We start from the raw sequence: 72,089 nt of genomic DNA on the forward strand, positions 1-72,089 counted from the left end.
AGGGTTGGATGAGATGTGTCTAGGGTGCAAAATCTAAGGAGATTGTCATACTTGGGGCTAAATAAGTGCCAGTCGGGGTTTTCATATACTCATTAAGCATCATGGAAAACATGATAGGTCTGTATTCACAGCTCAAACTATTTGTATCCCATCCAAAAAAGAAATAAGATCTCATCTCCAAAGCCAACCTATTTTATCAGGCTCATTCTTAAAAAGCCATCTTTTTAGGAGTACACCTACCTATGTTGCATCAGGTTTAACTCAGAAAGAATTTGGGGGATGATTCTTAGCTTTCTATAACTGCTTATGTTAGGGTACATCCAAACATCAGACATGCCCTTAAAATTTCTGTCATTCAGAGTAACTCATCCCCACTCTGCTTCATAGGGCATGACCCCCTCATCTTCAAAGATAAGATAGCAATAAGATTATAACCTGGGGAATCATAGGGGTCAGTGGGTTGCAAAGATTTACCAGGTTGTGTGACATTATAAAGGCTTGGGGAACCCACTCAGTGATGGAGAGAGTCTACGCTCAAAATAGAATGCAGAGTCCAGTCCCCAATCAACCTCTGCCTCCTGGTCCACAAGGAAATGAAGGCACCCGCCAGCATAAATAACTGATCCGGGGAACACGAGACTACTAGAGAATGGAGGTGTTTGTTACAAGACTGAACTCTTTATTTGGGCCCCAGAGGAAAACAACTCCTCTTCTGCCCAACAGCTGGTACCTCCGCCTGTTTCTGTGTTTTTCCTAAGGGAAGACCAGTGGCAAAGGCAGGATATGAACATAACTAGAAAAAGCACAACTCCAGGTTAAGTCATTCTTCAAACCTTGAAAAGTCCTCCCGACCACTTCTACTCTCCCCCTTCTAATGGCTTCTAAAATAAACAAACAGAGGTTTGACTCCATGTAAAGAAGCTGGTACATTTTATTTTATCTAAATGGCTTTGAGATTTTGGAGTAAGGAGTTCCTGGCACAATCCTGAAGACCCCAGCGGTTTGGATCATGCCCTCTAATCAGCTAACCACACTCTCCTGTTTGAAGAAGTTCAGTGCCCACCTTGGCATGAGCCTCACTCACTCAGGTATTATTTTCAGAGGCAAGCCATGTGTTCTAGGAAGTGCCGATTCCTGCAAGAATGGCTCTCCGTGGCACTGGCAGCAGCCTAGTTACTGCTCCTACCAGCAAACTGCCTCAGGATGGACGATAACACCTTGGGGAACATCCTGAGCTGGCCAGAGACAAAAACCTCAACTCCATGGACAGCCTGCAACTCACGTCCACGGTCTTCAGCAGGCAGGACCCAAGTTCAGGAGACACAGTTGACAGAGAAAGGGAAAAGTTGTTCTTCAAGCAGGTTGCAGAAATGCTGTAACAGAATACCCGAGACTGGTAATGTATAAAGAGCAGAAATGTGTTTGTTACAACTCTTGAGGCTGGAAGTATTAGATCAAGGAGCTGATGGGTTTTGCATCTTCTAGGAGTCCAATCTGTTTCCAAGATGGTACCTTGAACACTGTATCCCCCAGAGGAGAGAAAGGCTGTTCCTCACACGGCAGAAGAGCAGCCAAAGCCCATTGTAAAGACATGAAAGCCACCCTTGAGGGCTGAACCCTTATGGCCCAGTTACCTCTCCAGGGCTCCAGCTTCCAATACCACTACACTGGCAGTTAAACTTCAGCATACATTTGGGAAGAGATAAACATTCAAACTTAACCGAGATGCTTGCCCGGACAGCTGTGGGGTGAGTAGGAGTTAGTCAGGTGCACTGTGACAGGGAGGAAGAAGGGCAGGATGTGTGGGATGGACGAGGAGTGCAGACAGAACGTCCACATGGGCCCTGTGCTGAGCACATGGTGAATATCACCCAGAGTGCTGTGCAAAGAGCATGAATGTCGGGGCTGGCACCATGGCTCACTCGGTTAACGCTACGCCTGCAGCGCCAGCATCCCATTTGGGCACCGGGTTCTCGTCCTGGTTGCTCCCCTTCCAGTCCAGCTCTCTGTTGTGGCCTGGGAGGGCAGTGGAGGATGGCCCAAGTGCTTGGGCCCTGCACCCGCATGGGAGACCAGGAGGAAGCACCTGGCTCCTGGCTTCGGATCGGCGCAGCGCTGGCCGTAGTGGCCATTTGGGGAGTGAACCAACAGAAGGAAGACCTTTCTCTCTCTTTCTCTCTCTCTCTCTCTCACTGTCTGTAACTCTACCTGTCAAATAAAAAAAAGAGTATGAATGTCTGCATTCTTCCAGGCATTGGAGATTTCTTGTAAAATAAAAAAGTGACCTCCATGGATAGAGGAACAAGTTGACTACCAACCTTAGTCTACTAACTTAAAGTCTTGTGTGGGTACATGGGAAGATCCCAGAGTCTTCCTTCCGAGCCTGGACCAGGTTTGGGAACCGCTGGGTGAGAGCCTAGGCCTGCCCTGAGTTAAGAAGAGGAGGCCCATCCTCTGTGCACTGCTTTCTGGTTGTCAGTGATCCCTGCCTTCCGTCTTCTCACCCTCAGGCCCATTCCCTTCCCTAACCTGTGCCCATCCCACACACTCACACACAAAATGCCCATTTCTCTGCCTGCCTAAGACTCCTGCGGAAGCACTTTTCTCTCTACTCTCTCTCTCTACGCTTGTGCCTGGGGCTGAGGGCCTTTCTTGATCTTTCACTAGCAACACTGGCCTGGCCTGCTTTGTAATCCTGTAGGACCTTGCTATCTGCCAATCAACTGAGTTATCTACAGTTCTGCTGTTGATCTGTGAAAACTGTTCCAGATCTTCATAATGATGACTCGGGTCGGGGCCAGTGTTGTGGGGCAGCAGGTATAGCCGCTGCCTGCAATGCCAGCATCCCATAGAGGCGCCAGTTCCAGTTCTGGCTGCTCCACTTCTGATCCAGCTCCCTGCTAAGGCGCCTGGGAAAGCAGCGGAAGTGTGTGGGTCCCTGCACTCACATGGGAGATCCTAAAGAAGCTGCTGGCCTCCTGGCTCCTGACTTTGGCCTGGCCTAGTCCTGGCCATTGTGGCCATTTGGGAAGTGAACCAGTGGATGGAAGACCTCTCTCTGTCTCTCCCTCTCTCTTTAACTCTGGCTTTCAAGTAAATAAATCTTTTTAAAAAATGATAACTCATCTGTCAGGACAGGGCCCTGTGTAGTACTATAGTATAAAAAGACATGCTTGATACTGTATCTCATTTAGTATTTCTGGAAGAAATAGATTGTTGTACAGTGCTATCCACACTCAAGTGTCATACCATCTCTGACCAAGGTCAGGCAGGTAACTTGCTACTCCACCCCCAGGGCTTCATTTCCACATTATAAGGGATTCCTAACAGGTCTTTAACACCAAAGATTGGCTGGTTGTGATTTTGTCTTAAAGCCTTAAAGCGGCGGAGTCGGGGATTCAGGGATAATTCAGCAGGAGGAAACTTTCAGCACTACTGTATACAGGAGGCAATACGGGATAGTCGGGGTTAAGAACAACGTGGCTGGGCTTTGCAGTGGAAAGATACGAGTTCAGGAAGCAAGGCTGCAGTGTAAGCACTGTGCAAGCTTGGCTCAGTCACCTGACCTCTCTGACACTTGCTTCTTAAACTAGAAGTGTGGATAATGGTGAGACTGACCTCATCGGATGGCTGTAAAGCTTACAAGAGATCATATATTGCAGGCACTTTCCAAGGCGTTATTACTGCTATTATTTACTAAGATAGGCAGCTGCCTTTACTTTGGTGCCACTGGCCTTACAGACAGTCAACAGAAAATGAAGGAAGATATTTTTGTATAGGAGGAAGGTGTGGCAGTAAAGAGCAAAAGAGAGGGAGCCAAGAGAGGAGATGACTGCACAGCCCTGGGTGCACCCGCGTGGCCCTCTTGCAACTGTACCAGCCCAGGTAGGCCGTTTTCCTGCCCTGCCAGAAGGAGCAAAATTGAACAGTGGTCTGGAGAGCTATCTGTTCTGACCGTTAGTCAAACACTGGGAGCCAGTTAGACCTAATTGTCTTTGAAACATCTGAAAACCAAACACACTTTTGGAGGTCAGGCTGTACAGCTGAAAAGGAGGCAGAGGTAGCTGGGATGAAAATGAAGGCATAATAGGTTTATATAGCTGGTGTGAAAATTAGCTTAAGGGGTCTCCTTACGTTGCTTTCTTAATGATGTGAAACACAATAATGGCTTTGGCCATAATAAAGATGAATTACTTTTTTTTCCTGAAAAATAATGAAACTTTGGTAAACATCCTAGGTTTATCACTTAATTTATCCCCAGCTCAGGGGGAAAGAAAGACAGAGCAAGGGAGAGATCTCTCCCGAACCCAGCCCCCATTTTTAATATTCCAAGCTATTAGATTTCAATAACCCACTCTCCTGCATGTGTGTCTCATTTCCCTGGACAGACCAAATAGGCAATAACAGGCTCTCGGTTAGAACACTAATGTTGTAATTTAGACCTTCTGTCAAGATGAAAGATCTGTGCTAGGATCCTCTGAGGGCCCACAGCAGCACTTCAACCAAGGCCCGGATAATGAAGTTTTCATTATTAAATAAAGATATTTTAGGAATGTCATAAACCATAAATCCACTGTCTTCTATTGCCCTGCCACCTTACTGTGTTTATTTCTAGTGAAACTCTATCCTCTTTTGACCCCCCACCCCAACTCCTCGAAATTCGGCATTTCTCACCTTTCGACTCCCTAATCCCACTGTGATTCATTCAAGTCGCTGTTGTGACAGGAGAGTGTCTTCTCCCACGTTCAGACCCACAGGCTTCAAAAGAAGAAAGTGCGTGTGGAGAGGTGAGTGCCTGCCCCACACCGTGTCCCGCCCACCAGCTGAGACAGAGACTTCAGGCAGCTTTATCTCACCTCAAGGAAATGCTAACATGTGCCTTCAGGTCTGGCGGTGCTTAAAAATTAAGGCACAATCCATTTTTAATGTGAATTTAGTGCTAGTTGGACGCATTAGACTCTGGGTCCCAGGGAAATGACTCATCAGTTTATCTATCTGCCAAATGTTGGAGTGCAGTTTTCTCAAACTCCACCTGCCTGAACCTGGCCTTGATCCCAACCCCAAGAAGTCAGCCTTGCTAGGGCTGCCCGTGCCAAGCTCAGGAATCCTGCACCCTCCCAACCCCTAGATTCAGCCCCATGCTGGATAGCAGGGAGAAAAGGACGGGCACTCCTGCTGACCCAAAGCCTGGTGATACCGAGACAGCTCAGACCATCTCGGCAAACTCCCGATGGAAGAGAATCAGAATCAGAACATCTGCAGTTGAGAACAAATGCACCCCACTGTCACACCACACCTGACAAGTCAGCTGTCTCAAATTTAGATTCCGGGGGACGTTTTCTAGTCTATCACAGTGAAACAAAGGGCCTCTCATTTGCACCTCTTGGTTGTGAATCGGGCCCATATTCAAAGGAGAAGACCTACTGATAGTAGGACACTATGTGATATCCTTGGAAGTAGAGTATTCATGCATGGGCAGGGGATGGGTTTATACAAGTTTATTTGTTTAAACCCATGATCCAAGCAGAAGCAAGAAGAATTAGTAAATCAAGTGAACTTCGTAGATACATCTGAGCATAATGATGTCCCTAAATGACTTCCAGACATCTGTGTCATTTTCTCCATCATAGTGCAATTTCAGATAGACTTAGCTCTAAGACACAGGCACCTCCCCTGCCCCAAAAAATCACTTTATCATTCCCACTGCTCAACACGTTTCAGGAATAGTTGGTCTCAGCAAAAAGCAATCCTTTCTAAGTGAAAACCCAAATTATGAATTATATAGATGTATGTATATGTAGAATATATATATGTGTGTGTATATATATATGTATGTGAGTGTGTCTATACACACACACACATATATATGTATATATAAAAATCCCATCTAGGAATACATTTCCATTTGTGCTATTTATTGGGGGGACAAGGTACAACAAACCACAGAATGCTATCAGCCCTGGAATTAATTGAAAATAAATTTCCCCTCCCAGCACTAAACAAATGAGGAGTTTTTTGTGTGATAACACTCACACCCGCCTGTAATAGGTTGCTAAGATTCCACTAATTAAAAAAAAAACCTCATTTGAAGATAGTTAATGGTTTCTGCATTTCTACAAAGCACTAGTCAGACTACATTTCTCTGAACTTCAAGGTCTGTACTGATTACTACTCAATTAGTTTTGATTCAATTCACTGAAGAAAAATGTCCATTTCATTAGTGTGGAGAAATAACCATTGGACACAAAATATATTTCCCAGCATTGCTATGGCAACTGCGGTGACACAGCTGAGCTCAGAATGTTAATGCCTTTCTGGGGACTGTGTTTTTAAGTCAGCGTGCAGCCATTAAGCCTTGCTGGGTGGGGGGTGGCGGATGCCACATCACTGCTGTGATTGGCAGGCAGAAGGGTCCGCCAGACTCCCAAGGAGGCGCCCTTGCTGCCACTCATCTCCCCGCACCACTCCCCTGTGGGTTGGGCGTATCAACAGCAGCATCGATTGTTGCTTTGCAAGTCCCTGAGGCCCCTGTCTATGTGGCAGCGTGCAGAGGTCCAGCTGGAATGTGGAAAATGCAGTCCATCATCCAGACGTGTTTTTCTACATGTTGCCTGGATTGTGAATGTGTGTGGCTGTCCAGGTGATGGACGGGCTCTTGAGCTCTTCATTAATACATTCCTGCCCGCCCAGGCTGCTCCGTTGACAGAGAGCTGAGGACCAAGTTGGCTGCTCAGTCCAATAAATACAGTGGTCAACTTGGAAAACTCTGCCCCCTGGAGGGAACCTTCATTCTTACCCTCCTCCCCCACAGAGAAATGCAGTAGAAGCAAATGAGATTCTAGATTACTGAAGCAAAGAAATGGATCCGTTTGCACAGAATAGGGGGCAAAAGCACCAATATCAGTCTTCAAGAATGATAGATGTGGCCATTATTTGAATGTTAATTAAGGCAGATAACCAAATTAGACCATAACAAAAACTTCATTTGAAGAACTAAATTTTCCAGGTTAAATGGATAACTGCCCACATTTCCCCCTAAACTGTGTCAGCATAACCTTAGATTACCAATTAACCATTAATTGTTATGTGTGCTATGTCCAAGGCTCCATGTCTGGGATAACAAAGACACAAAGGTAGACACCAGGCCCTCAAGGGGATAGTTTGAAAGACAGCACATGAACCACCAGTGAAAGTTACTATTTACTGTGTGCTTGCCAGTGTACTAAACATTCTATTTTATTTAATCCTCATATTTGCACTGTGAGGGCAATATTATCTCATTTCATAACCAAATATGCTGAGGTTCAACAAAGGCACATGGCTAATCTATTACTAGCTCAGTTATGGCAACTGAGTGACCTGGATTCAATCACAAGTCTGTCTGACACCACGGTTACTGTATCCACCACACACACCACCTTTCATGGGCACAGGAATAGAAAAGCCAAGTGATAAATGTTCACCGCACGGTGAGTGTTACAAAAGGAAATATCCGAGCCGGCGCCGCAGCTCACTAGGCTAATCCTCCGCCTAGCGGCGCCGGCACACCGGGTTCTAGTCCCGGTCGGGGCGCCGGATTCTGTCCCGGTTGCCCCTCTTCCAGGCCAGCCCTCTGCTGTGGCCAGGGAGTGCAGTGGAGGATGGCCCAGGTGCTTGGGCCCTGCACCCCATGGGAGACCAGGAAAAGCACCTGGCTCCTGGCTCCTGCCATGGGATCAGCGCGGTGCGCCGGCCGCAGCGCGCCGGCCGCGGCGGCCATTGGAGGGTGAACCAACGGCAAAGGAAGACCTTTCTCTCTGTCTCTCTCTCTCACTGTCCACTCTGCCTGTCAAAAAAAAAAAAAAAAAAAGGAAATATCCGATCTGTGAGGAAAGCAGCAAAGTCCTATTAGAGCTAATTAATTTAATTTCCCTTTTTAAAATTCAGCTTCAAAGGGATAAGCAAAACCAGGGTGTCCCATCTCCCCCATTTACCAGATGTTCCACATACAGCTCCCTCCCTCCTCCTGCGACCACAGGGAGAGAGAGGCAGGACGCATGCTAGGAAAAGCTGCCGAAAGGCAAGGAACAGGAGCGCCTTCTCACACAAGACCATGTTCACTGTCAATTCTCATTTCCCGAGTCCCAGTGCCTTGCCCTGACTCCACCCCCTCGGGATCCCCTGCATCTGAGCTTCTTGATTTTGAATCACCATCATGTCACCATCAAAAATATTTATTGAGCTTCCGCATATATATTGTTCTGGCCACCCCATTTATTTTTGCTCCCTTGGCGTGTATGTAATTTTCACTCTATTTGTTTGTAGTTGCTTGACATGATTTTATGTCATCTTTACACAGCATCAGACACAGTGCTCAAGACATCCGGAATCTCGCAGTTCACAGAGCGGGCCCCACCATTCTCTTTGCCTGACTGTAGAAATGGCAGCATGGATGACAAGGGACCTTGCTTCAGGGACAGACTCAATGGCTGACTCTTCTAAACGTGATGTGAAGCAGAATTCACTGACATATGTAATGGTTTATGGTCTAAAATTGTTACAAGGGAAACATGCAATAGGCACCCCTACCACCTCAGAGATTGGCTTTGTTACTAGACAGCATTAGTCAAAATGTCTTCTATGAAAATCCAGTCCTTTGGGATGTTAAAGGATGTCATAGTGATAGGGTTCGAGATGATTTACCCCAAAACATGGCATGTTGGCATTTGAGAAAATAAAAAAAGCAGGCAGTTCTGACTGAAGCAAACCTTAAAGTAATTCTCTGAACTTCCCCTAAAATGAGTCAGAAGACCCTCATCCCAGAAGGGTCCTCTCCATACCTGCAAAAAAAAAAGAAAAAAAAAAAGGGAATGGAGCCACTGAAACACAGAAAAGAATCTGAAAACCCCCAGGCTTTGCTAAGTTCCCTCCTGTTTATTTCCATTTGGTCAGACCCTTCTGTCCTCCAATCATACTTCTGCACGGTAGTCCATAAAAATACAGTTTCTCTGTTTCCTTGGTTTTTTATTTCTGAAGGCTCTCAGGTCACATAATACTTTAATAAAAAGGAAAAAATTATTAAATGCATATGCTTTCTTTTATTATAGGTGTCTCAGCTATGAACCTTGCAATGGATGGAGGAAAAGGGTGTACTTCCTTTCACCCACCACAGGAGGTTAACCAGGTTTCTTTACTACAGGGTTTCTCAGAGCTCTGTACATGCTAACATACTGTCTGACTCTCCACGTGAGGAGAATGGAAGGATTCCACATTATCCACAGATCGACTTTTGTCCTGGAGCACTGAGGGACTGATGTTTGGCAAGCTCTGGGAAACACAGAGCAGAGATCAGTCTAGGAGCCTAATCTGCATGCTTACATCAGGAAGTTTGGAAAGTGAGGGTCGTCCACTAGGACTTTGTGCATGAAGATCCCTCAGCATCATGGGAGAAATGCTGAGGAGGACTTGGAGGCTCATAGGTGAGCACAGGACACAGGAAGCTAAAGTAACAAACAAGACACAGCAAAAACAAAACAAAATACCTCTGGTCCCACATCCCAGAAGACATGACTTGAATGGGCTGGAAACATGTCAGCCGAAGCAGGAAGGAGCGGATGAGCTGATTTTCAGCTTGTCGGGAAAGCCTCTGTATATTATTTGATGCTTTGATAATCTCATCTAATAAGACCAGGGCTCCAGTCATTAGGCTCCCTGAGAGTCTCGTAGCTCACACCACACTCCCTGTTTCCTAGATCCCACATCACCCTGCTTCCTTGAGTTTGCCCGCCCAATTTGCTGGCATCCATAACTTGGAAGGACACAGAAGTGTATTTTCTAATCCCTTCAATGTCTAGAAATACTTTTGTTTACCCTCACAACTGGTGGGTTGGTGTCTGAGTCTAGATTAGAAATCTAGATTTTAAAATATTTTTCTTCAAAATATGGATCTCTTTTCTCCATTGCCCACTGGCATCAGTGTTGCTGCCGAGAATCCAAGGCCAATCTACTTCTCTCCCCTGAAGTGAGGTTTGTTTGCTCATACACTGGATTGTGGATTTTCTTTTTAAATTTATTTATTTGAAAGGCAGTGTTACAGCATCTTCTGCTGTTTTCCCAGGTGCATCAGCAGGGAGCTGGATGGGAAGTAGAGCAGCCGGGTCCTGAACCAACACTCACATGGGATGCTGGCATCACAGGTAGTGGCTTACCTTGCTAGACCACAACGCTGGCCCCTTCATCTTCTGAAATTCTGTATGAGTCTAATCTGGACTTTTATTACTTTACCCTATCCAGGCCTCCTTGATCCTTTGTGATCTTAAAATTCAACGTCTGTGAAATTTTTTTCTAGTATTATCTTTGATAATTCTCTCTCTTCAGTTTTCTATATTATCTCTTTCTAAAATCCTTTTTAATGCATACAGCTTTTGGATCAGTTTCTTATGTCATCTATATTTTTTCAAATTTTTTATTTGTCTCCCTAATTGTTCTATATTCTAGGAGATTTCTTCAACTTATCTTCCTACACTTTTACTCATTTTTAAAGTGCAGTCTTGCTGGTGGCGTTAGGGAAACACTGGAATGTGCTGTAATAAACCAACCTCCCAGTTTCAGTGATCCATCACGCTCCGCAGTAGCTTCATGCTTCTGTACCTGCCGAAACACAGCTGTCCCTGTTCAGCAGGCCGCTACACCTGGCCCTGCCATCACCCAAGGCCTCACAATTCCCCGCCTTCAACCAGTAGGTGGCGATGGGGAGCCAAGTTTGACTGGCAGCATCCTTGACCTGCCAAGTGTCACATGTTACTTCTGCTCAAATTCCAGTGGTGCACATCATCATTTGTTCCCACCTAGATGCAAGGGGAGGGGACAAGGAGCACTGTAAGATGTAGCTCCTGCTTAAACAACCTCTTCCTTATACTAACTCTATTTTGAGAGAACGAAACACAAATTTTTGGACTCAGTTGATGATTACTGGCAGTTTATTTTGTAACAGGCATATTTTTCATTTCTATGAACTCAGCCATGTGCCCCAACTGCCCCTTGTACAGAGTATACTTTGTCTTTTGTTCATGAATAATCACTCTTTCCTTTAGGATTACCTATTCCTTGTTTTCTTGGTCATTCTCTTTTTCTTTTTCTTTTTTTTAAGAATTATTTTATTTATTTGAAAGTCAGAGTTACACAGAGAGAGGAGAGGCAGAGAGAGAGAGAGGTCTTCCATTCCGCTGGTTCACTCCCCAAATGACCGCAACGGCCAGAGCTGAGCTGAGCCAAAGTCGGGAGCCAGGAGCTTCTTCCGGGTCTCCCACGTGGGTGCAGGGGCCCAACGACTTGGGCCATCTTCTACTGCTTTCCCAGGCCACAGCAGAGAGCTGGATCGGAAGAGGAGCAGCTGGGACTAGAATCGGCGCCCATATGGGATGCCGGTGCTGCAGGCTGCAGCTTTTACCCGTTACACCATAGTGCTGGCCCCTCTCTTTTTATTTCTTTGGCAGTTTTGATGCCAGTTTCATTTTGAACCTTAGTTCCTGGCAATCTTAATCGCTCCTGTTCGTGCTATTGTTCCCTTCATGTCTGGAGACCCTTGTTGGTTTACTTACAGCAAAGAGTTGAGGAACTGGTTTATTGTCAGCAGAGTAGATTTCACCGACTGCACGTTTGTAAGGCATGTTTCTCTCAACAGACTTCCTGAAGGGAGTGCGGCCATCTCTGTACATGGGTGGACTGTCCTCTAGTGGAACTAGAAAGACAATCAGCAGCCTTGGCCCGTGAATGCCACAGCAGCCAAGGTGAGAATGACTCTGGTCTGGGACAGTGCTCCCAACCCCACAGCCGGGTTGTCCCTGAAAGCTCATCTTCAGAGAGGAGATCTAGAGAGCTTGTCTACCAGGACAGGAAAGAACAGTGTGGGTGCAGCTGGCAATGCTTTTCACTGATACATCTCGAATTAATCCACTTTTTTGCAATTACCCCTCCTTTTTCTTCCCCGTTACCAAAAAGTATAAATGTATAACCTCCGTTGCAGCCCAGTCAGCAATGATCAAACCTGAGCAAGCCCTCCCCCCGTCCTGTTTTGTCTGTCCACATGGTTCCATCCTGTCTGAGAGGCTGGAATCTGTCACCTCCTCGTACTTCTGCTACAGGCTACTCATTGTTCTGTATACTTTCACACTGTCATTTTGATGAGCCCTTATGTGGGGAAACGTCTCAGCTTGCCATCTTAAGCAAAATTAGAAAAATACTTGTAAGTGTCCTTGAGAGAACATCACCAAGTGCTATGAGAAAGGAGCACTATACAAAATAAAATGTGATAGCTGGTAGCAATTCTGGAAGAGCGCTGGTTTGCTCCGGTAGAAATGATCTCTCCATTTACATTACACAGTCTTTTTTTTTCCCCAGTAAATATTGAAGATTTATTGTCTATCATAGCCTCTATCAGGCCATATGGCAATGTCCATGAATAGAATGCTCTGTGAGTCCCTGTCTTTAAGAGACTTAGAATTTATAGGTGAAATTAGCATTTGAAACTTGAATTTATTTCTGCACTGTTAGTTTAGGATGCTACAGAGCACATTTTTAAAAAGGCACAGAAACCAGGCTTTCTATGTCATGGGAGGTCTACTGGAGAAGTAGTCAGAGAGGGCCCAGCACTGTGGCACAGCGGATTAACACCCTGGCTTGCAGTGCTGGCATCCCATATGGGCACTGGTTCGAGTCCCGGCTGCTCCTCTTTCGATCCAGCTCTCTGCTATGGCCTGGGGAAGCAGTGGAAGATGGCCCAAGTCCATGGGCCCTTGCACCCATGTGGGAGACTCAGAAGAAGCTCCTGGCTCCTGGCTTCGGATCGGCGCAGCACAAACTAATGAATGCCTGAGCTGAGGATTTTGCCACACTTGGTGGATGGGTAATGGTAGGCAGGAGGTCATGCCAAACATAGTCAGTGATCATATGTGAAGTTATCCATATAGGTAGATGGAAGTCACTGAAGTGTAATAAGATACAAGATCAACAACAGGAGAGTAATCAGTAAGAGCTCTAGTATACAATCAAGCAAGTACCAAAGGAAGGTTGTATACGTCTTAAAAAAAAAAAAAAAAAAAAAAAGATTGATTTACTTGAAAGGCAAAGTTACGGAGAAAGACACAGAGAGATACAGAGCTGGCTTCCTTCCCTAATGGCCACAACGGCCAGAACTGGCCAGCCTGAAGCCTGGAGCTTCTTCTGGGTCTTCCACACGGTTGCCGGGACCCAAACCCTTGGGCCATCTTCCACTGCTTTCCCAGGCACCTTAGCAGAGAACAGGATCAGAAGTGGAACAGCCACATGGGATGCAGGCATTGCAGGCAGCGGTTTTACCCGCTACACTACAACACCAGCCCCAGGAAGGCTGTATACTTAACTTGAAAGAGTAGGAGGCCCGGTGCCGTGGCTCAATAGGCTAATCCTCCACCTGCGGCACCAGCACCCTGGGCGCCGGATTCTGTCCCGGTTGCTCCTCTTCCAATCCAGCTCTCTGCTGTACCCCAGGAGTGCAATGGAGGATGGCCCAAGTGCTTGGGCCCTGCACCCGCATGGGAGACCAGGATAAGCACCTGGCTCCTGCCTTCGGATCAGCGCGGTGCACTGGCCACAACATGCTGGCCGTGGCAGCCATTAGGGGGTGAACCAATGAAAAAGGAAGACCTTTCTCTCTGTCTCTCTCTCTCTCACTGTCCACTCCTGCCTGTCAAAAAAAAAAAGAGTGGGAATATTGTCTCACTGACATAGAAAAGATCAAAATATAGCCAGGATGGGGAAAGAACTCAACACAAAAAAAGTAACACAGTGCTAAAGGGTAATGAACTGAACAGGGTTAACCTTTGATGACTTACTAGACACAGGGACAGCATGCTCTATTCTAGCAATCTTTGCTTTGTAATTATTGTTCACTTATTTAATACTCAAACCTATACCCTGACCATAAGAGGAAAAAGCCCCAGGAACAGGCGTTGTGATGCAGCAGGTTCAGCCACGGCTTGAGTTGCCTGCATCCCACATTGGGAGAGACTGGTTTGAATCTCAGCTACTCCACACTTCTAATCCAGCTTTTTGCTCTCACACCTAGAAGGCAGTATAAGATGGCCTAAGTACCTGGGTTTCTGCCACCTATGTGTGTGACCTGGCCCACATCAAGCTATTGCAGACACTGTGGGAGTCAGCTAGAAGATGAAAGATCTCTCTCTTTCTGTTGTTCCCCCTGTCCCTCTATCACTATGGCTTTCAAATAAATAAATAAAACTCTTTTTAAATGCCATGGAATTAGTTCATAACTACTCTAATATTTGCACTTTTCTGATCATTTGTATTTGGGTAGATAAAATGCTATTTTAAATTTCTAACTCCTTATTTAATCACCAACACTGATTAATTTTTGAACGTCTACAATTGAAAATAACTCATATTACTACATTGGCCATGCATCCTAGTTTACTTGGAACTCTTCCGGCTGACATCTATCATCCCAGATTCTGCACAATTTAAAATTCACCTTATGTTTTCCACTTTTTAACAAAGCATTAAGGAGAATTAAAATCAGTGTGATATTTTCTGCTTTGTGCTAAGTTCTTCTCTAATAGGATATAGTGGACAGAATTCTGACTAACACATGGTGAATCTGACAGATGTCCAGGGACAGATAACCCATTCTACTTTTTCTTTCCCTCTCAAGACACATGTTGCCAACATTTTCCTTTTAAGGATAACATGCACCTGCTGATAAAAAGAAATGGCATCAGGGCCAGCACTGTGGTATGACAGGTTAGGCCTCTGCCCGTGGCGCCAGCATCCCATATGGGTGCCAGATGGAGACACAGCTGCTCCACTTCCGATCCAGCTTCCTGACGGTGGCCTAGGAAAGCAGTGGAAGATGGCCCAAGTCCTTGGGTCCCTGCACCCATGCGGGAGACCCAGAAGAAGCTCCAGGCTCCCGGCTTCAGATCGGCCCAGCCCTGGTGGCTGTGGCTATTTGAGGAGTGGACCAGTGGATGAAGGACCTCTCTCTCTGCCTCTCCCTCTGTCTGTCTGTAGTTTTGCCTTTCAAATAAATGAATAAATCTTTAAAAAAAAAAAAAAGGGCAGTGGCTTCTGGAAGGTCAAGGTCTTTAGGACAGCTGACTCCTCTGGTCTCAGAGTTTGGTGAAGAATTCAGTGTTGCTGCACCTGCTGGCCACTTCATCTATTAGCAGGCAATTGTGTGGTGACCACATCAAAGGTCAAAGGCCAAAGGCAGAGTTTTCCAGTCCCACAAGGCAATCAGGCTACCAGTCAGTGAGAAAGTGGGAATCATCAGAAGTCATAGGTTGGGAATATGTGAAAGAAGTGGCAATATGAGTTTTACAATCCTACCATACATCCCAGAAAGTATAATCAGAACACTTTACTTCAAGGGTGGTTATCATCTGTTGTATAATCTAAATCTACACTTACATATGTACTTTATTGTTAGTGGTGCTTAATTGAAGAAAAAAGTGCACATTTAACAAAATAGTACATACTGAATTTCCACATCTCACAAAATTTGGTGATGAAGATACAAATGACACAAATTAATTGTTGGCATACACTTACCACCTATTGGGTATCCGTAAGAAGACATTAATATTCTGAGAAAGCCTCAGCATCTACTATAAAAGTTAATATTTTTTAAAGGTTTATTTGTTTGAAAGATAAAGTGACAGAGAAAAGGGGATCTGCTATCTGCTGGTTCACTCCCCAGATGCCTACTACAGCAGGGGCTGGGCCAGCCTAAAGCCAGGAGCCAGCAACTCTATTCAAGTCTCCCACCTGGAAGCAAGGACCCAGTCCTTGAACCATAATCTGCTGTCTCCCAGGTGCATTAACAGGAAGCTGGATTGGATGCACAGAGTAGCCAGGACTCAAAATAGACTCCTGGATGTGGGATGCAGCCATCCCAAGAGGGGGCTTACGTTGCTGTACCACAGTGCCTACCTCGAGTAATGACTTTATGAAGACCACCCCCAAAGATGTCCATTCCGCAGGGGTAGCCACCGAAGTTCCATCTACAATGCTGAAAAGCATGACTTCTCATTTGGATCAAGAAGTATTTTTCTAAGTTCAGTTCACTCCTGATTCCAACTTGTTCAGGTATATGTGTAAAAGATGAAGCTAGAGAACTTCACTAAGAGTTAGTGATATTGCTGGCGCCACAGCTCAATAGGCTAATCCTCCGCCTTGCGGCGCCAGCACACCGGGTTCTAGTCCCGGTCAGGGCGCCAGACTCTGTCCCGGTTGCCCCTCTTCCAGGCCAGCTCTCTGCTGTGGCCAGGGAGTGCAGTGGAGGATGGCCCAAGTGCTTGGGCCCTGCACCCCATGGGAGACTATGGGTGACCTGGCTCCTGCCATCAGATCAGCATGGTGCGCTGGCCGCAGCGTGCCAGTTGCGGAGGCCATTGGAGGGTGAACCAACGGCAAAGGAAGACTTTTCTCTTTGTCTCTCTCTCTCTCTCACTGTCCACTCTGCCTGTAAAAAAAAAAAAAAAAAAAAAAAAAAAAAGTTAGTGATGTCAGTTTTACATTATTGTCTGAGGCGCTCAATGGAAAATCCATGGATCCCAATAATGACTTGAATCCAGTTCATGAAATCTACGTAAGTTCATTCTGCCTTGATGAAACATTTAATATTATTGCAAATGTTATTATAAATCTGGGTATAAAGTTCAACTCCAAAGATGAAGTTACAGAGTGATAATATGATATAAATTTTGGTAGAGTACAATATTGTAGTAAAAGCAAAAAATTCTGGAATCTAAACAAGTGAGGAGTCTTCAACAAGTTCATGGTAAAGGTATGTGATGAAAAAACTATGAATGACTTCAAAAATATTTTTCACCAAAATTAATTTATCTTTTAATTTCACTTTTCCACAAAATTTTTGAAGTGCTCAAATATTCTCCTATATAATAAACCTGCTTGCAAGTAGATAAATACATATTTCAAAAAATTATAGGGGCCGGCGCCATGGCACAGATTAATCCTCCGCCTGCAGCACCGACCTCCCATACGGGTGCCGGTTCTAGTCCTGGATGCTCCACTTCCTGTCCAGTTCTCTGCTGTGGCCTAGGAAAGCAGTAGAAAATGGCCCAAGTCCTTGGGCCCCTGTACCCATGTGGGAGACTTGGAAGAAATTCCTGGCTCCTGGCTTCGGATTGATGCAACTCTGGCCGTAGCGGCCATTTGGGGGAGTGGACCAACGGAAGGAAGACCTTTCTCTCTGTCTCTACCTCTCTCTGTCTGTAACTCTCTCAAATAAAATAAATAAAATCTTTTTAAAAATTATATAACTTACATTATCTTGGTGTTCCCTTTCACAATACTGACTTGACACTCATCCCACAAACAAGTCTTATTCCCCATGGGCCAAGAGAGAGACAATTTCTTTCCATGTAAGAAGGAATGCCTTCATCTCCTCCACTAGCTGTACTGCCTGAAGCATTTGATGCAGGGACCACTCAGAAAATAAGAAAGACACTAGCTGCTGCCTCATTCTAGATTTTAGAACATAAATTCACGAAACATAAAACCCTTCTTATCACTGCAACTTTCATCCTTGGATCTATATAGTGCACTAAAAAAATAATCCTCAACTCTTTTATCAAACAGCAGGTCTTAGAAACTGGAGGAGAGCACACTCTGAATCAAGGCATCACACAGGCAAACGTAACTTGATGGAGACTCCAGGCTTTCTCTACAGCAGTAAGTGCCCACTTCACACAGATTGTGCGGTCACACAGATTTTTGTAAAAATGAATATATTTTAAGTAGAGCCATTTGTAGAATATAAACATGTTTTTAAGCATCTCTTAATGTGGTTCCTGAATGAAGCATACTGGCTATAGAAGCATGTTACACTTTTATGAAAATCTACCCTCTCTGTAGATGGGCCAGAGTAGAAGCAGGTGCACAGGTGTGGAATTGGCTCAAGAGAGCACAGTCTTGACTGGGGGTTTTAAAACAATAACAAAAAACTATATTAAATTTTTCTCTTAAATTCAGAAATAATGACTTTTTTAAAACGAGTATAAAATTGAACAATGAATATTAGAATATGGGAATTATCATTTTCAACTTAACAAAAATGTTTTATCTTGGGGCAGACAGTTGGCAGAGCAGCCTCAGTCTCTCCTGGGAATGCCCACATCCCATTCTGGAGTGCCTTCCAATCCAGCTCTTGCTAATGCACCCCCTGGGAGGCAGCAGGTGATGGTTCAAGTACTTGGGTCTTTGCTTCACACATAGGAGACCTGGACTGAATTCCTGGCTTCAACCTGGCCCATGTTTGGCTGTTGTGGGCATGTGGGGAGTGAACCAGCAAAGGGGAGTGCTCTTAATGTCTTTCTCTCTTTTTCTGCCTTTAAACTAAAATGAAATTAAGAAAGTTTTAAAATTATTATCTTGAACAATGAGACTGTTTTCTCAAACAGAACTGTTTTAAATTTTTATCTTTATTGAAGCTGACCCTCCCTGTGGACTTTTAAGAGGACTGTCATAACTAGAAACATGTAGGTCCTGAGTCTGGGCTGGAGTTTGTGTTTGTAAGCCACCAGAGAAGATAGCATTGTTAGGAGCTGTTGGAGGGCGTGAAATCGATTCTTCTTCTTTCTGAATGGAGTTGAGTTAGTTCACTGTCTCTTCTGACATAGTAGGTAAACAGGAGGAGCTCTGTGGACATCAGAGTGTTAAACTCTTTGGAAAAAAAAAAAAACACCTGTTATTCCATAGCTACCAATCCTTACTTTAAAGGAGTCTACTGATAAGGAAAATAACAATATTAAGAGCCTACTAGGCACCAAATGATCCGCACACCTCATTTTATTAATTCTTATTGAAAACACTTATTTTTTTAAGAGGAAATCTCAGCTTGGAAAGGCGAGGTGGCTACACAAGCTCTTGAATCTGGTAAATAAGGAAGTCAGGGAACAAAAGCAAACATGCATGACCCTGACCCTGGGCACATTGCCCATCCTACCGTCCCACCTCCTCCCTCACATCTTTACCTGTCTGCCCATCATTCAGCTCTCACCTGGAGTGGGAGGGAGGTGCATGGGCCAGAGGGACCCACATATTTGATTAACCTTTATGAGACTCAACTGTCCACATCACTAGACTGCAGGTGTATCGCAAAGTATTAATCGCCACTGTATGCTAAGTACCTCATTCGGTGCACGTGGTCAACAATACTTAGGACTCAATACTCTTTGTTAAACATTGAATTCAAGAGTAAAGTATTCGTTGGAGAGGGGAATGGAAAAAAAAAGAGACTTAAATGGGATATTTTAACCCTATCAACTAGTAATCAAATAAATGTTTCCACTGACTTTTTTTTTTTTTTGCACTTATTCATACCTGGTTCATTTATTCAACGAATGTTTATTTTGCTGAGTTTTCAGCATTGGAAATACAACAGTGTGCATGCTCCAGCATTGCAGAGCTGAGGTTCTGGTCATCAAGGAAATCTCGCCATCAGTTCTGGGTCCTGACAGCCACCTCTGAGAAGGGTGAGGTGAGCATGATTTGTAATTTACCATCTCTCATGTATTGCAAAATTGTCTAATCCATGAAACTTCCTTCAACCAACAATGGCAGAAACATTATATCATATATCCATCGGAATATGTTTTTTGTTTTTGTTTTTTATTGAGAGCCTGGTTCACTTCCCAAATGCCTGGAACGGGCTGAATCCAGGAACCAGGAAGTCAACCCAGGTCTCCCACGTGGGTGGTGGTAGTCCACCTAGCAGTCGTCACCTGCTGCCTTCCAGTGTCTGCATTAGCAGGAAACTGGAATTGGGAGTGAGAGCCAGGACTCAAACCTACGCACTGTGACAAGGGACATGGGCTTTAACTGCTAGGTTAGACACCCATCCCTGAACATGCCTTTTTAGATTTTATATCCCCCTCTTCTCAACATAAGGTGATAATTTACTACTGCTTCACCCTCCAATTTTCCTACAAGTAAAGCACACACATACAGCACTACCCCTCCACTGCCACCTTCCTAGCCCATCCCCTCCCAGTGCTTCTGAAGAATTATCACTATGCTGGGTGTTGGGCATTTATCGTGTGCTGGACACCTGGGCCTCACTTTATATGATTTCTGGTCTTTTTGATAAGCATAAGGAGTGGCTGTTGCTGTCCTGGACTTTCAGATGGAAAAACTGCAGTCTCAAAGATAATCGATTTTACCCCATATCCCACGGCTAGGTAGAAGTTGAGTTCAGGTACAAATGCGTACCTGTCTCGGTCCTGTCTGTTTTTCTCACTGCATCATAGCTCAGGCCGGGTTTCCAGGGCTCATCTCTGGTCTGCCTTTAATCCATTCTCCACAGCGTCACCAGCTCTATTTTCAAAACTCTGGTTGGATCCTGTAGTTCCTGTTACGAGTACTAACGGATCGCCTCAGCTTTTAGGATGAAAAGTGGAAACCTCAGCGTGAAATCCAGGGTCCCTCCCGACTGTCCCCAGACCCCTTTGCAGGGTCTGCCAGGCTGCCGTTCCCCACCAAGCAGCTCTGCCCACCACACCGCAGGCTTTCGCACTGCTGTGTGTGCACACACTCCTCCGCCCCAGCCTTTTCCTCTCCAGCCTTTCAAGCCTACTTCAAAAGGGGCCCTCCTATGGGAAGCCTTCTTTGGTTTCTCCAGGGAGTCACTCCCTCAATTCAGGTCGCCCTGCTGCCATGTATTAATTTTACAGTCCCCTGTCACGTGGGTATGGCTACCTGTCACCACCTTTGTTTACTTGTCTTCCTCCTTCCCCCTTCCCTTGCCCACCCCTGATTCTTATTCACCTGCGTCCCTAAAGCCTAGGGCTGGGCCTGCCACAGCCAGGTTTGAAAAAGTTCTAAATGAATGGTAAATGACTGCTTCCCGCATGAACTTGGATCTAACACCGCAGGCAGATAAACCGAGCTGAAGGCAGACGCCCTCCTGCAACTCAAACAATCTAAGATGGCAGTGACCATGGCCAACCCCTGAGATGCTACCCAGGAGAAACGCAATTTTCAGAGCGTCTTGATGTGACTTGATAATGCAATAATTGGCTAACTGATTGCATAATGTAAAACGGTCTGACGATGAGCAGGCCAGCCTCAGACACGAAACATACACGCCAGAGTGCCTGCATAATAGGCATGGAGACACAAGCAGGGTTTTAAGCATTCGTTTTTATTCTTAAAGATCGGAAACGAGACGAGCTCTCCCCCAGAGCTATCTCACGCTCTCTCGCTCACGCTCTCCTCTTGCTAATAAGCTTTGAGCAATTTGGAGGAAAGGTGTGATATTGTTCTCACAGATAAATAATAACCAAAAAAAATCATGATGTTGATGTGATTATATCTCACTGACTATCAGGGAATTAAAGGTAGATTCTTTTTATTAGTTTACTGATCCTGGCTACCAGACTCCTCATAACTGCTCGCTTTATCTTGCTAGTTAATCATTCTTGTCATTATCTTTAATGTCTTATTAGCGGGCTTCATTCATCTGGTTTTTATCTGTTTCACTGGAAGCAGTTTTAATCTCATTTCTGTGGCACTGATAGGCCTGTTAGCTTACACAAATTGGTTTTGGTGACAATGTGTAGATAGCAATAATGTGTGATTTCCAAATGGAAAAGAGGAATCTATACAGGTCCACAAAGGCAGGCAGAGAGAGCACAGGAGGTGAGAAGGGGTGGGGGACACGATGGTCTCGGCTTCCTAATGAGAACACAGAGAATGGAGAAAACAGAGTGGGAAGAAGAGAAAAAAAATCAAACTGGACAAGTCAGAGAAACTACTACCTGCCTCTCTCCCCCTTCCAGCCGCAGCTGGGGAATGCCAGCGGTGACAGCTTCATCAGACCACTAGGTGGCCTAATTGAGTCAACAGTGTCCCATTGCCACCCTGGAAGAAGGTAGCGCATTGCTGGGCAGGGGAGGGGACGATTGTGTGTTTTGCCCCTGAAACCGGGGTGCCCTATTCTTAGATTTCATTCTAAGCTGCTTCCCTCGCAGATCTCGGGGTGTCCCTCTTGCTTTGGGGAACTTACTATAAGGTTGCCTCTGCCATCCAGCGGGCTAACACGGCAGCTTGATCACTTCCACCCATTAGGTTAACCTGATGCTCAGCTTCTTAAAATAAAAGATAATAAGCCCATCAGGCTCACTGACTCAAAACGCCATTAAGTGCAGATGTGAAGGTAAATACTGCTTGCTCGGGTTCCCAGAATCCAAGTCAGCCTCAACTGGAGGAGCGGAGTCAACAACCAATGACCCGCCCATCCCAGAACCTAAGACGGGACGGGCGTCTGATGTAAGAAGACAGCACAGACTCTCTTGAGTTTCCTGATTCTTGCACTTCTGCCTCCCCGGGCCCTGATACTAAAGGCCAGAAAGTGAAGCCTTGTGTCCACTGCAGCAAAGGCCCCTCAAAGGGGAGCTCTGATCCGGGAATGGGTGTTTGAAAAGATTCTAAACCAAATCACTCTCTACTTGCACTAACTCTATTTTACCCTTCACAAATTAACAAGAAAAGGAAAGAAAACTCTTCAAGGGAAATGTGTCTCATAATAAGCTTCAAAATCACTTGTCTCCGAGGCAAACAAATAGCATCGAATTCAGACAGTCAATTATCTGCTGGTGTCTGAGGTGGGAGGTGCTAATAATATTCCAAAATCCCAAACTGCCAGGGCACTTCGCAGTTCCATTTTCAGCTCCTCTGCTTTTCCAGGAACATTTGCTCCGTGTTTGTCTGATTCATTCTCACAGTTCCAAATGTTGATATAAAGTCTGCTTGTGAGATTCTGAGACTTTGTTTTTTTTTAAAGAAACTTGGAAGACTACATTTCCCCCAAAGCTAAGCAAAGTGTCAACCCTCCTCTATCTTAGTCTCTGGAACTCTTCACTAGACATTTCAGGTAGTCCAAGGTTAGCAAGTCCGACAATCCCACCTAACCCTCGTTCCGACTTCCCTGGTTCAAAGCATATGCATCTTGTAACTATACCGGGAGCCGAGTCAGAAATAAAACGTAATGCCTTGCTTCAGATCGGAGCCTCCGGGGAGACATGGAATCCCAAGACCACACCAGATATCCAGGAGCAGACTGCTGGCAGCTGCTTAAGCAATCACCAGAGAGAGCTGAACCCTCCCTTCCAAACTCTGCTGCCAGTGGGCAGTCAATGCCAGAGGTACCGCAAAGAACCCACTCACCTGCTTGGTTGCATCTCTAGGCAACTCTGTTGTTCCTTCCTATGGCAGTAATAGCTTAGGACAACTGTGCACCTGCCTGGGGCCATAGGAGTGTGGGACCCAAATGGAGACCTATTTGAGGGCACTTGGCCTTTCAAAGCCAGATCTGGCCTGAGTAATCCAGGATCTGACACCATCGTGAGATCACCAGAGAGCCTTACAGCCAGCTGGCAGGGCTGTCGGTGCTGGAAGTTCTCATCGATTAAACTCACACACGGGTACCTTGGTGCCTCCTCTAAACCATGTCACTAACTCTTTGAAACAGAATACAGTTTCCTCCAGTGCGATCCCCTTGACAGCCAGTGTGCACCACCTGTTTTGGAATTTTTCACCTCGTGGTTTGGGGACCTATCAGTGACTACCCTCTCCTGGCTAATCTCACTTTGGCATCCAATTCCTGAAAGTTAGGATGTAGATCTTTGCGTTATTTTCAGGTTCCCCAAACTGCTACAGACTGCACTGCCTACATGACAACAAGAGCCTTGTGAAGAATCGATGCCAACAGCTTCGTGGCATTCTCGGAAGAGGGGTAGTGCATGTGGCCAGAGAGGACGGCCCTTGCCCCCCTACTCTTCCTTGTCCTTACAATACCCAGAAAGCGTCAAGTGGAAGGATGCAGATCCATGTGAAGTGCCCAGGCCACGGGAGTCAGATCTGCTAATAACTTGATCCAAGTTAGCAAGGCTGTTGGGAAACAGAAGCCAGGAAAAGCAGACATGTGGTAAACAGTCCATCTGCCTGTGCCTAGAATCCAAGTATTACAGACCTGATGTCAGGAGCGCAGATGTAGCTGCTGACTGGGGTTCCTGCCAGACTTCCTCAAAACTTTCTGCTACACAGCTGACACCCGTTTGAAAGTTTCCCCTTCCTTCCACCCAGTGCGATAATGTTAGGTTTCTCTGCCCGAAGTGCACAGGAAGAATAAAACAATAAAGGGGGCTCTATTGCCCAGACTCCATTAGCCTGCTCTATGGCTACCCTAGAGCAGTGGCTCTGAGCCACTGTCTCCACGTGGTCACAATATCTCTCACATTCCAGGGGGTGTGCACTGACCCTCTCATCTCCTCCGTGATAACTGCTGAGGCCACAGATGCCTGTGACCCAGGTGTCGACACCTGTGACACAGCCTTGCTGCCCCATCCCTGTTCCATTGGAAGCAGCTGCAGTACCCAAGAGTCCCCGAAGTTGCCCAGGTTGGGCACAGCACACCCCACGAGGCAGATTGGTGGGCTGTGACTTGCTTCTACTGCAGCTCCTTCTCCCCAGAGTTTGGGTTGATTGTAGGCTTTGGGTTCTTTCTTCCTCATTGGAGCACTGTTCTTCACCGAGCTTACACCCCTCAATCATCTTTCTCGAAAAAAGCCTGTTTCCCAGCATTCATATGATACCTCAAACAGATACCAGTGGACAGTAGGGAGGTGTCCCTAGGTGCTCAGCATGGGTCCCCTGCGGGACTGTCCCTAGCCTTTGTCTTCCTACACAGACATAAATCCATACCTACCTGGGCCAGGGTCCAGGATACTTAGGGGCATTTCTTCTATTTCCACTGATCATATCTTTCTAGCATGTGAAGGGACATGATGAACCCCAGTTACAACTGAAGCCAAGTCATGGCCAACTCCACAAACAGAGGCACACTCAAAGAAGCCCCATCTCTCCCACTGTTTGAAGAATCTTAATATTTACTAGAATCTCATTAAAACTGATAAAGGAACTCAATTCTTAATCCCCAGCAAAAAGAAAAAAAAAAACACTTGTTACAGGTACCCTTCCCGTTTCTCTGCTTCTCTCCATACCTCATGCACCCTCGTTGATCTGAATCCATTCCCCATGGAGGCTTCTGGTTGTCGACGTATCCTCTCAGGTGTCCTCCTTCTTCCACCATTCTTCCATCTCAATTCTTTTTTATTATCATTTTTATTTGAAAGGCAGAGAGACAGGGACAAACAGAGAATGCTCCTATCTACCAGTTCACTCTCCAAATGCCCATAACAGCCAGGGCTGGGCCCATCCAAAGCAAGTAGCCAGGAACTCAATCTGGATCTCCCCATGGGTGCCAAGGAACCAATGACCTGAGTCATCATCTGCCTTCCAGAAAGTGCGTTAGGAGGAAGTTGGAATTTGGAGTGGAGCCAGGACTTGAACACAGGAACTCCGATATAGGAAGTGAGGTGGGCATCTTAACTACTGCACCAAACACCTGCCCCCAGCTCTATTCTTTCATTGCTCCCATGAGTGAATGTCAGTTCTATATGCAACTCTGCCGTCTTTGCTTCTCCTTTCCCTGTCTCACCACTCATTACCGCAAGTCTGCATCACAGAGTCCTAGAATTGAGTCCCAGAAAGATTCAGCAATAATCTCTCCCAAGGTGGAATTCCTCCTGGAGATTGAAGAGTTGCAGAGAAGCTAAGCATGCCAAGACCACATTCCCTTAATCATCTGGGGGTTCAGGGAACAAGGGAAAAACCTGTGACCTCAAATTTAAACTCTGTCTCTAGTGTACACAAAGCAATGTTGAGTTTTAAAGGACTTCTAATCATATGCCTCTGCCTGTGGATTCTACACCAATTGAGAAACAGGCAGTAGAGGCATAAGCAAAGGGAAACACAAATATAAATTTACTTGTTGATAAAACTGGATTAGAGAGCCTTTGATCTGTGATCAAAATCAGGCCACGACTTTGTGTCCCACGTAGTCCTTGGAATTCAGACGAGGGAGAAGTGGTCTTGAGAGCCAGCCACCTTCCCTGCCAGCCTCACACCTCACAGGGCTTAGACAGCCCAACACACACCTGGAAGTCCACACCTGCTTGTGGAGGAGCAGGAGGAGAGGAAAGGCTTGGCCTTGGTGCTGACAAGGCCTGGAAGCAGTTGAGCCACGCCTGCCCCTGACCTTCATCCAGTCTCCAAGGTCAGAGAAGTCCTCTTACTCCCATGAGTCCATGCAAAAAAAGGAGGATGCCAAATTCCCTTCCAATACTTAAAATGCTTTAAAAAAAATGCCCAGTACTGACTAAGCCAGGTCATAAATATGGAAACAGAAAGAAAATAATCTGCTCTAATTAATAAGCCATTGTTTCTGTCCACAAAGACTTTCTTAACATTCATCTTTCAAAAGATTACACTGTCTTTCTTCATTTGAATATCTTTGCGTGGGTGTCTTCTCATGAAACAGTAGAGAGAAAAATGAAAGAATCAGAACAGGGCGTTCTAAATCTGCCACCACGGTGTGACTTCTGGGTTGGGTTTGCTTCCAGATTCCTGTGGTATATTCAGCAGCTCCGTCAGCCTTGCCCCCAAACCCCAAGGAGCATTCTGAATCATGTCCCAAGTATCCCCTTCATAGCTATTTTATTTAAGAAAGAAAAAAGTGAGCCAGGATCTGAGGGTCTGCAGTAGTAGAATGGCTGACGAGCAGCAGAGAGGGTATGACTTGTCCGAAGGGGCAGTAAGCATCCCCCACAGCATTAACTGCCTTTGCTCCAAAGCTTGGACCCAACACTCAGTGGCAGGATAATCTCTGGCAACTACAAAAGTGGGGAATATTAAGAGTACAAGCCATACAATGTGGTGTTTTTTGTTTTTGTTTTTTTTTTTTTTTTTTGAGAATTAAATGAGTTAATGTATGTAAAACACTTAGAACAGTATCTGGCGTGGAAGAAGTGACATGAAGTATTAGCTTGTCAACATTATTATGGTTTAGTCAATTCAAGTACAGAAATAAAAAGGATATTATAATGTCATCTCAATCATTTTATACACATTTCTAACAGCATGAAAGTGCTTATGCTTAATTGTTACACTGAAAAGTTAGGATTAAAATGTTTACATGTGCATTTGGAACCATGCTTCAAAATTATAGAAATGTATAGAATGATAACAAAACATTAGCTGGTTATCTTTGGTGATCAGATAAGGAAAGATTTCAGTTTTTCTTTATGTCTTCACGCATGAGTTTCCCCCCAACAGTGTGCATTTATTTTAAAGAAAAATATTTCTTTTAACATTCTAAGTAATTCTGGTTTCTGGAATATATGTACCAAGCTGCTCTTCCAATCAGGGATACCACACATCATAGAGACAATAAATTCTACTTTTGATAGCTCAGAACATTCCTTTGGCAGCAATAAATTACCCCATTCCTACCCTCAGCCTCCCACCCCACCCCACAGAAGTCATAAATGCTGCTGCTTTGGTAGGTGTTTCTCCTGGGGCCGCATTCCAAGGCTCCCAGATAGGTAGGTGTCAAGTTCAGCTCTTCCTAGGAGGGCACATCTATCCCCAAGATACAGCTGCTGCTCCAAGCAAGAGGCTTTGTGAACCCCACCTGCCCCGCCCCCAGTCCTGAGGCACCAGATTTACTGAAGTACGAAGTATTTGATGACAGAAAGTGCCAGCGGCCAGAAATGACAGCTCTGCCCCATCTGGGTGTCAGCTCCCATCCCCCTCTAGGTAGAAGGCTGCCTGGCATGACAAAAGCTGACTATTTCTAGCCACTCTCTGGCACATTCCTGGGAAAAGAGCTCCTACTTTGTGGCTCATCCTGGAAGTTTATTGCCAGGTTCAGGGGGTTGAGATCTTTTTTCTGGTGTTTATAAGTTTAGATCTCTGTAAGGCAGAAGAGCTGATCTGCTGAAAGTATCTCAAGACCCAATCTCCAGGCTTCAGCACAAAGGAAAAGCAACCACCTGGACAAACGCTGTCACCTGGGATTTAACCCCTTGGTGACGGCACTGCCATTAACTCACTTGTGCCTGCCTCAGAGCCCGGCAGCCTCAGACCACTCGCATACAAGTGCTGCCTGCCTTGCCTGTCTTGCTCTCCCATCCCTTGCTCCTACTTATTCCCTCTGGACTGGCCCAAGTCACACAACATCACAGCTGAAAGAGTTTAGCCTTGCCCAACCAGCCCTGCCCATCATACAACTAGTGAGAAAGAGCAGCAGCAGTAGTAACAGCAACAAACACGGGCAGCACTCACTGTGACCAGGCACTATTCTAAGGCTTTGATCTGCACCACAACCCTGTAACATACATACCATTATTATCATCCCCATTTTATGGGTAAGGAAACTGAGGCCAAGAGAGGTTAAATACCTCCCAAGTTCACACAGAGTCAGAACTCAAGCCCACTCATTGATTTCTCACTCAAGGTTTTTTTGTTTTTGTTTTTGTTTTTGTTTTTTTCCAAAATACGAAGCTATTGCCTGGAAATCAAAAGCTGCCAAAACACTTAGGATCCTTTCTCCTGAAGTCTGTTGGACAGATAGAAACTAAACAAAATAATCACAGAGGTACAAAAACAGGTCCATTTAACTTTATCTCAAAAACGTTTTTCTGACCACCTGCCCTGTGAGTGGAAACAGGACAATGTTGGTGCTTGGGTTTGAGTCCCCGCTCTGGTTCCTGATTCCTCCTTCCTCTAGCACAGACCTTGGGACTTCCCAGGAGCAGGTACGGCTTCGGTAGCTGGGTCCCTGACACCCCCGTGGGAGACCTGGAAGAAGCTCCTGGCTCCTGGCTTCGGCCCTTGTGGCCATCTGGGGAGTGAACCAGCAGGTGGAGGACCTTTCTCTGTCTCTCCCTCTCTCTGTCTATAACTCTACCTCTCAAATAAATAACATTTTTTTAAAAAAGTAATAGAGCAAGATGGAAGAATAAAATTAAATATTGAATATTAACCCAAGTTGTAGTAAAGGATTTTTTTTAATCTCTCATCTTTTTAAGGACTGGGCACAACACAAACATCTAACTGCTGTAAAACAAAGACTCCCGGCAAGATCTGCTCCACCAACATCAATTGTCAAGGTTAAGTCTCTCAGCTGAGCCTGTAATTAGCAACAGAAGGGGAAGAGAACTCCACTGGTTGATAATCCCATCAATGCCTGTAAAGATGCATTGGGAGGAAGCTAGTATCCACCCCATTTTAGAGATAAAGTAAGTAAGACTCACAGATTGCGTAATTTGCCTCTGAAGTAAAAAACTAGCATGTTGCACACACAGGACTTGGAACCCAGCCTTGGCCCCAGGGCCAGTGCACCCCCTGCACTGCACTCCCTCTCTCCACTAGCACCATTCCCTAGACTCATCTCCCTGGAACACCTTTACCCAAGGGTCCCATCTTGGTGAGTGACTGATGAGGATTCTGAGTAATGCTGGCCCTTCCTCCAGGCCTGGCCACTTTGCCATTCCAGAACAAACAGACGTTTGATCTACGAGGTTACTTTCTTGCCATGAAAGGATGTGTCTCCCAAGTGACCTCCTCCTTGGTAGCAGGAGAAAAAGTGTGATAAAAAGCAAAAGCCGTGTCCTTTGAAGATAATTCCTACATTGGCCAATAGATGTGATCAAGTAGCTAAAAATTCAGCTCAGGCTACAAGCAACTCCGCAGTAAAGGTATCTGTATTTAATACAACTAATAAATCAAATACGGGTGGGTGGCACCTCCTGGCCATGTTTTAGGCCAGTAATTGGTGCCCATGGATAAACAAGAACAAAAGGTACTGAGTCAGCAGAGACCAGTAGCCTCTGTTGCTCCCTCAGAGCTTCAAGGATTCTGTCCATGGTTTCTTTTTGGAAGTTTGCGGAAAGGAGAGCATTTTCCCTTAGGAAAATGCCAAGCTACTAATTTGTGACCATAAATGAGGCACATGCCCTCCCTCCAGGGATTTGCAAGGACAACCAAGAATTCAGAGGCGAAGGTATAGGAGAGGTAGACAGGGGGGAAAGTATACTGACCTGTGCATCCCACACGTGCACTTGCTATGTGTTTTCTGAGTCAGTCCTCCCAACATCCCTGTGAGACAGGTGAGAACAGCGGATCAGTTCAGGGACTACCCTCTGGGAGAACTGATGGAGAGGGGAAAACCTAGGGAATCTTGGAGAACACAGGAGTAGAACAACAAGTCCTACAAACTTTAGGCTAAGATTATTATTTAGAGAATGGGAACTTGTGTGCCTTAGGTCAGAAGAGAACAAACACCACCGGGTTGTGTATGGAAGCAGGGATGGATATTGGGCATTTCTGGAGGCTGTGGCAGAAACTTCTTGCCTGGGAGACACCTAAGCCAGCAACAGACAGCTGAGCGCAGTGAGGCCGCACAAGGGATGTTTGATCAGGCCCAGGCCCTGGCACTTAGAAGCAGTGTGGCTTTCAGCAGGCTACGACCTCTCTGACCTTCGGTGTGCTTTGTAAAATGGAGAGAGAGAGAGAGAATGTGAAGTATTTGGGCAAAGCAGTAAATGAAATGATGTATGTAGAAGGCTTGGTAAACACTAAAATTCTGCCAAGCGAGGGCGTTGTTATTGCTCCACCTTCCTGGTACTTTTTACACTCGTGTATAATACGACTCGGAGATGCAGGAAGGGACTAAACGACTTACGGGGGCTCCTTCTGACCACCAGAAGCAGATGATTCAAAACTTGGAAGTGAAGTCAAGCCGTTTCCAGGGACCATTAGCTTTATAGTTTTCAGGAAAACTTCAGCCAAAAATAAAGATCCCTTGTTCTTTCTCCTCCTCCCCTGTGGAAGTTCTCAGTGACATAGTCAGCTCCATCGCTGGCAGAGCTTGAGAGCCGGGGGACAGGTCAAGGTCAGCATCCTCCTGCCAGGAAGGAAGATGGTTCAGGTGAAGAGGGAGGGGATTAGAATACTGCCAGGGAATCATGATTTGGGGCTTCAAGAAACCAGCCTTTTCCCATACAGGCCATTTAATACCATGAGACTCCATGCCTGTCTCTTAGAAGTCAACCTAAAAACCAGAAGACTGTGGCCTCAGTTATTGTAATAGACTGATTAGTACGGGACAGAGGGCTTGAGGTCTATTTTCCTTTAGCTTACAAGTTGCATAGTAAATTCCTCTCTTAATCAATATTATAAAGAGCTTTCCCCTTCCATTAAATGGGAGATAGTATCAGTCTTTAATGATCAGTAATATACAACTTCAGTTTCATGCCCAGAATGGAATCTGTAGGAAGGGCTATGGACACCCTGCAGTACAAGCTGGGTGCTGAGCTAGGCTCAAAAATATTAAGGAACATAGAGGTACAAGACATAGAAATGGAAAGTCATACAGATACATACAGCACGATGACTTCAAAGACAAAAGAGTCTCAGTTCATATTTGTAATTTGTGTTAATAGTGAAAAGTTCCAGCTACTCCATAACTAACTCCCTATTTTCCCAGTACTCTGAAAATACTTGGTGTTGAAAATCTTTCTGGATTTTAATAGGATAATAGCACTTTGGCTTTTTTGAAAGATCTTGGGTATAATTTAATAAACTTTCCTACACAAGTCACCAAAAATCCTTCATTAGACTAATCAGGGTCAGGCATCTGGCCTAACAGTCAGGACACTCCTGTTCCACGCAGGAGTGCCTGGGTTAGACGCTGGCTCTGCTCCCGCCTTGCAGCTTCCTGCTAATGCAGACCCTGGATGGCAGCAGGGCTGGCTGCAATGTTTGTGTTCCTGCTGGCCACAAGGGAGACCTGAATTGAATCCCTACCCAGATCTATGCTTCTGTTCCCAGGCTGGGTCAGTGTGGGCATTTGGGGAGTGAGCCAGCAGATGAGAGCTAGCAAGCTCGCTCGCTCTGTGTGTGTGTGTGTGTGTGTGTGTCTTTCTGTCTCCTCTCTCTCTACCTCTCCCCCTCTCTCCTCTGTGTATCACTTTCTCTCTCTGCCATCTCTCCCCCTCTCTTTTCTCTCTCTCTCACTCTCTTCCCCCTTTCTCTCTCAAATAAATTATTTTTAAAAATTGTAAGTCTAATTAAATCACATCTGCATTTGTTAAGAAATCCCATAGATTAAAGGGTAACTTAACATCAGCCTAGTACAGGAAAAATGCTCTTGGGTGGGAGATGTTAACTCAGACCACACCAAGGCACTACCATGGGGTTTTTCCTGACCCAACTCCCAAGCACCTCACGGATCCTGCAAAATCAGAAGCTGCAGTCTCACTCACCCATACTCCCTAGTCCCGGCAGTCCTGACCGAGGACCTTCTGCTGTAAAGCACTGTGCTCTGCACGTGGTGGCAGACATTGACTTCACCCCCCACTCCCCTTCAAGGAGCTTGCTGTCAAGATGAGAAGACAGGGCCATGGTTCAAGTCACCAGTGGTGACCCAAGTTGGCCTGACCTCAACGCATCATGAGTATGATAGATGCTGAAAGATACAATTCAGAGGATGAGAGAATCACTCTGACATAGTCACTTGGACTTGCAGATGTTCTAAGAAGTCCCCGCGAGAATGTTTATTAAGCCTCTGGGATCTCTGTAGTATTTTGTCAGCTGTGGGTAAATGCACTGTTTGCAGAACTTTATTATAAAGCCAATTAACATGTCAGTGTTCGAAGGAATTTTCCATTAGCCTCTTGGCCATCCAACCTCAGTCTCAGCAACAGGAAATTTCAATGCTGTTAGGTACAGCACTGAATTTTGAACTTGAATTTCACTTTCCCAAAATTTAATATTACAGTCCTTTGCATTGTGAAGTTATTTCGACTTTTAGAAGAGTATTTCCATTTGGGGGCTATTTCACCTTCAGAGGATTTATTCATAGCAATAGTTTCCATAGCCTTCAATTGATGTGTGAAGTAAGGGAGGTCCAGAAAAGAAGTTGGAGACCACATAGGAGTCCCGAGCAGAGGCAGACCTGGGTCTCAGGGCCTTACAGCCCCATGCTGGCAGACAGACAAGTGTGTCAGCTGCAGTCTCTGTCATCACACTGGGCGGACATAATCAATGATTGTTTGCCAAGGGTCCACAGATCCTTAGAGGAAAAAGGCACCATAAATGTACAACATATTAAGCTAATTAGCATGAAGGAAATTCCTTGAAGGTGGCATTTCCATCAGAAGCTCTCTTTAGAGAGTCCCCAGACAGTAGGTGGCTCCGTAAAGGCAGGTTTCTCGCTGTGCAGAAATCATAACCGTGGCTTGGCCATGCAGCTCTCCTGCTCAGAACAGAGACCTGCCCTGCTTTGCACTCACAGGAAGTTGGGCTGTTGGCTGGACATTCATCTTAAACCTGTCCCGTTGTAAAGAAAACAAAGCTTTGACTTCAGTGACCACATGGCCAACAACACTGACTTCCAGGAGTGATGGGGACTGAGAAGGAAGGCAAGTAATGATTACTGAATGCACTTTGCACGTCTCCAACATGTAATACTCACGTGCCACATGAGGTGAGGACAATCGTACTCCTCGAACAAGTGAGGAAGCCTTGCAGAGGGTCACAGCATGCTTCTGTTCCCAAGTACGTCTGAACAAAAGACCACCCTCACATTCTCATGTCTAAGTCAGGCCAGTCTCAGGAATCAGGCTGAGAAAAAAGCTGGGCCAAGTCTTAGAGAGGAGTTTACTTCTGACCTCCTGTCTCTCCCATGGGATCTGTTACACAATGTATGGAACCTAATACAAACAGAAAGTATGGTATCTCTTGTTCAAAAATTATTAAGAATTTCAAGACAGTGACAACAGAGCATAAAGCTGAAGCCAGGGACCTTCTTAGTGCCAAGGCCTTGTACAACTGTACCGACCATATGGTCACAAAGCTGGTGCTGGTCCACGAGCTCCAAGGAAATGGACAAATGTTGAGAAGCCAAGAGTCAGGGGGCTACGGACAAACCTGAAGATACAGTCTCAAGGGCAAATGCATGGCCATGCAACGCACAAGAGCCTCACATCCCAACATGGGCCTGTCCATCACATTTGTGTGCACACACACACAGGCACATGCGCTGCCCGGGGAAACTCACAGATCAAGACTGATAAAAATTACACAGCAAGCCCCTGGGGGCAATTGTAATCCTTTTTCTAATCTCAGAAAGATTTGAAATAGCATCGCAGTGACACAGCGAATGAGAGAACATCACCCCTATTGCAGCTGTCACTTGTATCTGCAATCAGGTGAATTATAGAGATTAGCCACGTCCAAGAATTACTGCACTTTTTGCATGGTTCTGTGCATGACTCTTCTTAAGGTGGAATTGCTCAGGTTTGCATCCAGCTTCTGAAAGAGGCGTAAGGTAGCTCCTGGCTGCCACCCAGTGTTCAGAAAGCAAGCCCAGCAGAACCCGCAGAAGACCCAGTGAACTTCTCAGGCACTGGTGTGGCTGGAGCCCTCCCAAAGCTCAAGAGAACACGGCAGAGCTTGCCTAGGCTATGGTCAAGCTGATTTTAGAGGCTGCATCCTACAATCACATCAAAGACATTCAAATACAGCCACTTCCCACACTCAACACATTTACTTGTAAGGAAGAGTTGAGCTGCTTCTGAGTTGACTATCACGCTCTGTAGACATTCAGGTAAACATTTATTAATTTTGATTTTGTAGTTTTCTTTCTGAGTCATGGGTGCAAAGTAGGTATTTGTTGTTGTTGTTGTTGTTGTTGTTGTTGTTGCTTTGTGTAGAGGAGGGCTCTTCCACATTTCTCTAAGTCAGAAATGTTGGAAAATCTCCTTGACCCTGAGCTTGGTGCCTTCAGTTCCTGCTGCTGTGGATGGGCAGAAAGCAAAGGAATGCATGGAAGAACTAACAAAAGAGATTTGGATCTGACTCCCTCTGACAATCAGTGCACCACGTGAGCCTCCGTCTGCTGAATTTATCTAGAAAAGTCACCAGCAAACCACGGCCAGGATCTGACAAAAAAAGAAACTCCTGCTCAGGTGAACAATTTCTCCAAAAAGGCCTCCCAGAGGCCAACAGCCCTGGGTTGCAGCTGCTAACAGGCAGGCAGCCGATGCCAAATGGGTTTCAGGCCCTTCTTTCCCTGAATCCTCCTGGGGATGAATAGAAAAGGGATGGGATGACTTTTACTTACAGGAGAGAATAAATGCTGGAGCCCCTTGCACATCTCCTAGAGCACAGACTCGATGCACAATTATGGAGCCCCTCCCATCTGAATTGTGCCTCTGGTTAGCAGGGTGGGCCCACTCCAGGGTAGGGCACCACAGTGGCAGAACTGGAGGATGCAAAAAGAACCATGAGGACAGCCTGGACCAGGAAAGAAAGTGCCAGATTCACAGCAGAAGAGGCCACAGAGGGCATTTAAATCTATTCCCCCTGCTCTTGGGAGGACTGAGGTGGATCCATTTTGGCCACCTTGTTATTTATGGACTGATTCTCAACCCTGCACCTTCATGGATTTAGCGTTTTTATAGAGACACAAAAGGTTATATTCCGTCCACATGTCTCCCCAGTCACCCACCCACTTCTACTATCTGTTTTTCAAACTCTTTAATTTTATCCTCAATCACGTGGGCCAAGGTTATAGTTCCCCTATTAACTAACTGTTTGTGACCACATTTTACTACCAGGCTACAGAAGCCAGCCTGTATATAGGATTATGGGATCATCTGATTCAATTGGCAAAGCTTTTTTTTTTTTTTTTTTTTTTTTTTTGACAGGCAGAGTGGACAGTGAGAGAGAGAGACAGAGAGAGAAAGGTCTTCCTTTGCCGTTGGTTCACCCTCCAATGGCCGCCGCTGCAGCCGGCGCACCGCGCTGATCCGATGGCAGGAGCCAGGAGCCAGGTGCTTTTCCTGGTCTCCCATGGGGTGCAGGGCCCAAGCACCTGGGCCATCCTCCACTGCACTCCCTGGCCATAGCAGAGAGCTGGCCTGGAAGAGGGGCAACCGGGACAGAATCCGGCGCCCCGACCGGGACTAGAACCCGGTGTGCCGGAGCCGCAAGGTGGAGGATTAGCCTATTGAGCCACGGCGCCGGCTTTGGCAAAGCTTTTGTGAATAGATTCCAGCTCCATCCAGAGCTGCAGTCTTTACAAGTCTCTTTCAAGACTCTGCCTCAATACTTAATGAGGGCACTTAAAAATTCATGGAATTGAAAATGAGTTTATTTAGATGCAAAAAATTTTAAACTCCATGCATAGTTTTTTCATAATACACATCTTCCATGAACTTTTTGAAGAACACATATGGAGAAATTTCAAGAGTTTTTACACCAAAACAAACTTATCTTTAATTTATTTTATTTGAGAAGCAGAGAGACAGAGGGATAGAGAAATCTCCCATCCACTGATTCACTTCCCAATGCCTGCAACAAGAAACCAATCAAGGTCTCCCACGTGGAAGGCAGGAACCCAACCACTTGAGCCATCCCTGCTGCCTCCCAGGGTGCATGGTAGCAGGAAACTGCAATTGGGAGCAGAAACTGGATTTGAACCCAGGCACAGCAATATGGGATGCTGGTGTCCCTGAGGTGTCTTACTTGCTGCACCAAACGCCCAACTCTAAATTTATCTTCTAATTCCATTTTCCCATGAACTTTTTGAAGTACCCTCATCTTTCTTATGCAAGGAGGTTGTAGCTTTCTGAGGCAACCAGATTCCTCTAAGTGGTAGAAAGTTTGTCTGCAAGAAAGTCCTTCCTTTTACTCTCCCTTTAGGGTTTCTCCCAGGGTCAGTGTGTAGGCATTTGACTCCTCTCTGCCTCAGGACACCACTGGGAGCACTGCACAGTCTTGGGGACTCCACAGGGAACTGGCAGCAGACTATGGAGTGACAACAGTAACAACCACAAAAATCCACTGCACCCCCCCCCCAAACACCACCAAGAATTCCAGACTTATGCAAAAACAAACAAACAAAAAGAAAGAAAGAAAAAGAAAGGTTAGCTGAAGGACTCTAAGGACGACTGAGCACGGAAGATGGCGGAGAACCTGCTTTCTGCCCTTGCCCTGCCCTTGGGCCAGGGCTCAGTCCTGTTCTGACACCCGGGAACTCTTCTTTGCAGAGGTCATTCAGTGGTGCACTTAAAATATCTGAAACCAGACTCCCACAAAAAGCCTACGTGTATTCCTCCACCATGTCAAGTATGAAACTACATTGCAGTGCCATGGTTACTGGTGATTTTAATTGTCCATGGGTCTGTGGCCAAATGCCAACACCCCAGTTTTGGACTTCTGAAATCTAGAAGGAAAAAAAGCCATCCTAGTGTGAAGGAAAGGCCACAGCTGCTTTATGCTCTACACCGTCTGCATAAGCAGAGAAGATCAGCCCTGTGTGCCTGCATCAGATGGAAGCTGCTCCTCAGAGAGCAGACAGCTGCTTTGCGGATTTTACTCATTTACCCGTCCATTCAAAACCACGTGACTGTGGGCCGAGGAGAGGAGCTGCAGGGCTTGGTGCTAAGTGCTGGAGATACAGGGAAGGACAAAGCAAACACAGACTCCTGGCAAGGTAAGGAGAAGGGAAACAGTGCAACAAGTGACAATGATCTGGAAGCCATGCTTAGCAAGCTGTGGCTCTTCCTGTGGAGGGTGTCTCAGTCCACTTGTGATGATTCCCTCTTCCAGCTTTAACGGTGGCCTAAGAAGGGTTCTCCCTGAACCAAGAGCTCTCCCACACCCCTTACTCCTACCCTGCGCATAGCAGGGCCTGACTGTGGGCAGTGGTTTTGTGGGCCTGAGAATTGAGTTGGTTGGGGGCCGACGCTGTGGTACAGCAGGTTAATCCTCCATCTGTGGCGCTGGCAACCCATATAGGCGCTGGCTCTAGTCCTCTATGTGGGTGGCAGGGGCCCAGATACGTGGGCCATCTTCCACTTGCCTTCCTAGGCACATCAGCAGGGAGCTGGATGGGAAGCAGAGAAGTTAGGACTCACACTGGTGCTCTGATTTGGGATGCTGGCATTGCAAGCGTCAGCTTAGGTCACTGTATCACAATACCAGCCTGGCTTAATACTTTTATAACATATTATTTGTTGAGTTTTGATTACACAGTGAATTCTTTCCTTCCTTGTCTCTTTGTAGTGAAATCTATCAGTCTTTTTATCATGCCTGCCTTAGGTTGCATGCTCAGTATCATGGCCACAAGATATTGTGGGCCTTGCCTATCCTAATATATAATATTCTCTAGTAGGGTTATCAGGCCCTCTTGATTATTTTGCCTAACATGTATGTGAGCGCCAATTGCCTAAAGGATCCTATTAAGGCAACCACTTGAAACACGAAGGTGCAATTCCCTGAGGGTTGGCAACAGGCTCCAAACAGCAAGCATAGCGTGTTGTCGAGTCCAAAGTCTTCATGACAAGTCTCTAACTGGGGTCCTGAGTGACATCCTAATTCACTGTGCTTTTTAAACAGAAAGGATCACCTCTTTCCACTTGATTGAAAAAAATATGGCTCAGCACCTGCTTTTCATGGTGGAGCAGTTTCATTTATTTCTGTGTTACTTATTTCCTCTGATCACTGGATCCCTGAGGTGGAGGCAGAGATTTTTTGAGATGGGGTCCAGGCCCATGGAATTCTTGGTTTCAGCTGTGCTGCTCAAGGATAAAGCCAAGGGAATAGGATGATGAAAGACTTAAGAAAACAGAACTTAAAGAAGTTACTGCAAAAGACCCATGGATATTGTCCACCGCCCAGGGGAGATATTGCCTTGGTTGTTTGTTTGTTTGTTTTTGACAGGTAGAGTTATAGACAGTGAGAGAGAGAGAGACAGAGAGAAAGGTCTTCCTTCTGTTGGTTCACTCCCCAAGTGGCCGCAATGGCCGGAGCTGCGCCGATCTGAAGCCAGCAGCCAGGTGCTTCTTTCTGGTCTCCCATGCAGGCACAGGGACCCAAGCACTTGGGCCATCCTCCACTGCCCTCCCGGGCCACAGCAGAGAGCTGGACTGGAAGAGGAGCAACCGGGACTAGAACTGGTGCCCATATGGGATGCTGGTGCCGCAGGTGGAGGATTAACCAAGTGAGCCATGGCACCGGCCCTGATACTGTCTTGTTCTGACCTCACCTGCAAGGTAGCTGTGGACTCCCTCCCCAGGTGCTTCCTGGTGAGCTTGGGCCTGTGCTAGAACACCGGTAAAGCCAGGCTGGCGGGAAGGAGGATCTGCCTACCAGACTCCGTTGTACTTCAAAACAGTGAAAAACTGATGAAAGTAGCGAAGAGCTGAGTCCCAGAGCTTCTCCTTGAATACAGGGACCACATGCTAAACAGCTCCCTCCTTGCCTAATCTGCAAATGCCAGAGCACAGAATCCATGGAGAACAAAGCCTCATTGCTAAGAACAGCTCTCACTACAGTAGGGAAGGAGGTCACGTTTGCCTTTCAGTCTGTTTGTTCAACAAGTGGTTCCTGGGGCCCATATCCACACCTTTGCTGTCACAGTTTCCTCTGCCTGCCTGCCCGCCTCTGCTCCCACCCCACAAATTCATCATTTTCAAGGTTCAACACCTGCCTCCAATTTAAAGCCTGCCATCGGATCAGCGCGGTGCGCCGGCCGCAGCACACCAGCCGCGGCGGCCATTGGAGGGTGAACCAACGGCAAAGGAAGACCTTTCTCTCTGTCTCTCTCTCTCACTGTCCACTCTGCCTGTCAAAAAATAAATAAATAAATAAATAAATAAAATAAAGCCTTGCTCAACATATTTCCAACCCTCCTCTCTCTCCTTCCTCTACCTTCCCTCAACCCCACCTACCCACCAGTATCACACAATGGCTTTGGAACCCAATGGACTTGGATTTAAACCAATTCTTCCACCTAATTCCTTGGTACATTTGGCACTGTCAGGGCATAGACTTAACAGTTCTGAGCCACAGCCTTTTCATCTGGAAGATGAAAAGATAACAACCCACATAAAAGTGTTGCATGTTGTTTTGTGGTTAAACTGAAATAATGCAGAAGACAAGCAAGAAAAGGCTTCTGGTTTCCGTGTGTATTTACTAAATGGTTAAAATCATAATGCAACACAATATCACGATCATTCAGTTAAAGAAAGGAGAGATCTTGCCAACCTGGAGTGGTCAGGAAATGGTCACCGAAGAGGGAGCAGTATACCTTTCAACGTAGGGGTCAAAGTCCATCAGGTCTGACTGCGGGAACTCTGAGCCCAGGGAAAAGGAAGGAAAATCAGGTGGTGTTCAAGGCAAAGACAACTGCAAGCCCTAGCAGAACTGTTAACAAAATAGGGGTTTTTTATTTAATTTTAAAATTTCTAAACCAAAGATCTCCAAGCCTGAACTGACAATGATAGAATCATCTTTGAAAAATCCACGTGATGACCTCATAGTGCTGTTTAGAGGATATTTATTTGCAGGCAAAGGTGGTGGTGCAATCAGCCATATTGAAAAGAATAGCCTTAATCCTGGAGCCTACAGTATTGACCCGAATTGCATCTTGAGTGGACATGAGAAAGGTGGTGGGGACATCAAAGTAGACATGTTCTCAGCGGCCTGGCGTATGAAGGGACCTTTAAAAGAGGCAGAAACCTTGGAGAGTGATCCCCTTTTGACTTACCGGGATGGACAGCCCAGGAGGGATTAGAATCAGGGGAATGGGGGTTAAGCAAAGGTTGGTACCCAGGATAAACTGTGGGATTAAATAAGATCACAGAAATTGTGTGAATAGATGAAATCTCCAACGTGTAGAAATAAGACGAATCGTAGAACCTTAAGTAATATCTACGCTTTGGGTTACAGGCATAGGAAGTAAGACAAGATAAAACGATATAATATCTGCATATCATATTTATCCTTTATCTGCTATTTTCCCTATGGTTCTCTTCATTTATTTAAATCACTAACATTCTTTTTTGTAAAGATTTACTTTATTTGAAAGGTAGAGTTACAGAAAGAAGCAGAGACAGAGAGAGAAGTCTTCCATCTGCTAGTTCACTCCCCAAATGGCTACAACGACAGAGACTGGGCCAGGACAAAGCCAGGAGCTTCTTCTGGGTCTCCCAAGCACTTGGGCCATCCTCTGCTGCTTTCCCAGGTGCAATAGCAAGGAGCTGGATCAGAAGTGGAGCTGCCAAGACTTGAACTGGTATCCACAGGGGATGCTGACACTGCAGGCTGCGGCTTTAACCGGCTGCACCACAGTGCTGGCCCCATCACTGTCATTCTTATGAAACCTGATGCAAGGGGCTGGCATTGTGATGCACTGGGGTAAGCCTCTGACTGATGTCAGCATCTCACATGGAGGCCAGTTCCTGTCCCATGTGCTCAACTTCCAATCCAGTTCCCTGCTAATGTGCCTGGGAAAACAATGGAGGATGGCTCAAGTGCTTGGATCCCTGTACCCACATGAGAGATCCAGAAGAAGTTCCTGGCTCCTGGCTTCAGCCTGGCACAGCCATGGCTGTTGCAGCCATTTGGAGAGTGAATGAGCAGATGGAAAATCTCTCTGTGTCTGCCTCTCTGTCTCTCTGTCTCTCTCTCTCTCTCTGTAACTTTGCCTTTCAAATAAATAAATAAATCTGGAAAAAAAAAAACCCACAAATCTCACATGAGCAGTTACTAATAGCCTGAATTTATTGGGCATGTATGAGATGTCAAACATGCTAAGCACTTTATGTTTTTCATTTTTTACTATAACCACATGATACACATATACCAGGTATACCAATCATACCCATTTTACAGATAAGAATCCTGATTCAGGGAGGCTAAATGCTTTACCAGGGTTTAACATGTAATAAATAAGTCCAGATTTCTGGGTCCAAATGGCAAACTCCGACTTTCTTGTCACATTGCCTTTAACTAATCCTCAGTATATTTGGGGTAAGATGCAAAAATCTGTTTTTGTTTTTGTTTTAAGATCCATAAGTGATCCTGGGAGCACCCACTGGAGAATCTTGCTGTGTACAGCAGAGGTTAGCAGCAAATCCAGCCTCTTCACTGACAACATGTGTGCCTTCAGACTAATCACTAATCACCCTTGGGGCTCAGTAACCTTGTCTTCAGAATGGAGATAGCCTTTACCTTTCAAGATTGAGGTTGAATGAGGAAGGCACGGGTAAATCACATCGGTGCTACTGTCACCACCATCGTTGTTGCTGTTGTTAGCAGGCACTCGCCCACCTCCCCTGACGCCTCCTCCTCTCCCAGGATCTGTACTCAGTTTCTCTCCAGGAGTCCACCTTCTCTAGCAGCTTTCAGCAGTGGTGTTCCTTATCCCAAGAGAAGCTGCATTTTACAGGGAGGGACTTACTGACTGTGGAGTGACAAAGATATTTGAATATTTGTGGAGAGACAACCTTGACCTGTTCTGACCCGGCTGGGTATGGCTGCAGCTGCTGGATGGGACAGGACTGAGCTCTCATTCCACTTTGCTCTGGTCTGCTCTCAGGACAATGCCCCTGCCCTGATTTCTGGTCCCTGGGGAGGTGAGTGAACGTGGCCTGTTGACTTCTCAGCTCCCACAGGAGCTGCCAGCTGAGCAGACCTTTTCCCGTGACAGCCAGCGTCTTCACTGCCCCCTCCAGCACCCATGTGTTGGTTTGTTCCCATCTGGGGTGTTGTCCCATGAACAAAGCAAAAACTTCCCGTCAGCACACTGCCTCCCAAGTCCTTCCCCTTGGAGGGTACCGTATGTGCACCTGCCAAGCCTCACTCGCTGTCCTACTTCCAAGACAGAAAAGCATATGGGCTGCTATTATTTGCCAAAACTCATCAGAGAGCAGAACACAGTTCTCATAGAAATGGCACCGTACCTGCTTCCCTTTCCTTGCTGACAACAAACACGAAGCTTGGGCTTAGGGAGCTCTCTCCTGATGGAAATATTTTTCATTCAAATCCAGCCCCTTGCTCTGTGATTTCTCACTGGCTCAAAACCCCTGATCATCAAGGGAGAAGACTATAAATAACTGAAATTATTATTCTGTTGACAGTTGTATTTTATACACAGTAATTTCTAAATATTTCCACTGAAATCCATTTATAATTTTAGAACATTCCTTACAAAAGGTGGAAAGGAACCCTTCCTCTTTTTTCTAGTTTAATTACTCACTGAATGAAATCTAAAAGTATTTAATTATTAGATTTATGCCTCAAGATAAGTTCAATAGTAATTACAGGATGTCTTTTTTTATTCTGATTCCAAATAATTAAATCGCAAACACACTGGATCATCATGATTATAATTAGAATAAAGGTGTCTTGTATTTGACACCAAAGCTTGGCTTTTTGTTTAACCTTGTTTTACACCTCATCAAAGGGGAATGCTTTGGAAAGAAATCGGTTTCAATGGCTCTAATGCAGCTTTAAAACAAAAATTTTAAAAATAATTGTCTGCAGGGAGGTTTCTCCATCGCAATATTGGCGAGAAGTGAGCCCCGAGCTTTCAGCTTGCCTGAGGTTCCCAGGTGTGCTGCCTGTTCAATTGCCATTTGTCATCCTCGGACACAGACAGAACTCAGAAACCGAGCAGAAGGGTGAGGACGCTGCACCAAGAATATCAAGACCATTAAGGCAGAGGACACGTGAAACAAACAACCCATCTCCTCCCAGTCCCAGGCTGCCGGTTCACTTGGGGGTACCTTCTACCAAGCTCCCCTAGATGAGTCAAGAATGAATGAAGGCTGTCTGGGGTAGGTTACAGGCCGTGGAGGAAACCACAGAGAGATTAGAAAAACTAAAGCAAAATGCCCACTATCAGGCCTCTAACTGAAGTCGGAAGGTATTTAATGACTGGGGGGCTGATAACTTTAAGTGGGAAAAAAACGCTTGAGAGGAACGGCTCCAACTTAGCTCCCCATCCTGTAGGCGTTATCTGCCCAGGCTTGAGGATCGGGGAAGTGGTAAGGGTGGAGCTTTGTGGTTTTAAGGAGGAGCTGCAGGGTGGGGGTTCAAGAAGGAGAGGAGACACACATTTAATAAATAAATAAATTAGCAAGCAAGCAAGCCAAACTCTCACGGCTTCCCCTACCACGCAGACAGAGGAGAGCACTTGCTTATTGGAAAGCATTGGGAGGCCAGGCAGGTAAGAGTCTGGGAGGCGGGAAGCAAGAAAGCTATAAAGAGAAGGCCAGAGAGCAATCATCATACTTAGAAAAATGTCACATGGAAGCCTCAGCTGCCGGCGTCTGGCGGGAAAGCAGTTCCAGACAATAGCCAGGGGAGCAAGTTGAGTCTTGTGTTCATTCCTGTGGTTAAAACAAGTCTGTGCGACCACAAGGAAAATTCCATTCGCTTCAGACCTTACCTCGCTGCTTTCCTGAGCTGCAGACAGTTTTTGTTGAAAGGCAGAGCACAAAGGCCCGTGGCCCTCCCACCTCCACCCTTCCCTTGCGGCGGCAACCTCACATCTTGAAAATTACCTCCTCTCCTTTGAGGGGGTCTGGCTACCGGGTTGACCAAAGCAGAAAGAAGAAAGCAGGTTCAGGAAGGGGACAAACGCCCTCCATATCCTCCCCACCTGCCAAACACAGCGGCATTCATTTTCCCAACCTTGAGAACCCTGGATGTCAAAGGAAACGATCCACTTAATCCAACAAAGGTTTCCTGAACACCTACTGTGTTTTAGGCTCCACACGCTAGGAGTGTACCGAGGACAACCAAGAAGAAACTATTCTAAAGGACACCCAAGTCACAAGGCACAAGAAATGGGAGGCGTCACGTGCTACTGTTTGACAGATCCTGGCAGTGTAGTACAGTGACCCCCGAGTGTGGCCCTTTCCTTCCCTTGGGGGCAGTTCTCATGAGTCCGGCTGACATGGGGCTGCCTGCTGCACTCAGTCCAGCCTTGGGTCACTCTGCTCCGGAAACTTCGCTCGCGTTAAAAGAAGGAGATTATCAGTGATTGTCTTGGGTGCAGGGAAAGATGGAAAACAAGCTCTCTTGCTTAAACAACCCCTTTGACTCCTAATTCAGGGTGGTCTGATGCACACACCCAGGAGAGGAGGGGATCCACCTGGGCAGCACAGCATGGTAGTCTCCCCAGTGAGGAAAAAACAGTATCAATAAGCTAATGTCAAGAGGCAAGTTTGGAAGACAATGGCACTTAATGCAGATTCCAACTTCTTTACAGTCAAACTTGGAAAGATCCAAGACTGGACAGGTTTTCTGTGCTCGTCTACAAAAGCTCTGAGTGGGGGCTGACGGTGGTGAAGCAGGTACAGCTGCCACCTGCAGTACCGGTATCCCTTATGGGCACAGGCTCAAGTCCCGGCTCCTCTGATTCTGATCCAGCTCCCTGCTAGTGTGCTCAGAAGCTCCTAGGACCAGAAGAAACTCCTGGCTTCTGGCTTCTGATTGGTGCAGCTCCAGCTGTTGCAGCCATTTGAGGAGTGAACCAACAAATGGAAGACATCTCTCTCTCTCTCTCTCTCTCTCTCTGTCTCTGCCCCCTGCCTCTCTCTGTAACTCTGCCTTTCAAATAAATAATCTTTAAAAAAAAGAAGAAGCTTGGAGTGAACCCCAATAGGAGTTTAGTAATATATAAAGACAGCTACAAAACCAATCAGTGTCTTCGGAGAGCTTACAGCAGGAATGTGTTGCTAAGTTTTTTTTGTTGTTTTTGTTTGTTTGTTTCTTTGTTTGTTTTGACAGGCAGAGTGGACAGTGAGACAGAGAGAGACAGAGAGAAAGGTCTTCCTTTGCCGTTGGTTCATCCTCCAATGGCCGGCGCAGCCGGCGCGCTGCAGCCAGCGCACCGCGCTGATCCGATGGCAGGAGCCAGGCACTCATCCTGGTCTCCCATGGGGTGCAGGGCCCAAGCACTTGGGCCATCCTCCACTGCACTCCCTGGCCACAGCAGAGAGCTGGCCTGGAAGAGGGGCAACCGGGACAGAATCCAGCGCCCCGACCGGGACTAGAACCCGGTGTGCCAGTGCCGCAAGGCGGAGGATTAGCCTAGTGAGCCACGGCGCCGGCCAGCTAAGTTTTAACAACCAATTCTCAAAGGGGAAAAAAAAGCTCTGCTCCCTAATTTTTGCTTATTTCCATGTAAATATTCCCTCAATGAATGATGTCAAGATGCCAACCAGCAGTGAGTTCCTACTGGGTGGTCTGAGCTGGTTCCGGGAGACCAACAGCTTACAGTCAAATCCACAGATACAGAAAAATCCAGGAACCCAGGCCTTCTGCCGATCCAGGAACTGCTTGGCATCAGATAGAAGATCTTTAACCAAGACTCACAGGAGTCTACTTTAGTTGTAACGGGAAAAGAGCCTGAACCACTAAGTGGACAGCAATATCTCACTGTGTGCCTTCTGGTTCCTCAGAGGCACAAGGAGCCACGCAAGCATCAGCAAAGAAAATCAAGACCACCTCCATCCCACCCTTAGAGAAAGGGGAAACTGAGGCAGGCGAGAGTGGAGTGACTTAGTCTCTGCTTTCAACATACCATTTTTGTGGATGGTTTCAGTTTTCTCACCATTAGGCTAGGGCTCTGAGCAGGAACCTTGCAAATAAATAAGATGATAATATATTTTAAAAAAATCTATCAGGATTCTCTGGGGCCCTCCAAGCACCCGTAGAGGACAAGTGGCTGATGGACAGTAGATGAAGGAACAGCCAGCAAGAAGGAACAGACTGCTGGCTTGTGTCCCAGACACAAACTTTCCTGCAGAACAGAAACAACCCTGCAAGTCTGCCAGGCTCTGGCTGCCTGAGCCTCTGAACTGGCGAGGAATAAGCTCTGTGGAAGAGGGGAAAAATACATTCCCAAGCGAAGAACCCCAGCAGTAATTTTCTGGGTGGGAGAACTACTGTGGCGTCTCTTGGGCAAATGGAATGGGATGGCAGGCTTTGGCGCGGAGGGAGCTCCAGCGCCTTCCTGCCTGTAATTCATGATCCCTGAGACAATTATGAGCGCTGAAAAGGCGTAAGTCAAAGGAACATCGAGTAAAGTTAGATTTAGGAAAATAACACATTACATTTAAATATCCATATATATTTAATCTGTGTTTAATAATGCAAGGAATGCATTAGTCAAGGCTTAGGCAGATTACACAGTGACGTTAGTTACAGAGCAGCCTGGCCCTCTGAAGCTCCCCAGCCTTGGCGCCACAGAAATGAAAACTTGTGGAGAAATGCAGCGTGTCATTGCAAACCCGGGGCACTGCAGAATGCAAAGGCGGGACTGCAGAGGTCATCACAAAGTCAGGCTGGCTGCGGAGGATGGAACAGAGGGCGGACGGGATGGAGGAAAAGGCCCATCCTCTGTACTGACTTCCTCCACTTGCCTGGCCACCAGGCAGAGCTGTGGTGGGTGTGACATGCTGGAGGGACAGAGGGACCGCAGTTGCTCTCGCAGCTGTTGTCACATCTCAGACCTTCTCTGCTGTCCTTGGACTTCCATTCCAGATCACCAGATGGAGAATGGCTCCCCAGGCCTCTGGGGGTGTCAGGACGCGTCCTCTGGGGGGCAGCGCCCAGGCTCCATCTGGCAGGGAGGACCAGGTGAGTGTGCTCACCAAAAGCTGGAAAGAGACCAGTGGGGACAACGCACAGAGAGAAGAAGTGAGAGGCTGGACTGACCGAGGCACAGAAGAAATCCTCCTGCTTGCTGTGACTATCACCCAGTACAACCATCAGAAAGCCCCAAGCACCCCGAGCTTGTCACAGCCCCCTTGCTGCACCAGAACAATTCATTTTCCAGACTCTAGGGTCCCACTCCATGTTCTAAGTCACTCTCACCCGCAAGCAAGCAAGGTGGTCTCAGGAAAAAGGGAAGCAGGAGAGCATCTCTGACCCAGCTTACGACTTTTTTTTTTTTTTTTTTTTTTTTTTGGACAGGCAGAGTGGACAGTGAGAGAGAGAGACAGAGAGAAAGGTCTTCCTTTGCCGTTGGTTCACCCTCCAATGGCCGCCGCGGCCGGCGTGCTGCGGCCGGCGCACCGCGCTGATCCGATGGCAGGAGCCAGGAGCCAGGTGCTTTTCCTGGTCTCCCATGGGGTGCAGGGCCCAAGCACCTGGGCCATCCTCCACTGCACTCCCTGGCCACAGCAGAGAGCTGGCCTGGAAGAGGGGCAACCGGGACAGAATCCGGCGCCCCGACCGGGACTAGAACCCGGTGTGCCAGTGCCGCAAGGCGGAGGATTAGCCTAGTGAGCCGCGGCGCCAGCCAGCTTACGACTTTTTTTAAAAAAGATTTTTTTTTTTTTAATTTGAGAGGCAGAGTTACAAAGAAGAAGAGAGAGAGAGAAAGATCTTCCATCCTCTGGTTTACTCCCCAAATGGCCACAATGGCGCAGCTGCATGGATAAAAAGCCAGGAGCCAAGAGCTTTTTCCGAGTCTTCCACGTGGGTGCAGGGGCCCAAGGACTTGAGCCATCTTCCACTGCTTTCTCAGGCCATAAGCAGAGAGCTGGATCATAAGAGGCACAGCTGAGACATGAGACATCCCATCCATTTTGGATGCTGGAGCCCCAGGCAGAGGCTTAATCTACTATGCCACAGTGCCAGCCCCAGGCTTATGACTTTACAGACAAGAAGCAAGGCTCAGAGGTGCAAATCAGCTGCGCCAAGGTTAACCAACTAGTAACTGGACAGCAAGGATGAAAGCCAAAGTCTCTCACTGCGGGGATCTGTCCCCATACAACACTGGGTCAGGGCTGGGCTAGGCCAAAGCCAGGAATCTGGAACTCCATTCTGGTCACCCATGTGTGTGTCAGGGCCCTGAATTGGGCCATCTTCCACTGTTGGGCCATCTTCCACTGTTTTCCCTGGTTCATTACCCTGGAGCTGGACTGGAAGTGGAGCAACCGAGACTCAATCTAGTACTGAGATGGGACATGAGCCTTGCAGGTGACTGCTTAATCTGTTGCAATACAACACCAGCACCCAGCACCGGCAACCCAATACTTCCCTTTCTCTTAAGCACTGTATCTGTTTCGGTGGCCCATAGTAAGAGGAGGGCAAACAGGTACACAGGGTCTTCAAAAGGTTCGTGGAAAATTCATATTATGAAAAACTATCCACAGATAGCAAAATATTTAAACCAAAGTAAAATTCCCTTTTCATTCCATTTTCCACAAACTTTTTAAACTATTCCTATAATAAAATGCCAGATACTGTGCTAAGACCTTGAATATATATTATCTCCAAAAGATGATATACTAACCCAACCAATAAAAGTTTACAGTCCGCAGGCATTGTGGCGCAGTGAGTTAAGCTGCTGCTTGGGGCACCTCCATCCTGTATCAGAGTACCTGAGATGCCTTCCTGCCTCTGCTTCCCATTCAGCTTCCTGCTGATGCACATGGGAGGTATCAGGTGATGGCCCAAGAAGTACAGATCCTGCCATGGAGACCCTGATGGAGGTCCTGGCTCCTAGCTTTGGCCTGGCCCACTCCCAGCTGTTGGGGTCATTTGGTGAGTGAACTAGCAGAAGAACGATATTCTCTCTCTCTCTCTCTCTCTCTCTCTCTCTCTCTCTCATAAATAAATATAACATAAAAATAATTAAGAAAGCAGTTTGCAGTTGAAGGAGGGACATTCAGCCTAGCAGCTGCCTGCATCCTGCATCAGAGTGCCAAGGTTCCGCTCTCAGCTCCAGCTGCTGACTCCAGCTTCCTGACAATTCAAACCCTGGGAAAGAGCACTGAAGGCTCACGTAATTGGATCCCTGCCACCCAGGCAGGAAACCCAGGATGAATCCCTGGCTCCCAGCTCCAGCCTGGTCTAGTCTCTGCCCTTGCGGACATTCAGGAGGTAAATCAGTAGATAGAAGCTTTCTGCATATCTGCCTGTGTTTCTTTCTTTCTCTGTTTCTTTATCTCTGTCTCTCTGGGGTGTGTGTGTGTGTCTGTGTCTATCTTTCTGCCTCTCAAAGAAACAAACAAAATTTAAATTTTTTTAAGGTTAAAGTTTTTTTTTTTTTAGGTTAAAGTTTTTTTAAAGTTAAAACCTAAAAGGAAGCTGGTTCTAATCTTAGCTCTACCACCTGTCAACTGCCTATTATGGGATGGGCACGCCTTTCCCCAGGTGTCCTTCTACCCCTTTCACCTGCAGATTCCCTGTACTTCATCCATAGAGGTCACAGAATAATGGGTGCCAGTCCAGTCCAAAGCGCAAATGAAGAGGTGAGGACAAGAAAGGGAGGTGAGGGCAGTAACAGACGTGCCTCTCACTGATGCCTGGAGGAGGCAGAATTGTGCTGAAGTTCCAGACATGACTCAATAAAGGTGGTGAAATTCTGTTGCTGTACCCTGCAACTGTTCATCATCCTTACTCCATTCCATATGAGACTCAAAACATTCCACACTGTTCCAACAACAGAAGGCCACCGACTCTCTCCCCACACCATCTCAAGCTTCCTTTTAAGACTCCTTAAAGCTTCCCATGATCTGAGTGCTCTTAACCCCACACAGGTTCCTCCCTTAGAGGCAAAGCCAAATTAGCTCCATCTCTTCAAGTTAAGCACAGCTATGAGAAGCATGCTCATTCTAGCGTTTGGAACTTGGAAAAAAAAAACATGCATGGTGACTCATCAGTCATTTCGAGCCAAGTATTTTGAATTTGCTCAGAACAGGAAAATGGCCAGGGGGTGGGATGGGAAGGAGAGGGGAGGACTCACCTAGATGATGGTTAAAAATGATCCAATCTGTTCCAAAAAGGTGAGTCCAGGGGAGACTCTCAAAGCATATGCTCCTGTTCTTGTTGCTTCACTGCCAGGAGCCTCCTAAATCACTGTGAAGTGGCTGCTTTCCCCTGCCTCAATTGTGGATTACCGGGCATTAATAAATAATGGGAGGTTGTAGGACCAAAAGGCGGGAAAACCCAAAGGGAAGCTGATGGAGAGGCATAATTTAGCAAGTAAATGAAAGAAGCTATTAAATCATGGTTAAATTATGCTGGCACTGAGAAAAAAGAAAAGATTTCCTGCTGCAAAATACTTTCCATAAAATATTGAAATTTCTCTCCTGGCTGACAAAGGCATCTCCCAATCATACAGACGGGAGTCTTTAGACTCCCATTAGGCTCTGAGCTTGGGCAGGGGCCTTGCAGATGGGAAGTGTAAGGTGATCCTCAGCGTATCCCTTCCGTAGGACGTGTCTGTAGTCACCTGTTCTCTGATCCAGCTATTGCCAACAGCCTCAGTAGCCAGTTTACCCATTCTATGCCTACTCCTCCATGACTCCCTGGGGCACACTCTGGGGCTTGCATCTTAGAGAAGAGGAAGTTGAGGTGTGCAAAGTAGTGACTCAGAAATAACCCTCTGACTGTATGTACAGCTTTATGCTTTTTCAAGAACCATCACATTCTGGCATTTACTATAAGCCACCAGGTAAGAACTGAACTCTTTAGTGGAAGCTATACCGTATTCATCTTTGTCCCCTTAACCTAGTGCACATTTAATAACTATTGAATCAAATGGATGAATGAACAAATGAAAGGATGGGTGGGTGGATGGGCAGATGGATGAATGACTGAGTGGATGGGTGGAGAGATAGATGGATAAATGAATTAATCCTCAGCTTACAGCTGAGAGGCTCAGAGAGGTTAAGTGACTTGCCCAAGATGGAACTACATAGTGTCACAGCTATAACCAGTAGCCAAGTTTTCAGAATCTCAGCCTGCACTCTTTCAACACAACATACTGCTTCTCTTCAAGGTCATACAGTAAACTAAATTGGATCCCATATCCAAGATCCCTGCAAATCCACACAAGCAAAAAGCAGGTACATTTTCCCCTGTTGGGTGTGTTTCTGCTTTGACATAGACCACTGTCAAGCATTTGAAGGACTTTGAGGATCTCTGCATCTGAAGGAAGTTTCTGGAATCGCCTGGCAGACGATCTCTACAGAAGCCAGGACTCTTCACAATGAGGCTCTCCCTCTCCTTGTTTCCAGGGATGTTTGCTTTGGTCTTGGCAGAAAAATTTGCTGCCGCTCAATTTCTCAGACATGCTCGGGCCCCAAGCCCCACTGGGAGACGCATGTGTACCAACACGCCAGGGGAATAAAGTCACAGCAGAGTAGATTTGTTTGGACAGGTAGGCTTAGCGGTCTGACAGGGCGTGCAAGACATCCACCCTACCCTGCATTTTAAGAGGGAGTTACTTGGCAAACACATTGTGTAGTTAAGGGACAAGTTCATCCAGGACTCTGAATGGCTAGAGGTACAGAGGTTGGCTGGCACATCTGTCAGGCCGTGGATGGGCCTCTGAACCTCTTTACAGGCAGCAGCATCTCAACCAAACTAGACTCACTTAGAAGAATCTTCAGACCAGAAAAGACTATGAGAAGCTCAATTTAGGGGCCTGAATTTACTAGCAGGAAGAATGGCACAGCAGGAAGAGACCCTGCGCCCTGGGCTTTGGAATCAGAAAGAATTTACAACTTGCTACCTGAATAACTTTCAACATGTTATTTAATCTCTTTGGGGCTCACTTTCTTCCTCCCTTGAATGGGAATATTTGAACCCACTGGATCAATCAGTATTCTGTGCAGCTACAATTAACTGAAACCCTGAAACTCCAAGTGATTTATATAAGTTGTTAAGGAGAGTGAAATTACTCTGTGTCTAGGCAGTTCTGGACTCTTATGGCGGCTGCACAAATCAGCAGGGATCTAGGCTCCTTTGTCCTGGATGTTGCTTCTTTCTCCAACACACATGAGTACTTATGCCACAGGGCTCAAGACGACTGCAAGCTTCATACATTGTCCAGATTCCAGGAGGGCAGGGAAAGGAGTTGTACCGTTCCCTTTTTAGATATACTTCTCAAGAGTTCTACCTAAACCTTTCTCCTTATCTTCTACTGGCTAGAAGTGAGTCACCCGACCACACCTCTACACAAGGGGGGCCAGCTGATTTTGTTTTTATCGCTAGTGGCCATGTGCCCAGCTAAAACTCAGAGTTTCCATTTCTTATTAAAAGGGAGGGTTGAGTAGAGGAAAATAATTAGTCTGTCCCGTCTAATTTACAAGATGAATTAAGATGATGAGTGTGAATCATCTACTGCAGAGCCTGGCATCTCGTTTAGTACCCAGTAGGGTAGGTAGTCCTTACATAGTTCAGTAAAGAATAAGAACCCCCATGGTTAAGACTGACGTACCCCCACCCAGGAAGAGATTTTTGTGAGAAATCTTGGCAACATCCAACACTTGACTTCATTCCCAGGATGCAGTGTGATCCCATCAGATTCTTCACTGAGATCAAAGTGAAGGTCCCAAAGAAGTCAAATAGTGAACTTGGAGAGGGCTCAGAGGAGAGAAAGAAAGATGCACAAAGCACTCACAGGACCCAGGAGGGAGAGACTGGAGGGCTTGGAGAGTTTCAACTACAAGCCAGGGTCTTCACAGCTGGGAAAGTCCATTTCTCAGTGCTGGCTGCCAAGCTGTGCTTTCCTCCACTGATGGCAAAAGCAGAGAAAACCGATATGAAGCCAGGTGAGAGAGAGGTGACATGGGGTGTTCTCATATAAAGAGATTTTCACACAGGGAAAAGAGATAAGTAGGTGTGGGAGGGGTGCTGCCAATTTAAGGAGGAGCTGTTTTATAGGCACCTAGTGGTGTTTCATAAGTGATAGAAGAAATCGTAATCTTTCTGGAGGAATAGAATGAATAGAATATGAACAGAAAGACTATTAGTCAATTAGTCATGGTTCTCCCCAGAAACACAACCAAGAGTAGAGAACTATTTATTGTAAGGAGCTGGCTCATGCAGTACTGAGGCTTCCACATCGCAGGGCAGGACATCACACCGGAGAGTGTGGGAAGAGTTCCTGCTGCAGTTGGAGGGGAAGGAGCCTGCTGCTTGGAGAGCTCTCTCCTGTGGGGGGCTGGGGGGCATCTTTTCTGACGGTTTTCACTGTGTTGGCTGAGGCCCACTCACATTATGGAGGGCAATCTGCTTTCCTCATGGCCTACGGATTTACTTGTTAACCCCATCATTCAAATACCTCCCAGGGAGCCAGCCTTGAGCCCAGCAGTTAGGATGCCTGCATCTCACAGTCTAGAGCCCTGGTTTGACACCTGCTTTCTGCTCCTGACTCCAACTTGCTGTCAGTGCAGACCCTGACAGGCTGTCATGATGGCTCAAGTAATTGGGCTCCTGGTGCCCACATGAGAGAGACCTGGATTGAGTGCAGGGGTCCTGACTACAACCCTAGCCTTACCCCAGTCATTGTGGACATTTAGGGCATGAACCACCAGATAGGAGCTCTCTGTCTGCCTAATAAAAAATAATAATAAATTTTAAATGCCTTCACAGCAACACGCAGAGTTCTTTAGCTTAATATCTGAGTACCCTGGCCTAGACAAGCTGACACACAAACATAACCATCACAAAGACATTCAGAGTTTTATCAAGTAATAGAATCAGGAATTCACTTTACTGTTGGGTTTTGTATGGTAGTCAAAGAGATTACTAAAAGAAATATTTTTAAATATGAAAGTACATCATTGAAGGAGTTAGGCTTGAGGAACAGGTAATGGATTTTTCATTTCAGAATTAAAAAAAATCAAAAACAAAAGGGGGTGACTGGAGTAACTGGGCATTCAGATTGAACACTAAAGAACAATTGAAATGACAGAACTGTTAAACCACAGGATGTGACTGATGAAGAATCTGACAGATGAAAAGCCTGTTACTGGAAAAGGTGTAGACAGATATTTCATGGAAATTAATGGCATTTTTGCCCCTATTGCCCCCAACAGAACCAGGGTAGCAGAGCAGGGGATGAACAGATGCCCTGAATGAGTGCATGTGCTTATGTGGAGAAATATTTAAGTGGGAGAGGGAGGAATAGGAAGAAGGGAAGAATATATCATTGAAGAAAGGATCATAAGAGGGTTTTCAAAAAGTTCATGGAAATAGTGTGTTCTCTTTTAATTTAACTTCTTAAAGATTTATTTACTTATTTGAAAGGAGTGACAGAGGACAGGAGATAAAAGGCTGGTATTGTGGCACAACGGGTCAAGTCGCTGCTTACCGCATAAGCATTCCATATAGGAGCACTGGTTTAAGTCTCAGCTGCTCTGCTTCCAGTCTAGCTCCCTGCTAATGCAACTGGGAAGGCAGCAAAAGATGGACCGAGTACATGGGATCCTGCCACCCACGTGGGAGGCCAAGATGGAGTTCCAGGCTCCTGGCTTCAGCCTGGCTGTTATGGCATTTAGGAAGTAAACCAGTAGACGGGAGATTCATTCCCATTCTCTCTCTCTCTCTCTCTCCCTCCTCTCTGTCACTGTGCCTTTCAAATAAATAGATAGTTTTAAAAGTTCAAGGAAATATGTATTATGAAAAAATTTTGCCCAGATTTCAAAGATTCTTGGCACCAAAATTAACTTACCTTTTAATTCCATTTTCCATGAACTTTTCGAAGTCTCCTCATAGTTTCTTGAAGCAAAGGGTAACATAATGCATGAAACAGGATGTTTCAACGTCCATCCTGACTCCCCATGGCCAGAAAGAGAGAGGGAACCTATGGCTGACTTGCAGAGTGTTTCCTTCTCTTCCAGTCATGTTTCTGGGAAGCCCCCTCACGAGCAACCCCTTGCTCGTGTAGGGGACTGGCATGTGGAGCAGAGCTCAGCCCCTGGCATTTAGGAGCTGCAGGCCATGAGGCTCCTGAAGGACTCCATCAGTATATCCAAGCCCTGAGCAGGGCTCAATCCTGGCCATGGTCATGCCTTGCCCTTCCCAGAAAGGTCTAGAGGCTCCTATGGCCCTAACTTTCCCTCCGGCCTCATCTGCCTCTGTGCCCCTGACCATGTCCCATACTTCTGGTTCCGCTCTCTGAGCCTTCAAAGTTTTGCTTGTCCCTGTGTGTTTCCATAGAGCTTCTGGAATCCAGTCACAAACTAGCTTCACCATGAAGTCCTTTTTTGTTTTAGTTGTAAGAGGGATGGATTTATTGCAAAAAAGATATTCAAACTGGGGAAATATAAAGTAATACAATTACCCATTCCATACCTCTCACACGACTGCTGAGAATAACAACTTTATACCAGGTGCCAAAGTGTAGGAGCTGAGGGTATCTAAAACCCTCTGATAACCCCACTTAGGAAATGGGGTAGGACCACTCTACCCTCCAACATACTGAGCACTTGGTACTCCCCTTATGATGACCTATCTCGTTCTGCATTTGTACATTTACCTCAGGTGATCTTCCTACCAAGTCTTTGTAGTGTAAAATGCAATGTATTTGTGGGTCATCTATATGTCCCCATTTCAGAGCTTGGGAAAATTGGCTTCCTATTAAGTTTAATTCATCAAACCTTTAGGAATACCTGTCCTGGGCCTTATTCAGCTAGAAGATAAGGATATAGAAACAAATAAAATAAAGCCCACCCTTCGGGGAATCTAAAGTTTAGGTGATCTCCCTGTCTCACCAAAAAACAGCAGGCAGCTTGTAGAATTGTTAAACACTGACTACATGCAGGCAATCGATCCCGCCGCTGTGCAGATAATACTCATTTAACAGCTGCTTACCAGAAATGTTTAAGAGTACTTACAAAGCAACTTATTAGATAGGAGCAAATGATACTGAGTTGCGAGGGGGTTAATTTTGAGGGCTTCTGCAAAGCCCCTAGAGGAATGTGACTGAGGGGTAGCTGGCGCACCTGGGACATTATTTATGATGCACTGAAGCCTGTCAACAGCATTCTTCCGGAGAATTTCGCCTGCAAGGGGAAGTCATTAAAAGAGGAGGTACTGCCACACCGGAATGGAGAAAGCCTCCCAGCTTCTTCTTTAATCCCTCTGACCCGGGAGACGAGTTTCTTTCTCTGTTGATCTTTCCTGGTCTTCAGTCATCAACTATTATTTATATTTTCAGTCAGTGTAGCGGATAGTGAAGAGGTGTTGATGTCAGACAGACCAGGCTCCTTCACATACTCACTGGGGGCCATGGCCACTGGGAGCCCGGATTTCCTCATCTGCAGAATGGGAATTCCAGCGTGCAACTCGTAGGGCTGTGTTGGAGATGAAAATTAATTGCATTTGGGAAATGATCCAGCTCAGGGACTGGCACAAAGCAAATGCTCCACAGATGAGGTATTTTCCTTGCTAAGGCCCTTGCCTCTAACTAGAACATAATCAGTTTAAATAGGGAGAGAACCCATTACACACTTCTCCTGGAGCTTAGCTGCACTCACCCACATCAGGAACATTCATCATCTGCCCTGGGCTTCCCATCTCGGCTCAGAGAACATTGCTACCAAGAGGAAAGCAAGTACACAGCCTTCAGGCCAGCTCACCGTGGATGAAGCCAGGAAGTGGGCGGAGTGGAAGAAGTGTCCCATATAGATCTGCAAGATAGTCTCAGAGACAGGTAGGGGATCGGGAGAGGGTATGACCAAAGGATGTTTTCCATTGACTGGGCCTGAAATCCATTGTCCAAAATTCAGCTTATAATCTTTTTAAGATGAAGAGACAGTAAAATTTTGTCTAATGAAAAGAAGATATTGGGCGGTTGTGTAGCGTAGTGGTTGAGGCAACTGCATTCCATATCAAAGTATCCTGTCTGATAGCTGGTTCTGACTCTGGCTCCCGACTCAAGCTTCTGTTAATGCACACTCTGGAAGGCAAGAGGTGATGACTCAAGTGGTTGGGTCCCTGTTGCTCACATGGTAGACATGTATTAAGTTCCCACATCCCAGCTTTTGCTCATCCTAGTCCCTGTCATTGTGGACATCTGGGGAGTTAACCAGCAGGCAGGAGTTCCCCCCTACCCTGATTGATTAAATAAAAAGGAAAAGAAGATATTTATGTGAAATACGATATTCAGTATGCAAGAGGACAAAGCCACAGCTCATGGGAAAATATGGCTATGAGAAAATGATTTGAAATCTGGAAAGAACTGGGCTCAGATCTTGATCCCAAATATTTGGAAGGAATATTCCTGCAAAGGCGGTATGAAGATGGATGATTTGTGCCAGCTTCCTTGAACCTTACAAAAGTATATTTTCATACCAAATCTCACTCTATGTACTGTATACAAGATTAAATGTAGGAGAGATGAGATCAATACTGAAGCTCTGTCTGAGATCCCATCTCTTTAATACCTTTCTCATTTCCTTTAGTGGTAGAAATACAGCTAATCTCTACCTTTCAAGTCGTTGTTTTGCATTTTTTGATCTAGGAGAACTAAATTGAATTGGGCAGGTCTGGAGTAGTTATTAGAACCATTACATTTGGCATAATGGACGTACCCAGAGAAAACATTTGCATAAGGAAATCAAAGCTGGACTCATTTTTTATCTAGTACTCTGACCTCTATTGGAGTTCTGACAAGCAGGATTTATCTGAATAATTCTTAAGATGGTATATATAATAGTAAAAATGCATCCCCTAAGATGCTTGTATAAATCAACATTTCCTCTTGCTGAAAGGAGAAAACTGACCACCCAAAATAAGTCTTTTTGATTATTTATGGGCGTATTTTCCATTTGGGTCCTTATTTGAATTTTAATGTCATTTAGAATACAATCTGACATCTCCATCATTACTGCCAACCCTGGCAATATTCCATGAAAAAACACCAATATAGCACGAAATCTAGATGTGAAGTAGATTATGATATTATATTAAAAGAAAGGAAAAGAGAATTAAAATAAGAGACTTATCTGAAGTGATCAGAAATGAAATTCTCTTTGGGAGAAAATGGTCTCTTCCAGAAATGCAGCCATTTAAAATAAGATTAAAGTGATATTTCATAAGAACTAAAGCAGAATACCAACTATCTTTCCCCGAATGAACTCAGATTTGCATACAATGAAGGGTAAATGAAATAGAGGACATTTTAAAGCAATTAGACTGAATCTTCTCCACTTTGCTTAGCAATTTCTCAACACAAGCTCTGCATGAAGAGTATGAAGGGTCTATGTTAATGATGTAGATCCAAGGGCCCCATCACAGCAGAATCAGACAATGCTGGAGGAGGGAGATCCTGCATTTTAAATAAGCTCCCAAATAATTCTGAAATTCCATAGTGTTCGAGAACCTTTGCTTTGGAGGCTCTGGGAAGTACAGATGCACAAGGACAGAACTCAGAGCATGTGTCACATCTACCACCTCTATTGGACAGTCTTGCCTGTTTCACCATCAGAGTGACCTTACACAAGTTAACTTAATCCCTCTATGCCTCAGTTTCCTCATTTGTAAAGTGGGAAAATTTGCTTCATAGGTTGCCTTGACTATGGAGGAAAGGCCACCTTCTGTAAAAGCACTCCATGATAAAAACTAGCCCTTACCATGACTGTTGCTCTGTGGCCTTGCATATGGTAAGAGAGCTCTGTTTAACTAGCAACACAGTCACTGTCAAGAACTACAGATCACAAACTAAATAGACCAGAACATAACTAGCTAGTGAAATTGTGTAGGATTATAAAACATGCACTGAGAATACATATGAATCAACTGGCTGAAACAGAGATGAGATGCAAATAATATCGATGGGAATGACAAGGTAGGATTAAGTTGGGATCAAGCTACCCTGATGTGGGAAGCATCAGGTTGGGATGGCTGTTGGGAAATGTGTGGTTTTGTTTCTCAGACATCCACATGATAAGGACTGGGAAGTGGGAATGCCAAGATATGTAACTGCCTTTGTAGAAGCCCTGAGAACAAAAATCAGAGAGGGAAAAGGAAATTTCCAAAGCCTGGAATCTGAGAGGAAGGAAAGAAAGTAGAACCAGCATTTAGAAATCATGGCAATGGAACAATGAGGAATCCTGGGAGTAAAGTTGATTTCTGTCTCTAAACCCAATCAGCAGATGTCCAAAATAAACAGAATTCTACAATATTTCCATGACCACAAATGAAAACCATGGCCCTGCTCTCCTTGTAGATTCTTCATTGGTACGGATGGGGTGGAGGAAGGAGGGTGAGGGTGGTGCTGTGTGTGACTCCTCCAATGGGAGCTGGAACCACTTGGGTCAAAAATAGCCACTTTCCAAGGTGACTGAGCTGCAGCTTCCTTTGTGCAGCTCGCGAGGACGCTTCCTATTCCAGGCTGGAGAGTTGATGATCTTCCCACAAGCTCAGCACTGCATTGGATTTTAGTCATCCTGTTCCCTTGATAGGAAAATGCCCTTCCTTGCCCCTCTCTCTGATCGTCAGTCCTAATCATCCTTGACAACTTGAAATGTCAGCTCATCCACCACCACCCCTTCATTACACCCATCATCACTACCTTCTCTCTGACTTTGCTATTATTGGGTAACTGCACAGGGGTTTAGGTTGGGGATAGATTCTTCAAGGTCAAGGACTACATCCAATTCACTACATGCTCTTCTTCCACCTAAAAAGGCATATATAAATGATACACCCTTCTCTTATACTTTTCCTAGGCTATTGAATGTCTCTCTCCCTGAGCTGATGGAATACCATAAAACACATCCAACAGAGGAAGAAATAGCCATAGGATTCTCTACTCATTACAGCAGGATTCAAAGAAATCTGCTTTTATGCCAGTAAGCCAGGAGATCAGAGTGAAGGGCTGCCTTTAGCCAAAGAACCTTGCTGAGAAGTAGCATATATTACTTTCCATCCAAGTATCGCACATGGGTGGCAGGGACCCAAGTACTTGAACCAACTGATGCCTCCAGGGGTTTACAGTAGTAGGAGGCTGGTTCAGAATGGAGGAGTGGGGACTCGAACCAGGCACTTCAGTATGGGATGCAGGTGTTCCAAGAGGCAACTTTAACCCCTGCACCAAATGCCTACCCACTGGATCATCTGTTATTGAAAGTTGGGACCCTGGAACCCCTGTCTGGCTTTTCCTACAGTCAGACTTGCCATTTCTCACATAGTTGTATGTGGACGGTGTGCCTCATTTTGGTACACTGGGAGACCTGGCCTACTCATGAAACTCACTCCAGATAGTTGCCTGTTGTCATGGCTCCTTACTGACTAAAGCCCTAGCACTAATCAATCAAGATTAAAAGGCATCAAGTGTCTGAACATGGCTCCTTTGGCTTCTGGACGCAGTTGATCAAGTATTATCCAGTTCATGGTTTTACCATGTGTGGCTTTGATGAATGAGTCCATGTTAACAGGGTATTCTTAAGCAAGAAAATACAGCCCTAGCTTCTATTCTATAGGGCTCAGAGATGGTCTGCACTGGAAGAGAACCTACATATTACTCAACCTAACATACGTATGTCAAGAAGAAACTGAAGTCAGAGAGGAGAAGGAACTTCACCAGTGATATATACCCTGCTACTGGCAAAGGTGGGACCAAAGCCCTGGAGTTTTTCAGCTTGTCCAGCAAATCCTCTGTCTCTAAGGAGAACAATACAATTTCCCTTAATAAAGCACCCCAGATGCTCACATCCATCCCTGTCAGAGTACAGCTCCCCATTTGCTTTATAAATGGTCAAGAAAACCCCTTTTAGTATACTGTGGGGACAGCTCACATGACCCACTGTTTCTTCTGCATGAGGTTCATGTCCCTGCCTGGCACCCTACCCCACCACCTGGCTGTCTTCACACATCACCTTCTCAGCAAATGCTTCTCTGGTATCCCCACCCAAATGGCACCTCCATGGGCAAATCCATTGACTATCTGTTTCTTTGCTTTTTCAGTCTCCTGAGAGTTACTGAGGTTATCTCATTTATTTGTTTGTTTGTTTTCTTTAATGGCTGTCTTCTCACACCACAGTGGAAACCCCATGAGGTTAGGGACCTCATCCTCTGTAGTATCTCCAGCGCCCAGAAGACAGGTATGGAGTTAGTGCTCTATTATTCCTTATTGTAAACACAAATAAATGAAGGGGCTGAAAAGCCACTGAATGCTGGTTGTGCCTTACAGATGTAGCAGAAGTAAAAAAGGAGAGAGGAGATGATCTTTGATGTGGACCCTGTTGGCCAGGAAAGTCTAGGATGTTAACACTTGAGGACCACGTTCCGTAGTTAACGACAAGTCAAGGGGGAAAGGATATAGTGCTGGGTTGACCATTTTGATCAAATTTATGTAATTAAAGATCTGGTGTGGAATTTTAGTCTAGGAGTGATGTATCACCTTTGGGTTTATATACATAGGCCTAAAGGGGTGTACACACACATACACACACTCACATCACATTTTCCTACTGCCTCCTACCTATAGGTACATCAAACTGAAGCTCTCACACACAAAAGATGGCATGATGTTGTTACGTTTCTGGGGCTGGAGGGACACCAACCCATGGAACCCAAGAGAACAGAGATGTTAGTCATCTTAGAAAAATAAAATACAGAAGAACTGTCTAAAAACAATTGTTTTGCTATATATTATTGGAAGTATTTGCTTAATCCAAGAACTAACCAAGAGATATTTGACATCATTTGTTCACTCCTGCAGATATATCAACTCTGAATTACAGGTACACCTGACATTAAGATGTGAACCTCATCCAACTTTAACAATACAGTTATTTTTAAATAAACTCTTACAAAGCAATTTGTTCCTCCATAAGCACTATGCATGTCCAACTGTAGCTGAGTTCAGAAGCAGTGAATTGAAACTCCAGCTTAATTTCCTTTCCCTGTTTTGCTCCGAGCTCAGTGGGCGCTCTTGTGAGTTGACAGGGTAACATTGCACCTATTAGCACTCGCCAACCAAGAGTAGATTGTTCAGGTTTCAATAAGTGCTTTTTGAATTGGATTTAGGTTGGTGAGAAAATGAATTAAGTCAGAAATTCTTTGAGGCAAATTACATATTGAAATGAACAGTCTGATGCACCACCTCTCAACCCCCTCAAAATAAAAAAAAAAATGACAGAGAGAAAGGGGGAAAGCAGAAGTTTTGCTTTTCTAAACTGTGAGAATTTCTTCGGCAGCTACATCTGCGAACGCCTTTTGTGAATGCCTTTTATAAGACACTGTCTACAGTTTTAATTTTATAGCTCACGCTTGATGGGAGTTTGTGTGACATCTGCGGCTCTATTTTTGGAGAAATTTCAAAGCGAGTGATTCCCAGTTTTTAAGCACCAGAGTATTTACTTTCTAGCCTGGCATAATTGCTCGTGGCTCCACATCTCTTACTTTATGGGAGACTATGCAAAATGAGAATCAGGGTGAATTTGTAACTTGAGCTTGTATCTGTCAAGGCTTGATGGCCCATACCCGCTCTAGAGGCCTGGAGAATGTGTGCTGACCTCACCATGTTGGAAAAATCGAACACATCGCTGTTGTCAAGCACAAGACCCTCTCAGTCAGAAGAACAAAGGCAGAAGGAAAGGCTAACGAGGGAAGAGGCCGGGCACCTCTGACAAGAACACGGCCACCTGTCCCCCTCTGCTCAGAACCTGTGCGCGTCTTTGCAGCCACAGATGCATCACGCACGTAGAAGGCTAGTCTGTACAAAAATTCTGCAGAAAAGAATTCTACTAAGAAAACACCGGGGCTGGTGCTGTGCTGAACCAGGTCAAGCTACCGCCTACAGCACTGACATCCCACATGGGCACCAGTTCAAATCCCGGCTGCTCCACTTCTGATCCAGCTCCCTGCTAATGCATCTGGGAAAGCAGTGGAGGATGGTCCAAGTGCTTGGGCCCCTGCACCCATGTGTGAGACTAGAAGAAGTTCCTGGCTCCTGGCTTTGTTCTGGGCCAGCCCCAGCTGTTGCAGCCATTTGGGGAGTGAACTAGTGGATAGATAATCTCTCTCTCTCTCTCTCTCTCTCTCTCTCTCTCTCTGTGTGTGTGTGTCTCTCTAACTCTGTCTTTCAAATAAATAAAATAAATCTTAAAAAAAAAAAAAGGAAAAAGAAAACACTGCCAATGAGCAGCCTCCTGCTTGGAAAGTGTATGATTATTAAGTGTTTGCTTTTCTGCATGGCTGAGTCATGGCCTGGTGTCAACGCACAGAAGAACTGGAGCAGAGATGTCTTGCCTGAACCCTCCCCAGAGCTTCTCCTTCCCCAGGGAGACTGGGACATTTCTACAGATAGATAGTTTGGATTGCCATTACTAGCTTCTTTAAACGTGCTCTTAGATTAAGCCATTGAAACTTAAAAGAGAGAGCAGCCACTAGACTTGGATCCCAGAAGGTAAATGATTTGTCCAGGGTCACACAGCCAGTTAGAGAAAGAACTAATCTTGACATAAAGCCAGGCAGGTGAGACAGAGTGAATAAAAATCTGGGTGAAGCAAAGCACTTAAATTTTTAAGAGCTCCATGACATGGAGGAGCTTTGAGAGAACAATTGATAGATGGCCCACTGAGCCACTCCAGCTCCCCCTCCAACTTCGGCTTCACTTTTCCCCAAGCCTCCTTTACCTCCAGCTCTGTCTGGGCAAGTCCTGAGCTCCTGGAATGCAGCTTTGCCCTCCTTATCTGGGAGCTAATCACTAAATAGCAGGTGGCGGAGATTCTGTTTTTCATCTCAGGCTCTCCCCTCTCTCTTTTGCTCATTTCCTCAGGGCTATGAATTTCTGAATCTTAAACAGGAAACCTCCCTGATTTGTTTACACCTGGAGTATCAGTCTCTCTTTGTTTGGAGAATATAAAAAGGCACGGAGTCAAGAGAAGGAGCTGCCTTCTACAGAGAGAAGAGAGATGTCAGTGGTAAAACATTACACACACTCTGAGGAGGCATGCACACATGCACATATTTTAAACTAAGCCTTCTTTCTTTCAGCTCTTACATTTCCCTACTCACCTCCACTCCCAGCAATTGACATGCAAGACAAAGAGTATTTACCGAGTGTCACTTCAGTTCTCAACACTCTGCACAAAGAGATTGACAGAGGAAATGGGCAAAGTCCCTCCGCAGGCCTGTTTGGGGTTGAAATAACAAGTCCACTGCCTAGAGGCTCCCGGAGATTAACTCACTTTTTGCTCCTACAAATGTTAGCCGCTGACTCTTGAGAGCAGCTGTCATCAGCAAGCCTGTCCCGGTAGGTGGGTAGGTGTCAGGGCGTTTGTGCCCTCCTCAAGCGTGGCATTCTGTCCTTTTCATGGACTTTCCACTGTGGAAAAGACTGTGGGAGTCAACTGGCCCAGCTCCTGCCTTTATCAAGTCATCATTTGTCTTGGAATTCCAGAAACCAGTGGTCTACTGAAGAGTGAGCTCCCAGTGAGAAAAAATGGATCAAGCTATTGGACACAAGGATGTAAAGCTAACTTCATCATCAGTGGGCCCTGGGACCCCACAGGAACTCCATCCCTATAGATTTAGACTAAATGTCATGACGCACACACATGTACTCTCACAGTTCCAATGTTTTCATTCATTCTTTCCACAACAGAACATGCCTGCTTTGTGCCAACGGCTGTGCTAGGTGCTGAGCATATAATAGGCGGTGAACAAGCCCAGTTGATTATGCCCTCATGGAATTTCCAGTCCTGTGGTGGAGACAGGCAGAGAGCTGCAGAAACACGGAGTGAGGGCAATGACTCAAATTTGGAATATTATATGGAGAAGGTTTTGATGAACAGAATTCAAGTTCCTTTAAAGGCAGTAATTTCTATAATTAAGCATTTGGTTTTTTTTTATTTTTTTTTTATTTTTTTTTTTATCATTTCTTTTTTTTTTTTTAAACTTTTATTTAATGCATATAAATTTCCAAAGTACGACTTATGGATTACAATGGCTTTCCCCCCATACCGTCCCTCCCACCCACAACCCTCCCCTTTCCCACTCCCTCTCCCCTTCCATTGTTCAACTAATGCATTCCTAAGTGTCTTTTTTTTTAATCTGCAGACGTAAAAAATTTTTAGATTAAAATGTGCTTGCCCTATTAAAAAGGTTGGACAATGCTGACCTAAAACATTCCCTGCGAGATGCCTTTCCAATTCCAGGTAAATGACTTAAATAGTGAGAAATGGTATTTTACCAATATTCCAGCACCCCTCAGGTGGACAATTCTTCCCCAGATTAGAGCTGGCTTTGCTTCATTGAATGTGTACCTCAGGGCTCTCTACACCGCATCCTCCAGGAAAGCTAACTCTCTGGGGAACACTGGTGAAATCGAGGGTCATAGATTTCACCATCTCAGGGGGCAGCCCCATCTCCAGCCTTAATCTGGGTGAGAGGCTGGAGGCAAAGGCTTGTGGTTGATTCTGGTATGCTGTGGAATGGCAGGTCTGGAGCCACGGGACATGACTTGTTGCCCTATTAGACACGCTAGATAATCTACTGATATAAAAAGTAAATAAATAAATAAATAAAGCAAGCAAGCAAGCAAAGATTAGATGGGAGGATTTTTTTTTTTTTCTGTCACGAATCATGAATGCAAAAAGAACCCAGGAAATACAGCTCTATTCGCATAGCAGCCGAGTAAGAAAGTGGACGGGAAGACCTGTTAAACATGAGGTCCCACTAAAAGCAAAAGGATCCACCAAATCTCAGCTCCCGAGGACAGAAATATCACAGGGGCCTGTTCAGCTGTGAAGCTGTATTAGAAAATATGACGGGCACTGAGCCTACAAATAAGATACACGCCTTCAGATGCTTTTGTTTAGTGAAGAAAAGATTACTGGCGATGCTCATCGGATCAGGCAGCATTGCAAACTTCGTGAGAACGGGGATGGGAGGTCCGCAGTATGGAGGGCAGGTCACTGTGTACAAAGGCACTGGCCTTGGAGGACGGAGCTGGGTACTACTCCAGTTCTTCATCTACTTCAAGTTTTTCCTTTGGCAAATCACTGCCCTCTTGTCAGGAAACTCAGTTTCCTGGCCTGTAAAACAACACAGGTTTCTTCCAGCTCCTGGTTCTATGATTCCAGAACCACTACAAGAAAGAATTTCGTGTCAAGGTTCCCTTCGCTTTTCTGGTCCCAGTTCTTCTTCCTTCAGGCCTCCCAACGGGACGGAAATGCTACCTACCTGCTTTAGGCCTGGGTGGTGGGGTAAGATATTTCCTGCAGACCCCAGCAGTCTTCACAGGAATTCTCAAGGGGATTCCATGAGAGAAGCTACTAAAGGGAACAATTAAAAAGCCACACAGCAAGGCCAGTGTTGGGGAAGCAGCTATTTATGAAGCATTTATCCCATGGCCAGAAACCTAAATGCATGTATTATGTGAGTCCCTCCCCCACCCTTCCCCTCCACTGCTGCCACACACAGCCGCAGCAAGTCCCCGGCACAGTGAGACCTCACCCACCCCAGCCCCGGTTTTTCACTAAGGTAATACCTTTGCCTGCTGCCAGCAAGACCTGTTGGTGTGTGTAACCACTGCTTCATTCTGACTCATCACACCTCGCTGGTGGCAGCGAATCCAGAATCCATTGTTTCCTGCTGATCTCTGGCCTACTTTTCCAAAACACTACGAGGCAGCCTTGGAGCACTGTGGGTTACATCGACTTCCTCGGCACAGCTGCCTTCTGATGAAGACTAGGGGGGATTCCGGAAGGGTGGGTCTCGCCTAAGAAGTCACAACAGAGAGGTCCCAGGGAAAGTGTCCCAGGTTCTGCTAATTCCATAAGGGACTTAAAAGTGTAACCAGGGAGCCCAAGTGCCCCATAAAATACTGCAAAAGTCATGCCCCCCCAAGTCAGCCTGTTGAGAAAGAGCATAGGGAAAGAGCCTTCACATGTTGAAATTAGAGAAATCCTGCTCGGACCAGTTTCACATGCCTTTCTGTGTTTAATTCCATGCCTTACCCATCCAGCCTACTGGAGTGCCCTCTCCCACTCCACAGCCTCTCAGCTGAGCTAACTCCTACTTATCTTTTTTTTTTTTTTTTTTTTGACAGGTAGAGTGTGGACAGCGAGAGGGAGAGACAGAGAGAAAGGTCTTCCTTTTCTGTTGGTTCACACCCCCCTCCCCTCCAATGGCCGCTGCAGCCGGTGCACTGCGCTGATCCAAAGCCGGGAGCCAGGTGCTTCCTCCTGGTCTCCCATGGGGTGCAGGGCTCAAGGACCTGGGCCATCTTCCACTGCACTCTTGGGTCACAGCAGAGAGCTGGATTGGAAGAGGAGCAACAGGGACAGAATCCGGCGCCTCAACCGGGACTAGAAACCGGTGTGCTGGCGCCGCAGGCGGAGGATTAGCCTAGTGAGCCGCAGCACTGGCCGCCCCTACTTATCTTTAACAGTCAGCTTAAACATCACCTCCTCCAGGAAGTCTACTGATGCCTTTCCCTTGGAGCTCCATCTGTGTCCTATCACAGGTTGTGTAATTACCTGTTTTCCTCGCCGAGGCTATGAATTTCTTGTGGACCAGATCGATTCACCCTATTCATCATTTTTCCTCTCTACAGCTTAATACATAACCTTGTATGTTTATTGTCTGAATAAATCATCTGGTTCATCTGCTTATTAGCAGTGTGTTCTGGGCAGTTTAATTCATTTTTCCGAGCCCCAGTTTTCTCATGTGGAGATTGGAGATAACAGTTTACATCCCATCAGGATGCTGTGCATTGTGTTCCATAATGCTGACTCACAGGAACAGCGAATTCCTTTGTAGAGGGCCGTGGACTGCACAGGGAATGACAAAAAAGAAGGAAAAGGAAGCAGGCTTCTTTCAGAGCAATGCAGACACCCACTGTCATTTTATAGTTCCTTTTCTCCATGGATGAAATTAAAAGATAAATTTATTCTGTTGCAAAAATTTTGGAAACCTATGCATAATTTTTTCATAATACACATTTTCCACAGTCATTTTACTTTTAGCTTTTGAAATTATTTTATTTTATTTGAGAGGTAGAGAGACAGAAAGAGAGAGACAGACATCAAGAGAGCTCCCATCTGCTAGTTCACTCCTCAGATACAGAAAACGGGCCCTGGCTGGAGCCAAAGCTGGGAGACAAGAACTCAACCTAAGTCTCCCAAACGTGTGGCAGGAACTCAGGCCCTTGACCCATCACTGCTGCTTCCCAGGGTCTGCAGTGGTGGGAAGCAGGAGCCATGAGCCAAAACCATACCCTGAACCCCAGAACTTCAGAGTGGGGAACCAGCATGCTAACCAGCAGGTAAACCATTAGGTTAAACTCCCACCTCTCTATGGACCTTTGGAAACCCCTTACATTATCCCAGCCAGTAACAAAGAATCCTGGAAGTCTTTCCTTTTTTTCCTCTTGTTTTTAAACAAGAAACACACATTCAGGTATTTCAAAAAGTCTTCCTGGGAATCCAGCATCTCTAGCTGGATTGGTCGACTGACATTTTTACTCTTTTCACTTTTCCCATTGATGCTACAAGCCTTGACCTTCCCTGTGGCAAGCAAGGCCTTCCACATGTGGTCAGACTTATCCAGAGAGTACATGGTGGCTTACACCCACACTTCAAGGAGGAAGAGGTGGGGCAGCAGCGGTCCGGGCCTCCTGAAAACTCAACAGTGGCCTGACACTTGGAGGGAATGCTCAGTGTAGCCAGCAGAAATTTACAAATGCTGGAGATTAGGAAGCAGAAGTGGACTGCAAGCAAGCCAGGTAACCACCGTGCTGGGAAGCACTGCTAGCCCTGGCCCACAGTATCATTGCCACAAGACCAACCCCACCCATCCTACATGCCCACTCCCTGCCCCAACACACGCACGCACACACACACACACAGGCACCCTGCCTGCCTACACACACGCGTGCACACACACACACACAGGCACCCTGCCTGCCTCCCTCCGGGAAACTGCACGGCTCTCCACTGTTCAAATGCTCCAGAACCCTCTGGTGTGTCAGGCTGGGTCAAAGCTCATGACTCAAGCAGGCCCCATCTGACCCAGCATTAATTCATTCACCAGCTATTTTTTGAGCAGAGTCCCAGTACAGGGCCCTGTGCTGGGCACCACAATGCCTTCTAGAACATGCTCGGCAGGCTTTCTCCCCAGGTCATCTTGGGACGGAGAAACCAATTCAATCAAATGCATTTAGTCAAAAGCCGGCCACGGAGGCATTGCCAAGGGAGATCTCTGTGCCGAGCCAGGGACGGATCATTAGAGTTCAATTCATCCTGCAAGGACATACAAGGTGGTGCAAAACCACACCGGGAACCCACAGAGCAGCCATCAAAGCAGCACGTGGGTTCAGGTGGCAAGCTGGTGGGGGCTGGGAGAGGCAGGGCTGGAGAAGACCAAAGGGAATGAGAGCTTTCCCCAGAAGATCTGCTGCTTTTAAAAACAGCTATTATCAAGGAAGGAGAAGCGCTTGAACAATTTCTCCGTGGTCACCTCCACAGCGTCCTAGGATCTGGAAGGTGGAGGATCTGGAGGTGTTACTCTGACAGACAGTTAACAGTGGGGTCTACTTTGCATTTGGCAACATGGGCTACTGTGCAGGCTTTAAACATGAAAGAGACAGGGCCAGCACTGCAGTACAGCACGTTAATCTGTTACCTGCAACACTGGCCACCCATGTGGAAGACCTAGTTGGAGTTCCAGGCTCCTGGCTTCCGCCTGGCCCAGACCTGTTCATTGTGGCCATTTGCAGCAGATGGGAAGATGGATCTCTCTCTCTCTCTCTCTCTCTCTCTTTTTCTCTCCCCACCTCCACTCTGCCTTTCAAATAAATAAATAATTATTTTTTTTTTAAATGAAAGAGATAGAGCTCAGAGGTTTTCAGAGCAGTGAAACTACTCAGTCTGCCACTACAGTGCTAGACATAAGTCATTGCACACTTGGTTAAATAGAATACAGAACACCAAGAATGAACGCTAATGCAGACTATGGATTTGGTGGTCATGATGTGGCAATATAGGTTCATAGATTCTAACAAGTGGCTACTCTGTGGGGGTGTTGATAACGGGGAAGACAGTGCCAACAGGAGGGGCAAGGAGTAGAGGCCATATCTCTATGCTTTCCACCCAACTTTGCTGTGAGCTAAAGAGTGCTCTACCAAAGAGTCCATCAAGCCAAGACAATGCCTGCATTTTCAAGACATGTGCCTGCAAGAAAATTCTCTGACAATCCTCCCAAGGAGACAGGTCTGCACGCCCGCCACTCAAGTCTGAGTAGGCTTCTGACTCGCTTGGAATAAGCGAATATGGCAGAAATGGTGCACTGTGACTTCCAAAGCCAGGTGGCAAAAGCCCTGGCGCCTTCCATCTTGTTCTCTAGAACCCTTCCATGTGGAGCCCTGAACCCTGAACCACGGTGAGGCTGCCCCGAGGCTGCTATGCTGTGAGGAAGCCCAGATGAACAGAGGGGCCAGGGGTGGGTTTGCTGACCGACCCTTGCAGCTGAAGGCCCATCACAAAGCCAGTACCACCTGCCAGAGGTGTGAATGGATCAGCCCCAAGACTCCAGCCCCTGGCAGCCTGGAATTCCTCCACCTGTGAGTGTCCCCAGCTCGGGGGCAGAGATAAGCAGTCCCTGTCAAAGCCCAGTTCAAACCTCAGGACCACAGAATCCATGCATCAAATGAAATGGTTGCTTTATACCACCACCAAGCATGGGTACCTGTAGTGACAGGCAGGACCTCAGCGATCCAGTGATCTGGAAGGTGAGAATGGACAGCATTAGGAAAAGAAAGTGAATTGCATATGCTGCTCACATTCTGTTTTTGGGGGGAGATGAATGTGTAACTGTATTCCACACAAGATCCCTGGGCCTGGCTTCTGGCGGGGCAGCCTCACCGTGGTGGGTGGGAACTCACACAGCCCCTCCTTTACTGCTACCTAATTCCAGAAGGGCAGAGGTACCCCTGTGGTTGGAAGCCAAATGACTTCACAGCAGGACTCCTGTCTGTCTCATGCTGGCTCCCTGGAGAAATGTTGCTGCAGCACTGAGTTGAGAGCTTCCAAGTCAGGAAGTTGTTGCTCTCAGCAGGAAGGAGGTGATGAGCCTCTAACCATCTAGATCTGGGCAGTGGCTTCCGGGGCTGGGCCTTCTGCTGCTTCCTCCCTCACCAACTCTCAGGGGAGCCTTAAGCATCTATGGGGGTTGTGTCTCCCCAAAAGCATCCCAGAAATTTCCCCAAGGTCTTTGACAGATGTCAGCCTGGAAGAGACCCTACCCAGGCCTAGGAGTGCTGACATAATCCTAGCTTTAGGAATTTACTTGTGGAAAAAAAAATTCTCTTTAGCTCTCCTTACTTGTTGAGTTTCTTTCATTTCCATAATTTGGAAAACAGGCCAGCTTCTCACCACCATCCCTCCCCTTAGCCCTTAGACCTGTAGGGATATCTGTCCTTGCTTAAACAGCCTCTTATTAGAGCCCAGATTCATTTTAAGGAAAGTCTTCTACACCTTCCTGCTTGGCAGAAAAAGAGGCTGCACTCACCTAGGAAGCAGGTCCCAAGCAGGACCTTGCGTGTCCCTGGGGGGTGGCATGGA

At 46.1% G+C, this 72,089-nt stretch overlaps 3 long non-coding RNA genes across 3 annotated transcripts in view; 1 reads left to right on the top strand and 2 right to left on the bottom strand.

The window, feature by feature from the left end:
* LOC127483532 (uncharacterized) overlaps positions 1-9,747 on the top strand; it is a 12,976-nt gene extending 3,229 nt beyond the window's left edge. Inside the window, exons 2-3 of the long non-coding RNA XR_007909897.2 lie at positions 3,780-4,787; positions 8,339-9,747. This is a non-coding gene — a long non-coding RNA (uncharacterized lncRNA). The remainder of the gene's footprint in view (positions 1-3,779; positions 4,788-8,338) is intronic.
* Positions 9,748-28,525: 18,778 nt separating this feature from the next.
* On the bottom strand, positions 28,526-53,355 carry LOC127483531 (uncharacterized). The gene is made up of 3 exons (XR_007909896.2): positions 53,189-53,355; positions 30,644-30,865; positions 28,526-30,057 (listed from the first exon to the last, which is right to left on the bottom strand). It is a non-coding gene; the product is annotated as an uncharacterized lncRNA (long non-coding RNA).
* On the bottom strand, positions 46,886-50,506 carry LOC127483530 (uncharacterized). The gene is made up of 2 exons (XR_007909895.2): positions 49,954-50,506; positions 46,886-47,426 (listed from the first exon to the last, which is right to left on the bottom strand). It is a non-coding gene; the product is annotated as an uncharacterized lncRNA (long non-coding RNA).
* Positions 53,356-72,089: the final 18,734 nt, after the last annotated feature.

Source organism: Oryctolagus cuniculus, chromosome 13 (assembly GCF_964237555.1).
Source record: "Oryctolagus cuniculus chromosome 13, mOryCun1.1, whole genome shotgun sequence".
NCBI classification, from domain to species: Eukaryota; Metazoa; Chordata; class Mammalia; order Lagomorpha; family Leporidae; genus Oryctolagus; species Oryctolagus cuniculus.